The 71,328-nt window shown below is 33.4% G+C and overlaps 6 protein-coding genes across 10 annotated transcripts; 1 reads left to right on the top strand and 5 right to left on the bottom strand.

The window, feature by feature from the left end:
• The first annotated feature begins 1,911 nt into the window (after nt 1–1,911).
• LOC111394553 (serine/threonine-protein kinase SRK2E) lies at nt 1,912–6,396 on the top strand. Its single transcript, XM_023020415.1, has 9 exons — nt 1,912–2,497; nt 3,113–3,187; nt 3,265–3,366; nt 3,447–3,500; nt 3,607–3,699; nt 4,011–4,103; nt 5,300–5,404; nt 5,483–5,581; nt 5,875–6,396. Exons 1-9 carry the CDS (start codon nt 2,321–2,323, stop codon nt 6,166–6,168), a joined length of 1,092 nt encoding a protein of 363 aa, XP_022876183.1. The 5' UTR covers nt 1,912–2,320; the 3' UTR covers nt 6,169–6,396.
• Nucleotides 6,397–8,059: 1,663 nt separating this feature from the next.
• LOC111394552 lies at nt 8,060–12,073 on the bottom strand. Of its 3 annotated transcripts, none has more exons than XM_023020413.1 (5): nt 11,919–12,073; nt 11,673–11,743; nt 10,558–10,983; nt 9,805–10,051; nt 8,060–8,372 (listed from the first exon to the last, which is right to left on the bottom strand). In XM_023020413.1, the coding sequence occupies exons 2-4, from the start codon at nt 11,721–11,723 to the stop codon at nt 9,851–9,853; spliced, it is 678 nt and encodes a 225-aa protein (XP_022876181.1). In that variant the 5' UTR covers nt 11,724–11,743; nt 11,919–12,073; the 3' UTR covers nt 8,060–8,372; nt 9,805–9,850. The 3 variants fall into 3 exon arrangements, with proteins under 3 accessions (XP_022876181.1, XP_022876182.1, XP_022876180.1); XM_023020414.1 differs by having other exon boundaries at nt 8,060–8,365; XM_023020412.1 differs by lacking the exon at nt 8,060–8,372 and having other exon boundaries at nt 9,830–10,051; nt 11,886–12,043.
• A 1,234-nt stretch (nt 12,074–13,307) lies between these two features.
• LOC111394550 (probable N-acetyl-gamma-glutamyl-phosphate reductase, chloroplastic) lies at nt 13,308–20,543 on the bottom strand. 3 transcript variants are annotated; one of them, XM_023020411.1, is made up of 14 exons: nt 20,331–20,543; nt 20,014–20,166; nt 19,752–19,859; nt 18,889–18,975; nt 18,640–18,690; nt 18,463–18,534; nt 18,191–18,310; nt 16,661–16,721; nt 16,479–16,559; nt 15,708–15,787; nt 15,550–15,639; nt 15,151–15,279; nt 14,954–15,068; nt 13,308–13,532 (listed from the first exon to the last, which is right to left on the bottom strand). In XM_023020411.1, exons 1-13 carry the CDS (start codon nt 20,391–20,393, stop codon nt 14,961–14,963), a joined length of 1,203 nt encoding a protein of 400 aa, XP_022876179.1. In that variant the 5' UTR covers nt 20,394–20,543; the 3' UTR covers nt 13,308–13,532; nt 14,954–14,960. The 3 variants fall into 3 exon arrangements, with proteins under 3 accessions (XP_022876179.1, XP_022876177.1, XP_022876178.1); XM_023020409.1 differs by lacking the exon at nt 13,308–13,532 and adding an exon at nt 14,138–14,417 and having other exon boundaries at nt 20,331–20,542; XM_023020410.1 differs by lacking the exon at nt 13,308–13,532 and having other exon boundaries at nt 14,138–15,068.
• Nucleotides 20,544–40,457: 19,914 nt separating this feature from the next.
• Nucleotides 40,458–46,660, bottom strand: LOC111394208. Its single transcript, XM_023019970.1, has 8 exons — nt 46,297–46,660; nt 44,678–44,872; nt 44,015–44,112; nt 43,002–43,092; nt 42,631–42,899; nt 42,033–42,123; nt 41,705–41,921; nt 40,458–40,929 (listed from the first exon to the last, which is right to left on the bottom strand). The coding sequence occupies exons 1-8, from the start codon at nt 46,471–46,473 to the stop codon at nt 40,721–40,723; spliced, it is 1,347 nt and encodes a 448-aa protein (XP_022875738.1). The 5' UTR covers nt 46,474–46,660; the 3' UTR covers nt 40,458–40,720.
• Nucleotides 46,661–51,775: 5,115 nt separating this feature from the next.
• LOC111394549 (pollen-specific leucine-rich repeat extensin-like protein 3) lies at nt 51,776–55,446 on the bottom strand. Its single transcript, XM_023020408.1, has 2 exons — nt 52,700–55,446; nt 51,776–52,632 (listed from the first exon to the last, which is right to left on the bottom strand). The coding sequence occupies exons 1-2, from the start codon at nt 54,514–54,516 to the stop codon at nt 51,891–51,893; spliced, it is 2,559 nt and encodes an 852-aa protein (XP_022876176.1). The 5' UTR covers nt 54,517–55,446; the 3' UTR covers nt 51,776–51,890.
• A 122-nt stretch (nt 55,447–55,568) lies between these two features.
• On the bottom strand, nt 55,569–57,336 carry LOC111394548 (CCG-binding protein 1-like). Its single transcript, XM_023020407.1, has 3 exons — nt 56,984–57,336; nt 56,767–56,840; nt 55,569–56,089 (listed from the first exon to the last, which is right to left on the bottom strand). The coding sequence occupies exons 1-3, from the start codon at nt 57,210–57,212 to the stop codon at nt 55,790–55,792; spliced, it is 603 nt and encodes a 200-aa protein (XP_022876175.1). The 5' UTR covers nt 57,213–57,336; the 3' UTR covers nt 55,569–55,789.
• Nucleotides 57,337–71,328: the final 13,992 nt, after the last annotated feature.

The raw sequence follows: 71,328 nt of genomic DNA, 5'->3' as shown, positions 1-71,328 counted from the left end.
CCGTTGTATCGCAACCTCTTACCAACTACTTTCGTTTGATCCAAATCGATACTAATAAGTTTGATAATATTATTAGACTCAATTTGGTAGCAATTTTTCATCCAAAAAAATTAAATTTTTTTCACCGTTATTTCATTATTTCAACCGTCTTTTTATTATTTCTTCATTCACAGATGGGACCTACGTTTCTCTATAACAGTAAAAAAATCAATTCTCACAATTACCACCGAACAGGCCATTAGAATGTTCAGTAAAGAATTTGTCACTCTTAGCCCTTGTTTGAGCTTTATTATTTTCATTAAAATACATTATTTAACAGTGATTTGATCATATTTTAGCTACACTTAGGATTCGTTTGACATAACTTTTACTTTTACTTTTTGTAGAAGGTTATTTTAAATTTTTGTTTGAAAACTAATATTAAAAGTAGTTTCTATTCCGAAAGTGCTTTCAGAGGAAGTCACATTGAACCAACATCCTCTAAAAACTCTTCTAATCACCAAAAACACTTTAACAAAATTAGCCAAATAAGTCCAAAAGTAACTTTTGAAACTCAAAAACTGCTTTTAACTTTTCAAAAATCATGCCAAACGGGCTCAAACAAGTGCTTAATATTACATGTAATTCAAACTTTTTTTTCTTTTTTTTTTTAATCACGCATTTTTTGGCAAGAACGGCGCTCCAACAAGTGCTTAATTTTGCATTACTAGAAAGTTTAATTTTATTACTTGTAGTTTGTGGGGAAATTATTCTTATCCCATGGTTGCACATGATTGGGCCACAGCCTACAACCAATAAGGGCCGTTTAATCACTGGGCTGCCTCGAAATCAACTTTGACAACCAATCAAAAGCCTGTAACATTGTATTTAGCCGGGCCCACTAGAACCTTTTCTCTCTTTATTTACAAGGAATATCCAATCATATTCCACCACGTGTGTACACAAGATTTCATTCTCGTGCGCCTCCGTAAAAGGACCTTTGTCCGCGAATCCACAGGATAGATTCGCCATTTAGGTACAAGGTCTTTGTCGTCATTCCAATTGGTCCCCGTTTTATTGTTCAAATGCTAAGTTGACCCTCAATCTTTGGAGAAAGCAAATTATTCCTTAACGTTTTACTATAGTCTCTGAATTATAATGATTGACCTTTCAAATTTATATCGACTAATTACATTGTACTCACTCATTTAAATTCTAGAAATCTAATGCTCACTTCTCAATTTGATTCAATACTTGAAAATTTAAGCTCTGTTTGAACTTCATTATTTGTGAAAAATTAGTTTGTAATAGTGTTTTTTTTAAATGTATAATTAACAAAGGAAAAAATTGAATTTACATGTAAAATATTATCAAAAGAATGTGTGATTCGAAAAGAATTTGAAGGTTTTCTAAGCTTGCAGGACTTGGCCCCTGTTTAGTTTAAATAAAATTGGATTTTTAGCGAATTTTGATAAAAGGTAATGAAATATATAATTGAAAAGTTGATAAAATTTTGTTGATTCTATAAAATGTATGATTAAAAATGAATTTTAAGAAATGGAGTCAAATATGGACTTATTGTGCAGCCATAATAAAAAAGGGATCGAACTTTTTGATACAAACACACACGAAGAAGAACATAGGCAGTAAAATCGCAAACGAAGAGCAAAGATTCTTTGCCCAGTTATGAGCTTGCTCGTTCTTGTCTTGTGCTCGACTGCTCGACTATAATATATTACCTTTCCTTAACCGTCCTACCTTTCCTTTCTTTCCAATACTTGGGCAATATGGACACAAAGATAAAGTCGAAGATTAACTTGGTTTAGGGGCACATAGTTGGAGAGCAGTAGTGCAATTTTTGGTATTGAAACTGCCACCTGTATTACACTGATTCAGAGAGTACAACTACTATAATCGTTTCCTTTTTGTCCACTCAAAAAAGTTTAAAAAATCACCAATCTTTGGAAGCATGTAGAAGAAGATGGTGTGATTTTAGCTCAAAAGCAAGCTTTAATTCACGAGTTCTCTTTTCTCCTTACCCAAAGAAACAAATTTAGTTTTATATTTGTAGATATATGTGTATCTATGTGTATGTGCGAGCAATATAAATTTAGTAATGTTATAGTTGAAGTGACGCACTACAAAACCCTAAAAAAAGGGTAGCTGGGAACTTGATTATTGTGATCTGTTGCGGAAAGTAGAGGCTTCACGGGATCAAGCAAAGTAACTTTATCTATCTCTATCTTCAGCTAACAGAATTCAATGTTTTGATGGTGATTTTGGGCTTTTGAACTTGTGGAAATTTGAAGTTTATTTTTGGGGGTTGGGAATTTTCGGTTGGATGGATCGACCGGCGGGGATGGCGGGACCGGGAATGGATATGCCGATAATGCATGATAGTGATCGGTATGAACTAGTTAAGGATATTGGGTCGGGTAATTTTGGGGTGGCCCGGCTCATGAGGGACAGGCAGACCAATGAGCTTGTGGCTGTTAAGTACATCGAGAGAGGTGAGAAGGTTAGTACCTCTATATTTTCTATTTCCATATCTTATTCTTTGAGCTGTAGTTTTGATATTACTTTATATTTTGGAATTCAAAGTCTCAGTAAATTTTAATTTCTGTCTTAGCTATGAACATAAAGGAATTATGTGGCCGACCCCAAATTTGGAGGGAATTAGATTTAGTTAAAGGAAAGAGGATTGGGGTTTCGAAATGGTAATAATCAGATGAATTTGGGATTTGTGATCTTGTAAATTTTTGGCCGTTTGGAGTACAATGCAACTATGCATTGAATATTGAATAAAAAGGAAATGCTGGAACTTCTAGATTTAAATTTTATTTTTCTCCCCCTTCTCTTTTTCCGTGATTGGAGTTTACTTCCACATTCGATTCATTGCTTGTGAATAGGCAGTATTTTTTTCTTTCAAATTCTAGTGTTTGATGAGATGGGATCGTGCTTTTATTTCAAATTCTAGTGTTCAATGATATAGGATCATGGTTTTCATTAGGAAAACTTGTGTAATTCTAGGCATCATAAGCGAGAGGAGTTATGTTGTATTTATAATATGGTGTCAGGCTCCCCAAGTATAACTTTGCTTGTTTTATTCTCAATTTTACATGCTATATGACAGATTGATGAAAATGTAAAGCGAGAAATTATCAACCACAGATCTCTGAGGCATCCCAACATTGTCCGATTTAAAGAGGTAAATTCATTTGCAAAATATAAGTGTGTTTCAATTATATGACTTGGTGGTTCTCATCACGATAAGTTTTGTTCTAGGTCATATTGACGCCTACCCATTTGGCTATTGTCATGGAATATGCAGCTGGTGGAGAGCTGTTTGAACGGATATGCAATGCTGGACGGTTCAGTGAGGACGAGGTACTTCTACTGCATTGATTTTGGTTGTCGATGGCTCCCTGTTTATGTTAATGATGTCACTGCTATAAATTCTGCTGTAGGCACGTTTCTTCTTCCAGCAACTCATATCGGGGGTCAGCTACTGTCATGCTATGGTACTAATAAACTCTCTGTCTTAGTGATCCTGCTTAAACTAAAATGAAGATACTTGCTTACCTGCAAACTGATATGTGTGTTTTTTTTCTTTTTCTTTTTTTTTAGCAAATATGTCATCGAGACTTGAAACTAGAGAATACTTTATTGGATGGAAGTCAAGCTCCTCGTTTAAAAATTTGCGATTTCGGCTATTCGAAGGTAGATGACGGCTTTCTTGTACCTTTTATTTTTTAATTGTTGGATAAATATTTAGCTCGCATTTGAGACAGCATCGTGTTTCTGGATCCCTTTTGCTTGAAAACGAGTTGTATTAGATACTGGGTAATTTCCGAAGGTTCTCACGAATCATTATATGCAAAAAATGCTCCGTCGTTTTAAACTTTAAAAGGAAACTGTTGGTCATGAACATATTTTTGCCTTCATATCCCTGGTGTTAGCAGGGAACTAGATACTTCTCATTTATCTGGTTTCTTTGTTGTGTGTAACTATTATTATTCACTTATTTTCAGTCCTCGGTGCTGCATTCCCAACCAAAGTCAACAGTTGGTACTCCTGCATATATCGCTCCCGAAGTGCTACTAAAGAAAGAATATGATGGCAAGGTGAGTAATTTATAATGCTTCAATTCTTTCAGAGAGCTAGTTGAGCAACTTGCTATTCGTTTTTCAGTATTGCAAGTTGATCAGACAAGTTGCATGATTGGCTTGTGAAACAGAGGCTTTCATGTTTTTACAATGTGATAGACTCTTCTGTTTTTCCAATTTTTTCCATGCTTCCAAGATGTTTCTATACAGAAATTTTAAAACCTTCCTGGGGAAGTTTCAGTCTCCGTTACCTGATGGTAGACTTTTAGCAGTGCAATTTTGGACAAACAACACCAATTAGACATAATAGAGGCATATTGAAACATTGATGGTGTATGTGTTTGTTTTTTAAGAAGCATATGACAAGAAGATGCAGGTGGAAATGATTAGGGAAGAAAGGAATTAAGTAGATAATAGAAAAGGAAACAAGAGGGAGAAACCGTTCATTTTGCATGGAGATCTTTGAGACGAAGATCCAACAAAAGAGAGAAGGTATGAGGTGAATGTGCCTGATAAGGATGAGAGATATGAGAATAAGACGAGATAATAATTGGTTCATATGCATGCATAAAGAAAGGTGAGTATATGATTTCAGAGATGAAATGTGTGGCTGATGCTGGAGGGCAAGGGCGTAATGAGCTTACTCGACCCAAGCTAGATTGTTCAAGGCTTGAGCTGAATTACTAGGCTTATGGAATGTACAAGATAATCTCATTATTTTAAAACCAAGCTTGAAGTACTTGTTTGCTTAATGAGCAAAGCTCGTTCATGGCTGAAAATGTCTAAAAGCTGAAAAAACATGTTGTTAGCTTGCCTGGCCTCAGCTCCCAACATGATTTTCAATGAGCTTGGGACGAGCCATGTGCTCTAGTTGATCTCTTGCAATTCAAACCTGCTTATAGCCATGAGGGTAGGGATAGGGATGGTGTACACAAACATTTAATGGAATAGCGGGTAAAATATGTAAATTTGTCTAGTTGTCTTATTCTTAAGTCATTAGTATTGAGTAACAAGTTAAGATTTCCTCTCAGCATATGTACTTATTTTATGTCTCTGTCAAATTTTGGGATTCACTAATCCGTGTTGTCAACTATATGTATGGATAATCTTTAGATAAACTTTCTGTCTTTTATTCTTTATAACTACTGAATTTGCAAAATACCAGTATTCACCAGCAGATTAAGTTCTTATCTCCTGTGCCAATACTCTTTCAGATTGCAGATGTTTGGTCCTGCGGAGTAACTCTGTACGTTATGTTGGTTGGAGCTTACCCTTTCGAGGACCCTCAGGAGCCCAAAAACTTCCGTAAGACGATACAGGTACTATTAAGCCTGCCATGACTGTGATTATTATCTTATTAAGATTGCTTATTGAAATACCTGCTTCATTTATTGCAGCGAATCTTGAATGTTCAGTATTCAATTCCAGATTATGTTCATATATCTCCAGAATGTCATCACCTGATCTCAAGGATTTTTGTTGCAGACCCTGCAAAGGTTGGTTAAAGTTTTGTAGATTTGTTTGCGTACGTGAAGATTCTTGCTCTTATTGCGTCCTTAGGTTTACTATTCCAGAAATAAAATTTTGTTTATTCTTCTGTCACTATTGAACTTCTTAACTTGTGTTTTTATCATTCGTATAGTGTGTGTTTACCTTTTTGCTAAGCTCATGACTCTTGGTGCTGCCATTTTGTGATAACAGGATATCAGAGAGACTCTTTTCTTATTTTAGCGTTTTAGGTATAGCATATTGCAACTTAAGTCGTCTTACATCTATTACCTTGTGGCAGAGGATAAGTATTCCTGAGATCAGGAACCACGAATGGTTTCTGAAGAACCTTCCTGCAGATCTTATGGATGAAAACATGACAAACAACCAGTTCGAGGAGCCTGATCAACCGATGCAGAGTGATGCTGAAATCATGTCGATAATTACTGAGGCTACTATCCCGGCAGCCGGGACTACTAATCTAAATCAGTATCTTAATGGCAGCGAGGACCTTTACGACGATATGGAGGAAGATCTTGAGAGCGACCCTGATCTTGACATTGATAGCAGTGGAGAAATCATTTATGCTATGTGATTGTACGATGTAAAACCGAAGGTGAACTACACTGTTTGATGAAAGGGTAGTGGCACTGTTTGATGATGCTTCGTTTATTTTAACAAGAACCATTTGTTCCTCCATGTTTACGCTGCATCTGTAACTCGATTCAGTGGTCGAGTTTGTGTTTCTTTGAAACAATCTTTAGCCATTTCAAACTATCGTTTATGCACTCGTTTTGTATATATTTTTCTTGTTCTTCAAGCACTTTGCAGTTGTTGTTGCTCTCGCTTAATCTGCCTTCTCTTTAACACTGTTGTGTATGAAATTTTGCATTTCTGTCTTTTAATTGGAAACTCATGGAATGTGGCAAGTGGTATAAATTATTTAGGGATGCTAGGATTAGTGACAATGGACATTTGATTCATCTATGCCACCTTTCTTATATTGTCAACTACTATCAAGTATACCGTATCGAAAGTTATGATGGGTTAAAAACTGCATCAGAGATGGTTTGGGGGTGGTGTGGTTTCTGATGGGTTGGTTGAAGAAATGATTTTTTCCCCTTAATTTTCGTACTTTTATTTAATTTTTTTTATTTGAAAATAAAAATAATTTTGTCTTTTCGAATATATATTAATAAGAGGAATTTACTTTTAATTTCTTAAATATTGATGGTAAAAGTTAGACAAAAAATTGGTTATGAGGAGGATTGTTACTTTCGTCAAAGTTAAGACTACGTATGCAATTTACTTAGTATGAAATTGTTCTCGTGTCCACGGTGGGTAGGATAAGATTGTCTACTTGTTGATGTGGCAGGATAATTTTAATTATGGTTCTCTCTAAGTAGGCAAGATTAAATTATTCACTGTGGGCAAGAACATTTCCGTTACTCAGTAATGGGCATCAATGGTTAAACTTTACAAATGCGAATTCATAAATTGTATGCTTATTGTTTATCAACGTGTTAAAATATCTGCATACGCTCATTAAAACTCTCCGCACGAGGTATGCGTATGATAATGTGGTTCACTCATTTCGTTGACCATATATGCGTTCTTAGATGTCAAAATGTTTACACATTTGTGTTAAAAATTATGTTCAAATTAGCCTATTAAAGTTTAACCCCTTTTTATAACTTTCAAAAAAGTGAAATAAAATTTGAGCCCAACAAACATTAAATCAACCCAAATCACCAAAGTCCGTAAATTATATATAGCAATTTGTAAGTTTTTGATGTTTAGAAAATTTAAAAAATCATTACAAATTTTTTGTATGATTATAAAATATCTACGACAAGCTCGAGCTTCCTTCTTCGACCTTTTTCTAGTTTCACTATTGAGATCTTCATCGAGTTATAGAAATTTGAAGGCATATTTTTTATTTTTTGTAATTTTCGCCTAATCAGAACTTTGAAAATCCTTTAAATGGGTATCCATATGCTTATAATACTTGATACTCGATTGAAACACAATCTCACATATTATGTATTAAGTTGTGTTTAGTGTACATAATTTGGGTACATAAGGATGTCCATACCCCTCATATGAAGTAAGACCCGCGCGAGGTGGCCCTCACCCCATATGAGGGGTGTGGACACCCCCAATGTATATATTTTATGTACACCAAAACTTATCCTTATATATTTTATAAACTTGCTATATAAATACTTCATTTTTCTCTGGGAAATTAACTTTAAAGGGAAATTGGCACAAATGGTCTCAAATGTTTATTTTGCATTTTTGGTCCAAACCTTTCAAACTTGTACAAATGGTTCAATAAATAAGAATGTGTTGATTTTTTCATTATTATTATTATTATAATTTATTGAGGAAAAAAATAGTAATATTAAGGACGTGCGAAGTTTGGATGTAAAATTATGAATTTAATGGTTGGATACGAATTAGTAAGATATGCTAAAGTTTGGGACTGGTCAAAAGTGAAAGAAAATTTACCAGAAAAACGACAACTAAAAATGAATATAAAGCATTACATGGAAAAACAAATTTCTAATGTGCACTTCCCTACCTGCTAAAATTCGTTATCATCTTCTCTTTTAGACATCCAATACAGTAAACCATCAATATCTTCAAGCTAAAACCTTCTTGCTTGCTGGCCGACCAGAGGGATGAACTACTTTTATCGCTTCCTAAAGAATTCTGAAGATGTAGATAAACCTGATGGATATATGCATCTCGAAAATAGCTTAGTTTCGTGATCCAGCAACCTCTCCTACCTACACACTGGAAACGATACTAAATAAATATAAAACCAAGATATAACATTTCAAGGATTGCCAGAACCATATCGAACACATCAATTCAGAAAAGTGTGAAGTCAGATTTAAAACTGTAAAGTCGTTCTTTATTTAGGCATCAAAATATTTTCATATCATGTCAAAGAGTAAAGGAACTAACAACTGTCTCCGACCACCCTCAACAAGTGCAGAAGAAATCAGTAAAATGGAGGTGCAGCACATATAGCGTTACACATACACATACTGATGCAGGCGACAGTACGAATATTATAGAAGAAAGGGAAAGGGAAGAGAAGAAGAGAAAGGGGAGGGGGAGAGAGAGAGAGAGAGAGAGAGAGAGAGAGAGAGAGAGAGAGAGGAATATAGAAATTGGGAGAGAAATCAGTTTATTTTGAATATCAAAGCTTGTCAATTTCATCGCATAAGCCCCCTTTATATAGAGTTTCAAAAGACCCTATTCTAAGGAAGGAAATACTATAAAATCAAATCATAATTATGTTTCTAAAATAAACTTTAAAAATGAAAACTAAATAATATGATATCTTTATATAATATTGCGTCACATACACAGCTTGTATAAGTAAGGATCTTCCATCTTTCATTAAACCCCCGTTTGGTACCCATTTTTTTCAAAATGTATTTTTCTCTCTTCTTTTCAACCACGCATTTTTTATTAAAATAATATTACACGTAAATAAAAAAAATTTCCTTATTTTTCAACCACACATTTTCCATCAAATTACTATTCTAAAATACATTTTTACATAAAAGTGACTCTCAAACATCCCCTAACCAAACACAGTATGACCCCAAGTACGCAAAACACAAGACTGGGCATGCATGCTATACTCTAGAAGGGTCTCTTATGGATCATGTCATTATATGGATCATGTCATTATTATATGGGAGATGAAACTACGAAAATTCCTTTTGAATGAGAATGAAATGAGCCAATGCAAAGATTTGATGAGAAAGTAAAAATTACAGTGGTAACTGAAACAAATGGTTAAAAATGGGGGAACGACAGTGATCTTCAAAAGGGTTATGGTTCTTATTTCGATTGTGTAAATGCTGTTATTGGTTCTATTTATTAGTGTTCACCACACGTGACAGAGATGGTTTTTATTTAATTACAGAAAGTAGATTGCAGCATAGAGAGAACAAAAAAATCTCATGTTTTAGGACCTCTAATTATTAAAGTAGTTGAATAGGAGAGGGGGGGGGGGGGGGGGGGGAGAAAAAGAAAAAGAAAAAAAATTCACATTTCAGTGGTTATATTACATATTTACCTAAAACCATGAACAATGTAACAAGTAAATTCAACAAATGATATCTATATAACCAATAAAAGAAGCATTCTAGAAAGAAAATCAGCTTCAGAAAAGACACAAGGTACTATTTTCTCGGACATTTCATACCTGTTTAAATATTTCAACATTAGGGCCTAATTTATTGACCGTGCACTCAGTAATCAGGTGCTGTTGTTGATGATGACTTTCCAGGCTTTCTGTACAATAGAAATGCAAACCATAAAATCCTCGACAATCCACCATTTGCAAAGTGTGGAATGAATATACGCCCCCAATACGGGTAATATGGGCCGGGCAATTTAAGCAAGGTGAAGAATAGTGCAATGGCAACCAGATGCCAGGGGACTTCTGCATTCTGCAATAACATGAAGATAACCCCTGTCAAAATACAAATCTAATTCTTCCTTCTAAGGTTTGATTACAATAAAATGCTGAAACAAAGTCTCCATGTTATAGAATAATGAACTGTTCAGACAATTTCATGAAGTCATTTTCTATGACATCGCCCCAAAAACTAGAGAGTTGATATGATCAAAGGCAACAAAAAAAGATCAACTAATTACAACAAATAGAGGTAGTACAATAAAAGGCAAAATGAAACAAAAATAACGACAACCATGAAATTCATTAACAACAAACACAAGCATACAAGGAATGGACTATATAACGTTGTCCAAATGGTCTATTAATCCCTGTATCAAATTCGAGCTGTGAAATCCTAGCCAGTATCTTGAGTGTGTAGATTATAGATCAGTTAAGGATCAAAGAAAATTTTGTTATGTATTAATACCATCTATGGGAACTTTTATTCAGTATCCTTCAATTTAATATGTTAAATGTTATACAACATACAAAATTCACCTTGAGAGATGGAGATGAGGCAATGGCTGCTTCTCTTAAGACCCCAGCTACAGCGACACCAACCAGAAATGGAAGTGGAACGAGGAATAGCTTCTTTTCATGTGCACAATAAGACATCTCACTAATGGATGTAATTGTGAATACAGGTAGAGATAAGTACTTAATTACTGCCAAGACAAGGTCGAGAATGAGTTGAATGAAATTTCCTGATGCCTTCTTCCAGGGGAAGCTCTTGACTGGCTGAGGAGCATTATCCCACAATTTTCTTGACTTGTCCATTATATATCCAAATTGTAATTTCCCAGGTTCATCCGACTGTCCATTGACCATGTTCATAATGCACTGAACTGTCGGACTAACTCGGCACGTTCCACTTTTTTTGAGACTCAACATGCAACTACCTGGCCTATTGCATAACGGCCAATTCTGTCATAACACAACAAATTTGTAATCTGAAACTCGTAATCACATGGAACAAAATTATATATTCAACCTACAAAGTTATGTACTTGTGCATATTTAAATGACATATCATCACAGCCAAGCTACAGTGTACTTGACAGTAGAATCACTTGGTAGTTCTATAACTCGAATTACCAAGACAAAATAACCGAAGTTCCAACCACTTCCAAAGGGAAAATCACCCCCCTTAAACCAGAGATGAATGTTAACCACATGGGGCATTTCTCATCTATGATTTATTTTCATCTTTTGCTTCGGAGCTATGGTGGCAGACGTAATAGAAATTATCTATTCATACAGATGAAAACTCATTTTCGTTGTAAAGAAAAGCAGTTCTTTGATTTCTATAGTTTCTGCAATTCCTTGAATAACACCTAGTTACACAAACACCTCGACAATTCCTGCAAAATCATTCTAATTGCTTCGGATTAAATTCAAGAGAGATGCATTATTGCAAGAGAAAATAAAAATAAAAACCATATCAAACTTCCACTCTGGCATAAAATCGGAGAAATTTTCTTTTCATTATCCATTAGCACATTTCCCTTATCAAATTTCCCATCAAGCAACCCACCCCGGACGAATGACCATTTTCGCAAATTGAAGCAATTCATTGAAACAGAGCGAAACGCTACAAGTTAAACTAGAATTACCTTAATTCCCTCGAGCCCATACACAGCAGGAGAATTTAGTTTGTAAGCCATATATATTTCCTAGCAGAAGGCTGGAAATCGAAATTCAGCGAGTGGACGAACAAAAAAAATAAAAATAAAAAATACAGAATTATCAACTTGATATTACTAAAACCATTTTACTGTCTCCAAAAAAAACTTCAAAACCCGACTAAAAAAATGAAAAATCCTTACTTTTTTGGGATTACTGAAATCTAATCATTTTACCTTCTTGTTAGCCGACGGAAAAGGAGTTGAAAAACCTTATCTATATAGCATACTGTTGAAGGGTTTAAGGGTAGGAGCCCAGGTTCGGAGCTCTTGGGTATAGGTTTTGTTTTCGTGCACTGAATTTCAACTCTCGCCCAAAGTGACGTAATCCTAACATAATGGTCAACATAATATCTTATTATTGTACTGTTTTAAACACTCTTTTAATATTTTTATCCAATCAAATCTTGTCAACACGCATTTTATCATCCTATCCATCAACCACTTTCTAACTAAGTGGCATAATAAAATATGTGAATTAGAATAGTTTGATTAAATTATAAGTAATTATAATACGTGGAAATTGGAACGTATTTTTAAGATTTCTCTTTTCCTTCTCACGAAATCTTGATGAAAGGTGTTATGTATTAGAGTCGAAAGTTGCTATCGAACAATAGATTAGTATGATTCGATCCATACCATCTTGGGAACTTGATATAGTACTTGATCTTCTCTAACTAGAAGTCTATTGAGATGCTATCTCATTGTGAACAATATGGATTCTAAAGACGCATATTTATTCATCATTGGAGGTGGCAGCGACGGCGAGGAGGTGATTTTATTTTATATTACGGAATAATCTAAGATTACATGTTTTTCAAGAAAAAGTACAACCCTCAAAAATTCATCTCGAGAAGAATGATCTTGGATTGGCACACAATACTATATTTACAATATCGTGGGAAACTAGAAATCATAATAAACAAGATTTTCTAACTTCCTCTTTCTCAATACTATCCAATGTCATGTAGTTCGTCCTTTCCTTTTTATTTTTTATTTAATTTTATATATTTTTTTTATTTTTTTTATAGGAATTTCATGTGGTCATCTTGAGAGTCCAAACATGGCATCACTGTCAACTTTAACATAAAAACTAGGGAAAATTGCAGTAGAGGCCCCAAACATTTAAAACATTAGCAGACTTTTTCCAAACCTTTAATTTATTGCAACCATCACCCCTAACCTTTAGAAACGTTGCGACGGAGGCCCTCTTGGACAGTTTTCATCCAATTTTCTGTTAGTTGACTAAGAATTTTTACTTTGTCCATGTTTTTAATAATTTTGAAAGGGTAAAATAGTAACTTCCATTTATTACATTAAAATAAGTGAAAAATTAAATTAGAAAAAATAAAAAAAAAGGGAAAAAAAAGAAAGAAGAAGAGGCCAGTCGTCTTCTTCCTTCCCAACCCCCACCAAAATTCAATTATCGCCACCGCCACCTCCCCCTCCCCCTCTGTTCCTACACCTGAGAACAAAAGTTCCAAAGCTATAACAATTGTGGAGTATGTAATATAATCTATTGAGGATCATAGTCAAATGGAAGAAAAATTGGATTCAAATTTAAAATTTCCAGTTTAGTATCATTTGATTTTGTTCTTCAACAGAATCTCCCTCAACTCGACAGCGTCAACCTCTTTGGATTGATTTTTCGGCATGTAATATCCGATAATTAGATCCGGCACCCATGAGGTTTTGGTCGATTCTTTCTCCCCTTCTTCAACATCACATTCGAAGCCCTCCCTGACACTGCTGGACACACCACTCTGTGATGATGCGGCCACATATCCCCTTCTGTGCAAACAAATCACAATCGATCAAAATTATACTCCAATCTATAAACCAAATTTTAAAATCCAATTAAAAAAGCCAATCGTCTATAAGCTTGGAAGGAATGGACATACATGTGGAACACAGGGGAGGTGAAGGCAGCAGTGGCGGTAATTGATTTTGGGTTCCGGTTTAAGGTGGAGGAGGACGAAGACGACTGGCCTCTTTTTTTTTCTTATTTCTTATTTCTTCTAATTTATTTTCTCACTTATTTTAATGTAATAAATGGAAGTTACTATTTTACCCTTTCAAAATTATTAAAAATATGGTCAAAGTAAAAATTCTTAGTCAACTAATAGAAATTTGGATGAAAACCGTCCAAGACGGCCTCCGCCGCAACGTTTTGAAATGTTTGGGGTGACGGTTACAACAAATTAAAGGTTTGGGGAAAGTCTGCTAATGTTTTAAAGGTTTGGGGCCTCTGCTGCAATTTTCCCTAAAAACTAACCAAAAATCTTGATGTACTTAACCAGCAGCCCAAGATGTTTCAGCAACATCAGAGAATTTTTGTTCATGCCTGAATGATAGTTAAGTAAAGTAATAACTCAAAAAGGGCAGGAAATTAGAAAAACCAAAATTCAATTCTTTCCTCTAATTATCATTATGACACTTATTATTATTTTCTAGTGTAAATAAATAAAAAATCAATATTTTTTTTTATCGGAAAAAGAATATCTCAGGAATACAGACATAAAGCACAACAAAATAGGACAAGTACTCCATTGAGCCGATTATGTCGAACTGAGCTTGTGAACAAGTTCTGCAATTGAACATCGGCAGGTGCCTAGTAATTCAGCTGTTTGGACGCATCCAATGGCTTCTCGACAGGTAAAGATCGCTCTTGATTACCTGCAATCAAAAGCACAGTAATCCTCTAACAAGTGTTGAGTATATGAACTTTGATGTCAAAATTATGATTGAATTTGCATTAGGACAAAGTCTCCAGTCCTAAATTTTGTGTGAATCCGAGCAACAAAAACATTTGCATATAAATGTGAATGTGAATGTGAATGTGAAGGGTGATACAGGAAAATACAAAGAGAATTCAACTGAGGACTGGAAAAAAGTAACATTGTTTCTCTGGTTCGGGCCTTCTACCTACCAAAAGTAAAACTTTGTTGGGCAGTCTGGCACGGATTTGGGACAGCCCGGTCCAGGCTAAACCAGTAACTGTGCCTTAAAGATTTCGAATTCACCAGGTAGAGGCTAGCCCGGCAGAGGCATACCAAAAACAGAGTCATGCCAAACCAGTTTACACCTCTATACCTCTCATCACATGGCCTCAAATACAGTAAAACAGTAAAACAGTAAAATAGAGTTCGTGGTGTCACTAGTGGAGGATAATCGAGTGGAGAGTAACACATGTAACGAGAACATTAACTTACGTAATACTCAAGGAAACAAAGGCATGTAAAGGAGTCCCATATTCTCAGGATTTCCCATCATCAAGTTAAGATTCTGTAATGCCTGACCCGAAGCTCCCTTCACAAGATTATCAATCTGCATCATGGCACTTGGAGACTGAGCAAAGAAAAAAAAAGTAAAGATCCTACATAATCTGGACTGGATGAGAAGAACTTACAACAGAAATTATTATTGCTCTTCCAGGGATTCGATCCGGGAATACATTCATAAAGCAGTAATTAGATCCTCGAACATGTCGAGTATGAGGAACTTCATTTTTCTTCAGCACAATCACGAATTCTTCATTCTGTGAAGCAGGATAACAACATTTTGACAATCAGTTCTGGCCAATTAGAAAATAAATTTTCATACGCCAGTCCTGGAATAATAACATTTTTTACATTCCTCCATCTTTTGAAATTAAAGTAACACTACTAGAATAACTCTCTTTTCACTTAAGGGTAAGGCGAACGTAATTAATCAAAGCATGTTTAGAAACAAAAAGTAGCTTTTTGAAATAAGAAATAAATAAGATTTTAAGCTTCCCCAAACATGTTTTATTGAATGGATCAGTTACCTCATAAAATGAGCTCAAATGCTGATATAAATCCTTAATTGACACTCCTGGGGCCATTTCCACATATATAGTTGATTGCATACCACGACTCTGGAGAATAACAGAAGCGAATAAGAGAGAGTGATAGCACAGACTATAAATCTTAGTTTAAGTGTTACCATCGGCATTAAGTGCGGAGTGAAGCTAACAGTAACTTCTGAATTTGCAGCATCTGACAATCCTTGTTCAATTTCCGGCACTATAAAATGAAAACAATTTATTAATGCATTTATAATCCAAACAAGATGACATTAATTTGTTTTAGCTTTTACAAAAATGCACAAATCCATAATCTCCAAAACAGACAAATAAAATGGATTCTATAGTCACTGGAGCATGTTTGGTTAAGCTTAAAAAGTTTAGTTATTAGTTTATAAGTAAACTTAAAATTTTAAAACAAGTGTTTGTTTCCTATTGATTAAAATTAGAAATAAGTAATTTTACTTTCAAAAAAGTAACTTCATTTTTAGTTGAAGTAAGAAAAAGGTAACTTTTCTTCAACCTGTTTGAAGACAAAAAATTAAGTAACTTATCACTCATTAATAAGCTTATCAAAACATGCTCGATAAGGTGACAGCAAGAAGGAAGGCATGGGCATAATATCTCTTAAAGTAGATGGCATTTATGAACCCCCATGAAAAGGTTCATATGGTCAATTTAGGCACTTGTTTAATAGTTTTTGCATATTAAGCCCTTGTTTGGCCCCATTTTTTAAAACTCATTTTCAAACACACATTTAATGGGACCCACAATATTCATCAATTTTTCAACCACACATTTAATCAACTTTCATCAAAATCTACTTAGACTAGCATTTTTATCCAAATCAAACAGGGACTAAGTATTATCAGAGAGACTGATTATTGAATTCCTAGAAATTGATTACTCACCATGACGATGCCTGGTAATACCATAAGAATGTATGCCTTCTGCTATTTCAGTGTACAAATTTGCTTCTTTAGCTCCACGCCCTGCATGGCGTAACAAATATCAAAAACTGATTCATTGCTGAACATAACAATAATAGTTTTGATAGGGAAGGCCATAGGAAGGCTGTGAACATAATTTAAACCTGCTCCGCTAACACCAGATTTTGAGTCAATGATAATATTCTTCACTTCAATCAGTTTAGCCTGCAACCATTTCATATTAAAAGTTACGCCTCAGAGTCCGGTGGATCTGCCCGAGTATTTCAATACCTGGAACTACTCATTATACATCGAGTATTTCATAAATGGAATCATTCAGATCCACATAAATTATTGGAACCAAAACCGAATCGTCAGTTCTAGTTTAGTTCTACTCATAACCCTTTTTTAAAAACCTTGAGCAGACAATACAAATTACTTTTTCAATATCTAGCAAAAATAGAAGAAATAAATCATGTCACCAAATAACATCCAATATCTAGCATGATAACATCAAATATCTAACATAATATGTAAACAAATAGCATCCAATATCTACCAAAGCATAAACACCAAATTGAATACTCAAAGAACAAACCAAAAACTAGAAACCAACAATAAGTACTAGATTCTACAAATGCCAAAAACAACATAAATTCATTCCTATAAAAACATCATAACAATAATATGGTCGACTTCTCTTTCCATCCCAACATTTCCCTTGCGTCCTACTGAATCACCGAATCACTGGGTCGGGGTGAATAAATTGTAAAAAATAGAAAACTTATAAAAATTACATGAATTCATTTACCTAAAAAACAACATAAATTCATTCCTCTAAAAACAATATAACAATCAACTTTTTTGACTTTTCTTTCCATCCTAAAGTTTCGTTTGCATTATATTGGGTCATTAGGTCAGAATAGATAAATTATAAAAAATAAAAACTTATAAAAATGACAAGTTCAACTTTAGAGTTCGATACCATGGTTCCAGTTCAAGAATCAAGAACTGTCCAGCTCAATTCTCAGTTGCCATTCCAAAGTTTTTCTTGGAACCAAACCGGATCTTCGGTTCAGGTTAAAATGCCCACCCCATCAAAAGTTCAATCTTTGCAAACTCTATTGAATCCAAAAGATATATGGAAAGGGGAATAATATATGCCCATATCAAGCACGGTGAATTTCAGGTTTGTCAAAAAGAAAAGATATGAGATGCTAGGGTTGGTCGTCTGCATGGTTCTTGAAGAGAATTATCAAGAATTGGAGGGAAATGTATTAAGGAAGAAAAATAGCCAAAATCTTGTTTGTTATGCTGTATATTCCCTTCAATAATTTTGTACCAAACTAGAGCTCAAGAACTAATTAATCTCATTTGTATCATTAACACATGAGCATGTGACTTTGAACTCCATCAGTTACCAATAAACTACTCAGTAGAATATGACGCCAAGGAGTAAAAACCAAAGACATAGTAACTATTCGAGTATCATACAAACAGATTTTAGTTAATATAATGATAAAAAGTAGAAAATGAGTTCAAAACTTCGGTAATATTATTTATTTTGTCTGAACAAGATCAACCCCTTCTTCTCCTATATTTCGCATATGTTTATGTAAAAGAAGAGCCATCTAATTACTCAATGCAGTTAGGCAACCTAATAAAAAAGCACTTATTATAAGAAACAGACATGCCTTTAACAAGGGAATGAGAGGAATCTGAATAGAAGTTGGATAACAGCCAGGATTTGCCACTAGACGTGCATCTTCGATCTCTCTTCTAGATATCTCCGTCAGACCATACACCGCTTCTTTCTGTATTTTACCAACAACAAGAATCGTTCACATGTAAAAAAGGCATAAGTGCAAAACAATCTGTAGATGTTTCACAATGAGAAGATTTATTAAGATTAAAATGCATCAGAAGTTTTTCAACGAGGAGAGGTCCATGAGAATATTAAATCAACCTGCAAGTCTGGTGCTTTGTGGGGCTGACCATACCATTCCCCGTATTTACCAACATCTCGCAACCGAAAATCCTACATATAACCAGCTTTTATGACTTAAAAGGGAAGTAAAATAAAATTAATATTATCAAAAGGACGTACTTAAAACATTAAATAAAATTTGCATTCAGCAAATACCGCTGAAAGATCGACAATCTTCAAATTGTTTGGAAGACCTTTTATAATTTCCTGCAAAATGAATAGGGTAGTTAACAGTATCAAGCAAAATAGCTGCATGTTAACAAAGTAACTTCAAAAATCAGAAGTAAAAAAGTAATTTCAATTTTATAAATGGACTAGTTTAGTCACACGGTCCGAACTAAGGATTTTCTCAGGCGTCAAAGTGTCTGTCTGAATATGGAAGACAAGAAGAGACAATTAATGAACCTGAGTAGTTCCATGAGGCAAACAACAGAATACAGCATCCACAGTAGAAAAATCTGCATCCTTGACAGCAACCATATCTGGCAAATCCTGTAAGATCGATGCGCAATATCATCTTATAAGGAAGATTAAAAAGATAGTCAAAATGAGAACCCCAGCACGTTTCTGGCAAAATGCAGCAGAGAATTGATCACACAATTCTTGCTATGAAACTCAAGAAATCAACACAGAACAGAGAATAGAAAGTGATGCAATAGTCACAAATATTTTAATGTGATTCGACTGTAATACTCTCCATCCACAGGATGGGAGGAACCCTTTCAATATGAAGAAGTAACAGAATTTATCAGTACACAAGCAGGCCTTACTCTCCCTCACAATGCATAACAGATCACAGAAAAATCACAGTGGCAATGGTAAATATACAAAGGGAAAAGAGTTGCAAAGTAAAGAGAGAATTTTTTTTTTTTTTTTTTTTTTTGGTAATAATTCTTTCTGATGCATATCCCTTTTTACATTAATCCGCCCAATTCAGTTCCAAGAGCTGATTACGCAGTTAGTTGCAATTCTTGATGTACCAGAATCAACTAACTTGAGGACTCCAACTGAATTTCCTTTTTATTCCAGTTTGTCCCCCATTTGTGAAGTCAGAAACCTTGTATCACATTTTCTCACTTTCTATTAGTACGTCGAGATATATACATATAAAGGCTCAACCATAACTAGGCGATAATCATAAAGAAAGTCTATACACAGAAGTTGGGCATAAAAATGCATGCAGACACAATCTCTCGCGTGCGCGCACACAGACTATATTATCAAATTTGCCAACATTCACAACACATTATGAAGCACCAGGATCGTACTTGCGTGACCAACTGAGGAAAAACAGATCCGATTGATTGGCCAGCTTTCCTATCTGCAGTCATCAGAGTAATCTCAAAGTTTGGATGATTCGCAAGCAGTCTAATTATCTGCCAAAAAGAATCATTTCATTGATGAAGCTAAACCCCATAAAAATTAAACAAAAAAGCTAAATCCACACTGCAAAAGATTAAATTTTTTAACTAGTGACAAAAACAAATAATTGAACACAACAGAAGAACTAATAAATTAAATACATTATACCTCAGAACCAGTGTAGCCACTCGCTCCAAGAACACCAATTCGGAATTTTACTGATTTCGGGGCCTTAATTTCCATAATATTCAAGCTTTTTATGGAGGAGGCCACTGAAGCTCTAACAAATTTTTTTCTCATCTTTGAATCCTTAATTTCATTCTACAAAATTAAAGACATTAATTTACTTGCATAAATTACATAACCCAGATTCTCAAAATTATCAACTTCAACAATGCTGCAGCTAAAAATTAACCTCGATGACTATAGCTAAAACATATCTAAATTTCATTTTTTTCCCATGAAAATACATTTTGAGTATTTACCTGAACCTTGAGAAAGCAACCTCCATCACAATAACTTGAACGAAAAGAAGCCGAAAAACCCATTTCCCCCCTGATTTTTGTTTGAGTATGAAAATTAATAACAAGAACAGATGTAGGCTTCAATGAGAAATGTGCAGTGACAAAAAAAAATAAAGATTGTTTGGGCTTTAGGGGTTTAGGGTTTTTAAACCCGAGTTCTGAACCATAATTTTTAACAACTATGTGATTTGCTGACTTAATTGTCCAATGATCACTGAACTTACGTATTTTATTGAAGTTTAAAGTATCGAATTTTGACTACTCAACTTATTCAAACGTTATTTGTTGACATAACTTTCATTTTAAATCTTTAACAGAATTGATGATGTGATTACTAGAGATCACATGTGTCGTCCCGTCACATTATTAAACTATGAGGTGATCGAATTTTGGTCATTAGCTTTGAAAAACGTTTTCGATTACTCAATAAATTTTTAAAAAGTTTTCTATTGCTCACTAAACTTTGATGTGGTCTAATTTTGGCTATCAAACTTTGAAAAACGTCTATTTTAGCTAAGTGACGTAAGACTTCTACTTTTTATAGATGAGCTTCCTTGGAAATACGAGGTTCCTATCGTTGATAAGTTTGTTATCACCCAATTATTTTCAAATGGGTTCGTTTAACTATGTAATAAAATATCACAATGTGATAAAAAAATCAATTAAAATTACAAAAATCCTCTAATTCCAACTAAGAATTCGCCTAGACCTTTTGGAATGGCCTTTCCAATAACGAATTATTCATTTTATCACTTAATAACTTATAATCTGATTCTTCTAAAACTTTTCTAAGCAAACAAATACTTCCAAAAATTATCCAAACATATTTAAAAACATTTTCTTAATTTCATAATCAACTTTAGATTTTTCGAAAGACTAACCAAACAGGCCCTATATGTATGTTAATGTCATGGTTTCGCCATCAAACACGAAAATAAATATATAATAATTAAAAAAATTTAAACAGTGTTTTGATATCATTTCAATCACATTCTTCAATAAAATAATATTGTATGCAAATTCAGAAATATTCTTTATTTTTTTAATCACATATTTCCTATCAATACACTATTCAAAAATGTATTTTCCCCCAAAAATGGGGCTCAAACAAGAGCACATTAAAGTTCACATATGACATATATCTACTAAATTAAAAAAATTGTAAAATGGCCTGTCTCCATTTACATATTATTAACTTGTATAAAAGTATTGTTTGTCATGAAAATCCTGGATTCTTCACTTAACCTATTGTAATCATGGAATTATTGATCATTTGGTAGAGCGTGAGATAATAAATTATCATAATTATGGAGAACGTGAGATTCATTCAAAATAAGGACGAATATTCCTATTTGTTGATAGGAGATTCCACCATCCAATGATTCATTTGAAAAATTGCTAATGACCTTAAGCAATGGATTCTTCCACCTTCATCACTACACAACATAGATTTTTTTTTTTTTTTTTCAGAATGATTTTATGAGCGATATTTTTTTTAAAGAATGTGTAGTTAAAAAATAATAAAAGTTGAATCCACGTATAGAATTATTTTATTCAAAAATAAGTTTAAAGTATATAAATTTTAAAAAATCTATAGCAAAACTGAGCTACATATCCAAAAATAATTAGCCAAAAGAATGTTACTTATGTTGAAGCTTTAGCTTCAACCTTGAGTGCAAATTGTTGTCACTATTTAGAGACTCTTGCACTACGAAGGAGATAGTCGTGGCAAAAAGTCGTTAACCCAGAAATCAAGAATTCTAAAGTCGCAAATGACATAAATATCTTTAAAGACAGCAAAACTAAAAAATTATATCATTATGACTTGTCATATTTGTTTTTTATTATTGTAATTTCTTTATCTTGAAATCTTTTGTCATTTCTTTTTGTATTATATAAAAGATTTGCTCTCTATTATTTTTCTTAAAAATTGCAAACCCAAAAAAGTGACAACATATTTCCCTTAATAATCTAACAAACAAGATGTTGATATTTGTATGGCCAATTAAAATTAAAATTAACTGAATATGCATTTTTTTCAATCGTGTGCCATGTTAATCATTTAGCCCCCGTTTGAGCCCCATTATTTGTCATTACATTAAATTAAATTTCTCTATTTTACTTTTAACCACACAATTTTTAATAAAATAATATTATACGTAAATCAAAAAAATTTCAACCATTCATTTTTTAAAAAAATACTATTCATCTTATTATAATGCCAAATAATGAGGCTCAAACACATCTTTAAACTATAATATTGGTATTATATAGCAATAAAAAGTAAAAATGGATAAGGCTGATTGAACCTTCTCAATAATAAGGTCAAATTCAAATTTTTGAAGCTGGTCCAAATTTTCAAATAGGATAAGAAAGAAGTTACAATGACAGGACAGGTCCTGTCCTTGTCGCTCAGGTGGCTCAATCTCATTCGTAGATCCGAATTCAGAGTCATTTAGCATTTCTGTTAGGATAATGGCCACAAGGCCGTTCATGTCTCTATCATATACCAATTATTCTTCATGTTGTCAATCCCATTATTATGTTTGTTTGGGATATTTTATCATTTGGGTTAAATGCACAATAAGTCATTCAATTATAAGTCGACTTACGCTGGGATCATCCATCTTCAATTCAGGTGTAATTAGATTACTCAACTTCAATTTTCTTGTAAATCTCGTCACTCGTTTTCAAGTTGGTGCAGTTACGTTACCCGATTTCAATGTGCTTACAAATGAGGTCACACTTAGTATAACATATTGACATGAACGCTAAAGTACATTGGGTCCATTGTAAAAGAAAATAACTTTAAAAAAAAAAACGTATGAACAAAAAAGATATCAGCTATCTATTAGTTTTAGAGCTTGTTTGGTAGTGATATTGAGGATTAATTTTTTGATCGTTGGAAAGAAAAGCATATCCTACCTGTAAGAGAAGAAGTAAAAAATAACGACTTAAATAATAAAATAACGGTCAAAAAATAATTTTTTTTGGGGGGGCGAAAAATCAATACAAAAAATGCACTTAATGTCGATATCAACAAATGCGTTATTTAAGCTAACAGTAGCCAAAGTGGCGAGATTTGCAAGAAAATCGAGATGGGATGATTTAGTTGTACCAAATTGAAGTCAAGTGATCACATCTGCAAGAAAAATGCAAGACTTAGGATTTGATTGCACAAAATTAAAGATCGGTGACCTCGATACAACTCCGCTCAAAGTTGAACGATCCATAGTGCATTTAACCCTATAATTCTGTTGGGTTGGGGTCGGACAGGGATGCGATGCTGGCCTTTCTGGTCCATTGAGAGTCCCAAAGGCGGTGTTAGCCATTACCAACGTTTTCACAAATTCATGTCTGAACCATATATATACTCACATATACATAGAGAGAGAGACACTATAAGTAACTCAGTTTAGAGAGAGAGAGAGAGGAAACAAGAAGAAGAAAGGAGAAATGGTGATTTCGAGGATTGAAATGTGCATAGAACTATTTAAGCTTGCCTTAGAGTTCGTAGCCTTCGTCGTCGAGGCTGTTGGAACAGTTTTCAGACAGAACACAATGGAGATCCCGTTGAATCCTAGGTACATAGTACCTGTTCCGTACGTTGGTCTTGTACCTTAATTTCGATCCGTCATGTTAATTTCACGAGCCTCTTTTATCTCTATGTATGTAAGAAAGCACATTGTATACTCTGCCTTGTATTTTTCTTTCCTTTCTTTCTTTCTTTCAAGAATCAAGATGGGATGATATGTTCCCATTTTATTATGTGTAAGTTTTTTTTCTCACATTGGGACACCATGAAATATTTAGTATAATATAATGACATGAACGTTAAAATATATTGGGTCCATCATAAAAGAAAGTACATTTTAAAAAAACTTATGAACAAAAAATATGTCAGCTATCTATTAGTTTGAATGTCGATATCAACAAATACGTTAGTTATGCTGACGATAGGCAAAGTGGCAAGATTTGCAAGAAAATCGAGATGGGATGATTTAGTTGTACCAAATTGAAGTCAAGTGATCACATCTGCAAGAAAAATGCTAGACTTATGATTTGATTGCACAAAATTAAAGATAAGCGACCCCGATACAACTCTGCTCGAAGTTGAACGATCCATAGTGCATTTAACCCTATAATTATGTTGGGATGGGGTCGGACAGGGGTGAGATGCTGGTCTTTCTGGTCCCTTGAGAGTCCCAAAGGCGGTGTTAGCCATTACCAACGTTTTCACAAATTCATGTCTGAACCATATATATACTCACATATACATAGAGAGAGAGACACTATAAGTAACTCAGTTTAGAGAGAGAGAGAGAGGAAACAAGAAGAAGAAAGGAGAAATGGTGATTTCGAGGATTGAAATGTGCATAGAACTATTTAAGCTTGCCTTAGAGTTCGTAGCCTTCGTCGTCGAGGCTGTTGGAACAGTTTTCAGACAGAACACAATGGAGATCCCGTTGAATCCTAGGTACATAGTACCTGTTCCGTACGTTGGTCTTGTACCTTAATTTCGATCCGTCATGTTAATTTCACGAGCCTCTTTTATCTCTATGTATGTAAGAAAGCACATTGTATACTCTGCCTTGTATTTTTCTTTCCTTTCTTTCTTTCTTTCAAGAATCAAGATGGGATGATATGTTCCCATTTTATTATGTGTAAGTTTTTTTTCTCACATTGGGACACCATGAAATATTAATATTAGTATTGAAAAATATAAATGTTTAGTGAAAAAAATTCTCCATTTTCGACTTAACTATGAGAATATCCAAGTATTATATTGTATTGTTCAATCATTCTTCAAATTTCGAATTTCACCGTTAGTAGTTTGTCATGTGTAATTCTTATTTATCCATTGAAACGATAATGTAGTATTGAAAATATAAGTAAATAAAATATCTACTTTCAATTAGAGTGCTATAGTAAGTATATATGCAAATATCTCGATTTTACATTTTGTCATTACTCGAAATTTGTATGTGGGATTTTGAAGAACTGCCCAAAAAACAAGAATGAGGAGATTAAACAAGTGTTGGTTAAGGGAAAATAAAATGCAAGTAATACGGGAATCTTCAAAATAATAGTATGTACAAGTTTGTGTTCTAAAAGTAATTTTTCCTCGTGTACAAAAGTTGGATTCACTGAATCTGGCTAGATAACTCACAAAACGTTGGCCCTACCCAAATAAAAAATGGCCAAAAATTAACCGACCTACCCCATATGAGGTGTTGGTAGGGATTCCCCTACCCGTACACCTAGCAGGTCTTTTCTAAAATACCCATTTGGGCCCCACCTAGACCCGAGGCACGAAGAAAATGTCCCATGCACCTAGTGTCTAGGCTTGGAAAAAAGCGCTCAATTCTACAAGGGGCGCCTAGGCAAAAAAGTCGCGTACATTTTTTATTGACAAGTGACATATTCTTGTTTTAAGTCCACTTCAACAAAAAATCTAATCAATGCTAAAGCTTTAAAAGGAAATATAACCCATGATTACGAACATAGTGTTCTTTCCACACGATCAAAACATTATTAATTTGGAATATTTATGATTTTGAAAATTATGTTTTTGTTTGGAAACTTGAAAAATATATATGAAATTTCTATAGTTTTTCAACAAATAACCTTTTGATAGTTATTTTAAACATAAATATTAGCATATCATTAAATTTAATTAATATGAAATTTTTTTATCAATCATGGTAGTCTAAGAATAAATACAATATTAGTAAATTAACATTACTATTATTGCTCAATATTAAATTAGATTGATGCCGCAATTCCAAGGACATTGAAGAAATGATTAGCATTAGTCCATTGTTACAAGAATTGACTTTTTACATTAATATTATTTAATTCACTTTCATAAGATTTGCATGAGATTTGGTGTTTAAAATATGTTTAGTAAATTGAGCTTCAAAATGTTTGTTCACTGAATTTGAGTTTTAGCAACAGAAAGTGCATTGTTACAGTTCAAGTCAACACACACACACACACACACACACACATATATATATTCTTCTTTTTTTTTTCTTTTTTTTTTTATTCAAGAATCAAGATGGAACTATATGTTTCCATTTTTGTTTGTACAAGTTAATTTCGTGGTCTCTCATTATTCTTTTACTGATTTTAACGCTTCAATACGAGTACCGTCTTTTTTCATTTATTCAAATTGTTACTCCATTTAATACTAATATTATTTTTGAAATTATAAATGTTAAGTGAATAAAGTTCTATATTTTCGACTTATCTATGAGAATAAGCAAGTTCGATGAAGTTATGTTAGATCATTCTTCAAATTTCATCATTTTTGAAACATTATTATTGTAATTTTTGTAGCTCTTATTAATCTAAGATCTCCTACTCCATCAAAACAATAATATAGAATTGAAAGTATAAATCTAAGTAAAAGGACGAGTATGATAGCACGTATATATGCAAATATCTTGATTTTATGTTCTACCATTACTCGAATTTTGTGTGTTGGGTTTTGAAGAACTGCACAAAAGAGTAAGAACGAGGAGACTAAATATAGGTTTATTAAGGGAAAATAAAATGCAAGTAAATCTTCATTTTAATTATATGTAAAAGTTTGTGTACTAGAAAGCCCATCTAGGCCCTACCTAGGCGCCAAGCACGTAGAAAAACGTCTCGCTTAGTGTCTAGACTTCAAAAAGGCAATCAACTCTATTTTGACCGTCTAAGGTGTGCCAGGTAAAAAAGGGGCGCACAATTTTATTTGAAAAGCGATATATTTTTTGGTTTTAAGACCACTTCAACAAAAATCGAATCACTGTTAAAACTTAAAAAAAGAAAAAGTTTAACAAAGAAACCCTAGCCCAAACCCAACTCGTGAACAAAGCATTCTTTTTCCACTAACAAAGCATTATTGATTTGGAATATTTATTATTTAAAGAATTAAGTTTTTGTTGGAAACTTGAAAAATGTATATGAAGTTTTCTATAGATATTTAAGTAATACGTTATTTTATTCAATTGTTGATTTAAAATAGTTAAAATAATATTATCTACAATATATTAAAAGTGAGGATGGTGGAGAAACTTTTAAAATACCAAATTTATCTACTTATTTAACTATATGCCAATTATACTCTCATAATTGGAATACCAATTTAATTAATATTTATCATTTTGTTTAGAATTAATATAATATAAGGAGTGAAATATTTAATTAATATTTATCATTTTAGATTGGAATTAATATAAGTGAAACTAACATTCAATTACATCAAAAACAAAAACACAAAAAACAAAACAAAACAAAACAAAACAAAATCAAAATTAGTGAATTACCATTCAATTGACCATTTTGTTCTTACAAATTTTATTTTTCACCAACGAATCAATTTTTATTTTTCATCAACAAAACCCTTATTAATTTTCATGATTTACATTATAATTCATGCAATGAGTTTTTATTTTTTTTTATCAACAGAGTAATTTTTAATCTTTATGCTTTACATTATAATTCATCCATTAAGTTATTATTTAAATGAGGTTACAAGTATTTTAAGGGTTGCATTAATATATTAATGAGGACATTCAATGAATAAAAAAAGAACTTGCACACGGAAATTTAATGCCTAACATTCAGTTGATATTTTTTCTTTACAATTTTTAATTTTCATTAACAAAACCTTTATTACCAATTTAATTAATATTTATCATTTGATTTAGAATTAATATAACTGGTGAAATATTTAATTGATATTTATCATTGGGTTGGAATTAATATAAGGAGTGAAACTGACATTTAATTATTTTTTTTAAAAAAATCAACCAAAATTTAGTGACTTATCATTTAATTGAGTATTTTGCTTTTACAATTTTTATTTTCCATCAACAAAGCAATTTTTTTATTTTTCTTAAACAAAACCCTTATAATTCATCCATTGAGTTTTATTTTTATTTTTATTTTTTCTCCCACTAATGAAGCAATTTTTATTTTTCATCAACAAAGCCCCGATTAATCTTCATGATTTACATTATAATCCATCCATTATGTTTTTAAGTAATTGAGGGTGCAAAAATGAAACGTTGCAATAATGTTTTAATGAGGTAACAAATGTGCTAAGGGTTGCATTAATATATTAATTGAGACATTCGATCACTAAAAAAAATATTGTGTACAAAGAAATATTATTGTAATCATATCATTATATTTTAGTTTATTCAACATTTTCACATTATATACATAATTTCATAAAAACTTACACACACACACACACACACACACACAGAGTCAATTGTAATTTTACCTTTAACAATATCAATTACCTCTATTATTTTAAAAAATGGTATTAGTAATTCAAAAATAGTACGTATATCATTCATCGATATATAAGACGTGTAACGCACGTACTTATTACTAGTGATAGAAAAAATGTATTACTTAGACACGTCTAAGCTCATAAAATTTGAAGTTTGACCTTCATGCCTGAAGTCTTTTAGAACATTAATAAAGGTGATAAAACATGCTAGGTAGTACATCAGTATATTAATACATATGAAATTATTGATCAATCATGCTAGTCTAATATTAAATACAATATTAGTATTATTGCTCAATATTAAAATAGAATGATGCCACATTTCCAAGAACATTGAAGAAATGATTAGCATAAATCGATTGTTACAAGAATTGACTTTGTACATTAATGTTATTCAGTTGACCTTCTTAAGATTTGCATGTGATTTGGTGGTTAAAATATGTTTAGTAAATTGAGCTTCGAAATGCTTTAGACTTTTGTTCATTGAATTTTGAGTTATAACAACAGAAGTGCATTGCTGTATTTCATTTTAAAATTTGCAATCAAATTGTAAAAATTAAAATTTTTGTTTTCATGTAATTTAGATCCATATAACTAGTATAAAAGTAAAAAATTTCTAGAATTTAGGTGGCGGTGGAGTCCGACGGTGGATAATGGTGCCAACGAAAGTGGTGGTTGATGGTGGTGTTAAGATTCGGGATCCATCTTAATAAGGTCAACCTTGTTAAGAGGAGTAGCCCAAGATCTTTTTAAGTTGGTCAATATTTCGGTATTTAATCGATGTGAAATTTTTATCCCTTAACATGCCTTCGCAAGATGGTGGCTCGTTTGAGCAGACCAATCTTACAATCCGTTGCTCATTAATTGATACTTATAATCGGATCGAATCGTTCGTTGAAATTTAATGGACTCTGATATCATGTTAAGATTTGAGATCCATCTTAATAAAGTCAATTTTGTTAAGAGAAGTAGTCCAAGATCTTTTTAAGTTGGTCAATATTTCGGTATTTAATCGATGTGAAATTTTTATCCCTTAACAAGCGGTGGTGGTATTTAGTTCTAGAGTGTTTATTGTGGTGGTAATGTGTGGTGATGATGGTGCTTGGTGGTGGCCTGGTGAGTGGAGGTGGTAGTGTGTGATGGTGCATGGTGGTCCCGTGGTGGGCTCCCATTGTTGATGTATTTATGTTTGAGATAGTATGTGTTTGTTTATGGGAAATAAAAAGTTAGTACTTAGAGAATAAGAAATTACAACAAGTTTGAAGTTCAAAAGATATGAAGATGATGAGCCGGGAAGGATTCAGGGTTGGATTCAAGATCGGACTAATACACCAAAAAAAAAAAAATTACACGTAAAAAAAACTGTTTTTACAGAAAAAAAAATGAAAAATCCTCAACAAAATTTTTTTTTTGGGCCTTGGGGAGCCCCGCCCCCACATCCGTCCCTGATGATGAGTGTAATTTTCATTAAATTATTTTTGTTTGTCGCTCAAAATTGATTTGGAAACGAAAGTTTACTAAACATCTATCTTATTGTTCCCACCCACATCTCATTCTTTCTTTAACACAGCTACAACCGATTTTCTTAAAAGCATAACGAAACCAAACCAAACCTTGTTTAAATTCTAAACATCTTCAAGTGATAGAGAATTGGAGATAGTCGTTTGCAAATTGATTTGGTTTACTACAAATAAAACTGTTGGTAACAAAACAATCACCATCTGTTTGATTTTTAAATCGGAGATTAGATCGATTGTTCTTTCCTACAAATTTATTTTCCTTGTTTCTATCCTTAAAATTCTGACTTTTGATAAAATTTTCAACAAGGTTATTACCCCCATAAATTGCTTCGATAAGATTAGCCTTGATACCCCAATTTGGTCTTTCCCTCCATTCGACTCTCCTACTGTCTTCCTTAATTATAATCTTAATGATTAGATCCTCTAAAGACATTTCTTTTCTCTTATACTTCAATCTGTTTTTATACTCTTTCAAAACATGTGGTAATTTTTCGATAATAGCAGACACTTGAAAACCCTCACATATTATATATCCCTCAAAAATAATTTCATGAATTATAATCTGTAATTCTTCAACTTGACTAACCACAGTTCTAATATCATCCATCTTAAATTTAAGAAATCTTTCTATTACAATTTTTTTGGATCTAGCATCTTCGGTAGCATATTTCTTTTCCAAAGAATTCCATAATTTTTTAGCTGATATATATATATATTGTATTTTATCACCATAGGCATTGTTTAAATAGGGGAACCTGATTTGATTCCGGGATGTCTACTGAATAGACGTTGGTCAGCCCGTTGTTAGCAGGGGAAGGCGTGTTAGGGTGGTCCAGTTTGTAGGCTTGTAAGAATCAATCTATCTTATTTAACTGTTTTTATCGTGGTAAATTGTTATAATTTCATTAAATTTAATTATGTCCTCTTTGTCAAATTGGTTTCAGAGGTCTAGAAATAGATTTGAAAATATTTCAAACGTTTTTCAAGATGAAGAAGATATTGATCAATCATCTACATCATATGCATCAAATGATTTCAATAGTCATGAACTTCAAATTACTCAAATAGAACAAAGATTGCATAACTGGACAATTCTAAAGGTAGAAAAGAATTCTATCTATGAAATTGGAAAGTTTGATTTTACTCAAAGTTATGTTATCAAAACTTTTGAACAAACATTATCTATCAAAAATCAAAATGCAAATATCAATTTATTTTCAAAGGAATCAATTGAATCTCACAGAAAGAAATTCAAATATCTTCATGTTGGATTAGTTCAAATTGCTGTCAAATCTTTGTTTAGACTTGGGTTAGACATTCCTATTCTCTTAACTCTTCGAAACAAGAGACTCCTCAAATTTGAAAATTCATTACTGTCTGTTCTAGAATCAAATCTAGAAAGTGGTCTAATTTATTCAAATTGTTATCCAAATTTTTCAATTAATCTCAATGATGGAGCTATTCTTAATGCTCTAAATCTCCATATTCAAACAAAAAATCTTGATTTTGATAATTGTTCAAATGCTTTTACTGTAATATACAGGAAATATTACAAGCTCATGAATACTCAACTCAATATTGGTGTTTTACGCTCATCTCCTAAAGATGAAAGTCTTTTGGTTGAATGTAATCATTTTCATTCAAATACCATGATTCCCAAAAGAATTCATTGGAATCTTCAAACTCGTGAACTAGAGTGAAATTTTGAAAATGTTCAAAATCATATTCTTGTTCTTGTTTAAACAATTTCAAATCAAATTCTTACTTTTCCTGATGGAAACGTCAAAATGACTTTCAAATGATCTTCCTCTAAATTTCAAAGATCTTATTCTTCTAGATCTGAAGATAAGCCTAGATCTTCCTATCAGTCAGCTAGGTTTTCAACATTTTCTCTTTCATGTGTTGATTTCATTTTAAATATTCCAAAATCTCAATACGTTGAAAAAGAAGTAGAAAATGAAGAAGAATCAGATCAACTTGAATCTCCAACTTTTTCTGAGATTTTTTCTCAAAATGAAAGATTTGATCATCAAACAAATGTTATTTCTTCAAGTATTGACAGAAGAAATGAATTCAAAACTGATCAAATCCTGATGTCAAAACTTTTCAAAAAATATTTCGTCAAAGTTTTTCAAAAGAAGAACGAGAATCTTATTGGAAAAAATTTTATGAATTTCCAGCGCATTTAAGTTTTTATGAATGAACTTATTTCAAAGTTTTCAATGAAAAATCTACTTTTTCAAAGATTTCTTCAAAATCAAAGAAGAAAAATTGTATTCAAATTTCAAATATTCCACAGAAGACTTGGAAAACTCTTTCTAGTGAGAATATTCAATATTCATATCCTCCTTTGCAAGAGATTGTAATTCCACATGGAAGTACTGAAGTTCTTGAATCTCCTTTCAAAAGGATATCTGAAGAACGATCTGAGAACTCTCAAGTTGTTGTTAAAGATATAAAAAATATTCAAATTCAAAATAATTACACTAATGTAGTTCTTCAATCTGTTTGTTCTCAACTTAACAGAATTGAAATAAATTCTGAACTTGAGACATCATCATCTTCAAAAGGTATTAAGCTAATAGAGCCAGTTTGATTAACAGGCATGAGGTTAAACCTAAAAATGGTCTCAAAACTGAGATTAATGTTCTCAAAGAACTTGCAACTCAGTTGTCAAAAATATCATCATCATCATATACTTCAAATAATATCAATACTATTGATGATATTGAATCTCAATTTATTGATAATGAAGTTCCTCAAATCAATAAATTTCAAGGTAGAAAAGTCCAATTTTCAAAAATTCCTCCTTATTATCCAAAAAATACTCCTCTAGATTTACTTTTCGAACAAAAGACCAAAATTCCTACAACATTCTTTGGTGCGGGTATAATTATCTGGAATATAGATGGTTTAACCGATTATCAAATTTTCGAAATTCTTGAAAGAATGGATGCTTGTTATAATACCTATATTCAAGAAGGAATTTCTCTAGTTGAGTCAACATGCAATATTGTTCAAGGTTTTGCTAGTCAATTAAATAATTGGTGTTCAATTATATTCTGACCAAGAGAAAAAACAAATTGTTCAAACTCTCAAACCTGATGGTTCAAATGATAGCTTCAATACATTAATTTATTGTATTGTCCAACATTTTATTGTATCTCCAACATATATTTTAGAAAATGTTTCAAGTATATTGTTAATTTTAAGTTGTTCAAGTTTACAAGATTTTCGCAGGTATAAAAACATGTTTTTAACACGTATATTTTTGCGAAAAGATTGTAATCAAGCTTATTGGAAAAAAGATTTTTATCTGGACTTCCAAAACTATTTTTTGAAAGAGTTAAAAATTCTATCAAAAAAGAATATTCAAACAATATTCCATATGATGATATTTCGTATGGAGAATTGATATGTTTCATTAACAGAGAATGATTAGTTCTCTGTAATGAACTCAAGCTTAAATCCAAATTGCAAATAGAAAGATTGGATAGTCACAAAGAACTTGAATCATTTTGTGAATAATATGGATTTGAGAAAGTTATTCTCCTTCAAAAACAAAATCAAAAAAATTTTCAAAAAAAAAAAAAGTTTATTCAAAAGAAAAGTATTTTCAAAAACCTTTTTATTTAAAAGATTATTTCAAAAAGAAATTTCAAAAGAAAAGATTTTCAAAAAAAAGTAATGTTACTTGTTGGAAATGTCAAAAATCTGGACATTATTCTAATAAATGTCCTCTCAAAAGCAAGATTAATAATTTTCAAATTGATGAAGATATTAAACTTCAACTTCTCAATCTTATTGTTTCAAATTCCAGTTCTAATAATGAGTCTAACTCAGAGTTAGAACATGTTTATCAACATTAAGAAGATTCAGATGCTGAATCTAATTCAAACTCTCAATCCTTTTCAAGTCAAAGTAAAGAACTTTGTGGTTGTAAAACTATAAATGTTCTTACTAAAGAAGAATAACTTATTAAAGAGATTGTTGATTAAATTGATGATCCACGACTCAAAAATAAGTTTAATTCTATTATTCCTTCAAATTCAAAACCTGAACCTTTTAATATGAAAAATATTTTAAATTATTTAGAATCTTCAAAATCTTCTAGTTTTGATTCAGAAGTCAATTCCATGAAATCTAAAATTTCTATTCTTGAACGTCAAATGAAAGATGTTAAAATGGAATTTCTCTTCTCAAAACTCAAGATAAGGAGCTAAAGTCCAAGACTCCTTATTCATCATCTTCCAGTTCTTCTGGTGAAGAATCAAATCCTCTAATTCCTTCAAACATTCAATCTGAAGAAAAAATGATTAATGTTATTATTAATCGTGTTCAACTTCAAAAATAGTATTGCAATATGACTATTGTAGTCAACAAAGAATTCAAATTTACTTCTAGAGTTCTTATTGATTCTGGAGCTGATAAAAATTGTATCCATGAATTATTAATACCTACAAAACATTTTGAAAAAACTACTGAGCTTTTTTATTGTGCTAGTGGAAAGAAACTCAATATTCAATATAAACTTTCAAAAGTTCATGTTTGTAATTCAAATATTTGTTTCAAAAATATTTTTTATCTTGTAAAAGATTTGGATCAAGAAATTATTCTTGGTACTCCTTTTATTGTTCAAATTTATCATTTACAAGCTACTTCAAAAGGTTTAACTACAAATATTTTTGATCAAGAAATTTATTTCAAATTTACAAATCATCCTTCTTATAAAGATGTTAATTCTTTAAAAGTAGCGTCAATTTCAAAATTAGTCAATAATATTAATTTCAAGTAAAATTATATTCGATTTCTTAAAGAAGAAATTAAATTTCAAAGAATTAAAGAACAACTGCAAAATCGTTCAATTCAAGAAAAAATTTCAAATCTTCAAAAACAAAATGGAAAAAGAGATTTGTTCTACTATTCCAAATGCTTTTTAGGATCGTAAGAAACATGTGGTATCTCTTCCATACAACTCTGATTTTCATGAATCAAATATTCTTACAAAATCTCGTCCTATTCAAATGGACAAAGAATTATTAGACTTTTGTATCAAGGAAATCAATTATTTACTTGATAAAGGTTTAATTCATCCGAGCAAATCTCCTTGGAATTGTTCCGCTTTCTATGTTAATAATTCGGCTGAAATTGAACGAGATGCTCCACGCCTTGTTATCAATTATAAGTCTCTCAATTCTGCTCTTCAATGGATTAGATATCTACTTCCTCAAAAGAAAGATCTTTTGAATAGATTATTCAAAACTGTTATCTTCTCAAATTTTGATATGAAGTCAAGAATCTGACAGATTCAAATTAAAGAAGAAAATAAGTATAAAATTGCATTCAATGTTCCTTTCGGTCAATACGAATAGAATGTTTTGGTCTAAAAAATGCTCCTTCTGAATTTCAAAAATTATGAATGATATTTTCAAATTTTTTCATTGTTTACATTGATGATGTTCTCATATTTTCTGAAAGTATAGAACAACATTTCAAATATATTAATACATTCATGCATGTTATCAAGAAAAATGGTTTGGCAGTTTCTGCTAAAAAGATTGTTTTGTGTCAAACAAAGATAAGATTTTTAGGTCATAATATTTAAAATGGTTCAATTATTCCAATTTAAGTCTAGATTTTTCTGAAAAAAATTTTGATGAAATTTTAGACAAATCTTCTCTTCAAAGATTTCTTGATTGCGTCAATTATGTCGATAACTTTATCAAAGAGATAGGGTTGATTTGTGTCACTTTTAGAACTCGGACCCATGGAGTCACGAGTGCATATTAGCTGTCCAAAAAATCAAAAAAGCTATCAAAAATATTCCATACTTATCAATTCTTTATCAAAATGCTTTAATTATTTTTCAAATCGGTCTTCAAAAGAATCTTTTAATTTTCTAAAGTTTCAAATATTTCAAAATAAAATTTGTCTTCACGATAAGATATTTTGTATTATCTTTATCTCAAAATCCTAATTATTAGAAGAAAATCAAATTATTTTGTACAACTTATCTCCTGAAAAGAATATTATGTAAAGAGAGAAGAATACAAGAAATTATTCAGATTCGGGATCTTTTTCAAATAATTATTCAGATTCAGGATCTTCTTCAAAATTATTTGAAGACAAAAATTATTCAAGTTTCAGGTCTTTCTCAACCAAATAATCAAATTCTTTGAATAAAGGTAAATTTTCTCAATCAGATTCTTATTTAGAAACTAAATCAAAATTCTATGAGTTTAAAACTCATGCAAGACTTTTCAAATTTCAAAAATATAATTTTGATGATATTCTTACTACTTATTACCAAAGATAAGGATATTATAAGATGTCTCAAAAATACTACTAAAATCTTTGACGGTAGTAACAAAATTATAAAAAAAAAAATCAGAAGATGAAAGGCTTATTCTTAAAAATTCTTCAAAAAGTTTATCTTTTAAACATCTATTCTTATTGAAAAAAGAATGGAAGAAATCTTATGAAGAAAGTCTTACAACTTCCTGATAATATATATCAAAATATTATTAATAGAAACCCTATTTGTGCTCAAACATTCAAACAAGTTATTTTTAGAATATTCGATAACTTTTATGTCAATGGTTTTGCAACTTGTGAAAGTTATCACAAACTTCATTTTACCCTCAAAGGTATTCAAATCATTAATGTCATTAATGAAAAAATTCGTCAAATGATTGAATGGGGATTTATTTCCTTAATTTATATTGATTCAAAAACATATATTCTCTTTTTAATAGCTCTCTCAAAAGAGTTATTAATCGTCTCTTTGAGTTTAAAGTTAAAACTCTTAAAATTGAATTCTCAACTATTCTTCCTGAATGATTGTCGAATAAGTCAAATTCAATGATAATTTTTTTACTGAAGAGTATTTTCCAACCAAACAAATTGTTACTATCTAGTGTACTTTGCCAAGTAATCTTCCGATGCTAAATTTAAATATATCTTCAAAAATTTATGGTCCTGAAGAAAAAGAAATTATTAGCAAAAATCATGTAAGAGAAATTCTTACAAAAAATCGGATCAAATTCTATTCTTGCTGCAAAAAAAAAAAAAAAAAAATCTTGGAGCAAATATTGACTGCTCAGGATTGCAGTTAATATTCTATGATGAATATTATGCCATTTTTACTGATGAAGCAAAATGGGCCCAGACTCAAGTTACTTTAATTAAAAAAATATTTGATAACGAATTATCAATGTCTCAAAATTGTTATGATAATTTAATTCATCAAAGTGTTATTAAAAAACCCGAAGAAGAATTTAATGATGATGATGATGACGACTACAATTATAATGATGAAGAATTATTCAATCTCAATAATATGCTCGAAGGATAATCTTCTTTCAAAAAGATGGAGGCATAGTCAAAAGAGATTATTCCTTCTTTTCAAAGTGAAAGACAAAGAAAAGGAGATTAAGACTTTTCTCTTGGTGGATTAACTTTTGCAAATGGACGGTGCAAATGTTTCAAAAGATACAATTATTCAAGATTCCTTCTCTAAATTGAAGAAAATTTCAAATTCGGAATTCAAAATTTCAATTATAAAAGTAGATCAAGTGTTCAAGATCTCTTCAAAGTTAATTTAGTCTAGCTCTCAAGAGAGTTGATTTAGTGGGAGATAAATAATTTTCATGATATATATATAAAGTCAAGTGATTCAATATGTAATTTCTGCACATATAATCTTTATGTTCCCAATTAGCTAAATTTTATATTTCCTTAACAATAGGCTTATCAGCAATTGCAACAACAGGTTTATCAAATTCAATGCATCAACCACTTTAAAAATTGTCAAATAAAACTGTATCTTCATTTGTCATCACTTAAAATTGTTTCCATCTAATAATTCGAATTTTTCAAAATACTTATAAGAACGTGTGTATCTATTGCAGGCATAGCAACTAAGTATAAGAAATTTCATTTTAAATTGTTGAAAAATAACTAATTTTAGTAATTTGTGGAATACCGAAAATAAAACGCATTGAATTTCGTGACAAAACGATATCCTAAATTGAAATTGCTCGTCATTCATTGTCATGACTTGTTTGGACAATCCTTGCAAGTTACAACAATCAAATCACTTTTGTAGTGATCACAAATGATTTTAGAATGCTCAAGTATACTCCAAGACAACTAAATAAGCAATATCAAGTAAGAAGAATCGCAGTATATATATAAAAAAAATTATATTTCGTTTTTGATATATTTTCCAAATAAATGCATGTGTTTATATAGCTAGAAATGTGATACTACCTCATCGATGATTGCAATTTTTCATAGTTATTAATAACAGCCCAACTTTCTGACTATTATGTCCGGTAAATAAATTCGAAAATGATTAAAATAAACAAAAAAATTATATTAATCAAGGAAGCTGACCTTCCACACAAATTCCATATTTTTCACTAATTGGACATATTGTCTAATTTGATTATTTTTTTTGAATAATATATTTATCATATTACTATATACTTGATGGAAACGGAGCTGTCTAGAATATGACTATCAAGCAACCTTCGCAGTTACATTCCATAGACATTTCGATATCTAATTAGTTTCTAACACTTTGGCTAATGGGTTCGCAATATCCTTAGCTGGGCCAAACGTACAGGTTGTGGGTAGTCCTGTGGTTGGGCCGTTCGTATCATGGTCAATTTCCATTAACGATTTTTATTAGGGAAAAATTCTTAACTCAGGTGTATTGTTTACACAAATTCAATTTTCTAGTCCTAAATTTAAAAGTGTAAAAATCATGTATTTATTTATTAATTAAAAATAGTTTATTAATTAAATGTAATAAGGTCACAGTTATAGAACTAATAGTTACAGATACAAAATTTTAGGTCACAATTTATTCATTAGTCACATATCATTAAATTAATTAGTCACATATTTAAAAATTTATATGTCACAATTTATTTCGATGGTCACAGATCTAAAAATTTATAGGTCACATATTTTCAAATTTGTTAATGACAGTTAAATATTTGGTCACAGATGGTCACATAAGTAAAATAGTGGTCACAGACCACCGCCACTAACACTATCGCACCGCCATTGCCATCACGACCACTTGTGACCACCCTCACCTCGTTATCGTTGCCAATGTCATAGATAACTAAATAGTTAGTCACACTCGTCAAATAGTGGTCACAGACTACCACCACCACCACTATCGCACCGTCATTGACGTCACAGGCACTTGCAACCACCCTCACCCCGTTATCGATGCCAACACCAACACCAACAAAAACAAAAATCAAGGTAACCACAACCAACAATCACCACCTCCGTCACCAGGAACTACCACACACACTAACAAATACCCAGTTTGATGGAAAATCACCACGACCACCACCACGAAAAACACCACCAACACAAAATCAACATCTCCACCGCCAACACGACCACCGCTTTAAACCACACAATATCACCGCCACTGCCATCCAGATCTGAACACACCACCAGATCCAACAAGCCACCGCCATCGCCTCAAAATATTTCAAAATAAATCTCCAAAATCAGTTGTCGAGCAATGTTGATCTCAAACCATCGACAATAATGGTGATGTTGTCGCTGGATGGTTATGTTTAGCGCCGCCGCCGAATGGTTGTTCTGGTGCAACTTTCAATTTCATAACCTATATAAGCACTGGTACCTGGAAATGAAGATGGAGAGAGAGAGAGAGAGAGAGAGAGAGAGAGAGAGGGGGGGGGGGGGGGGGGTGAATTGAAATGGTTAGGGTTGGAATTGGGGAAGAAATTTAATTATCATATTCATCCCGAATTTATGAATAACAAAACTTCATACCAGATTTTTGCACTGTAAAGTTAAAACACCAGGGACAGTGTAATTTCCTCTTTTTATTATGTGCCCAAAAGTTGGTGGTAGTCGTGAATAAGAAGAAGAATAAGGAGAAAGAAAGAGGATAATTATTTTTAAATTTTCAATAATTTATTTAAAACTCGTTTAAACTTTTAAAATTTTTTGATATTAAGGTTAGAATTATTTCTTTATTTTTTTCCTTTTTGTTTTATTTAAATATTAAAATATATTCATCATTTCACAATTTTTTTTAATAAAGAATTGGATGGAAATGATGTTTTGTACAATCAAAGATATAATTAAGTGTGAAAATGCCAAAAAAATGAAAGATGGAATCATTTTTCACAATAATATTGAAAAACATGTACGCGATAATTATTCTCTCCTTATTGACTCTCTAACACCTTTCCCAATCAAAAAAAGGAAAAAAAATAAAAAAAATCCTCTGCCATGCATTTTTATGCAAATGAACATAGGTTTCATGAGGGGTACAAAGATCTGTGTTCTTCCCTTTACAAAAATAGAGGGAAATGTGAACAGTCAAATTCATGTTATTTAAACAGTATAAAATCAATCCCTGAAAAATAACAGTCTCATATAGAAACCAAATGATGCTGCTACCAATATTTACATATAGAAATTAGTAAAGATAAACTATCAGTGGATAAAAACTTGCAGATAAATATTTTCAACTCTCAAGCAGCAGATATTGAAGTAGAGAGAACTATATATGACAAATATTGCAGCCCGTCATGAATTTTCCCGATGGCGGAACTTTGACCGGTGCGAAGACCTTCAGAATACATATCAGCCTTCTTCTGAACCGATTTCTCCGGGAGTTCTTGTGAATCAACAGCAACACTTTTGGTGGCAGCTAAATATGCTTCTGCTACATCTGATATGCCTGAGGAGATTAATGTCATTTAAATGAATATTTTACGGCTGGAAAAAAAATTATATCAATTACACGCTGAACAGGTAGAACTATTTCTGCCATGCTTAAGTGCCATAACGAGAGGCGAGTTCAAAAAGGCTAAGATTGATAATACTAAGTTATTTCATCTCGATGCTACGAAGTTAAAGCTGAGTTTAAAAGACACCAAAATTTAGGCCCTGTTTTTTGGGGGAATAGTGATTTATTGGAGAACATGCGGTTGAAAAATATGAAAAAGTTTTGGGTTTACGTATAAAATTATTTTATGGAAAAATGAGATGTTGAAAATGAGTTTTTACAAAAAATGAGTTTTGGGAAAATGGAGCTCGAACATAATTTAATAGGAACAATTTTGGTGTCCAAACATTTCTAAGATGAACAGTAATCTATACTGTTTCAAATCGCAATACTATAATTATCACTAATCAGTCTCCCACCAAGAATGCATCCTCAGTGGAAGGTGATAATTTAAACTACGTGCACAAAAACTCTCCCCCACCCCAACCCACCCAAGGGCCTGGAACAAGAAGGATGCTTCCCACCTGCCAGCCCCATGAGAGAGCATATACTGAATGTGCATGGGGACATAATATAAGGTTCTCTCTTATAAACCCTTCAATGAAAATGAACAAAATATGTGGTTACCACTAAGATAGTATCAACTTTCAGATGGAACTTTCCACATTAACAAAAAGCACGTCTTCAACTATAACCACTTTAACAGATAAATCCAAGACAAGCATACCTGTAATAAAACTGTTTGAAACTGCTTCCACATTTAAAGTCATGGATTGCACCTTTGTTCTGATAATCTTAGCTTTTTCAACGGAATCCTCGGGCCAATCAATCTTCACAGTGTCCTCATCGATCTCTTGGTCTTGAATTTTGTTTGCATTAGATATCATGGATTTCCCAAGCACCAGAAGTTGAGTCATTGCAAAGCAGCACATTTCTGAAAGTCTCTGTGCAGACAGCCAAAGGTTTTAGATCAATTATACGTGTATTGCAAACCAATTTAAATTATGTAAATTTTTAATGACAAGAATTTTTGCAGTAACAAATCATCCGCATACATGAACACCCTCTGATTGAAGAGAATCAAGTCTCCCAACAGTTCTTTGAATTATGTCATTTGGAGCTAGTCCAGCCAAAGCATTTGTAAAACTGCAACAGACCAGGTATCTTTTAGCTCCACATTATGCAGGCACAAAAGGGAGAAATAAATTAAACATGCAAACAAGCATGCTGTGGTTACATACTTGAGCTTTGATCAGTATAGATTTCCCAGAAGTTTTAGTAGATTAACCATAAATGCTCTCATACTTTATAGTTATCAAAAGCAGCATGAAAAACCAAAAAGACAACAAGATAGTCAAGCTGCAATGCTAGCTGCAAAAAATTGAGAGTTCATCTCAAGTTTACAGAAGTTTATCTTTAAGCCAAAATCAACACCATCGCTCATGCAAGAGTCAAGAGTTATTCAGGTGCATATCAAGTCGATGCCCTTCTGCTGTTTTGATTGATAATTAGATACCATTATACAATATGCAACTGGTACTCAACCACAATAATTTCACGCACATGTGGTACCCACTCGACATTCAAAATGATGAGATGACTTAAAAAGTAATTAGATCAACAGAAATAAAGAATCTCAAGGCAAAATTTTACCCAGCAGCGAGTTCAGCAGCCTTGCGAATGCTTGAATCATGTAAGTTCTTCATTTCATCAATGGTGTAATCAGTTCCAGCCTCCACTTTCTTCCCTTTCTCTGACTCCGTGCCACTTCCATCAAGCTCAGCTCCCGAGTCAAATATGTATTGGACCTCTTTGAGCTTTTCATCACACAGAGGTTTTTGTTCAGATGAGAGCTTAGCTTTTCTTCGGTTATATAGCAGTACATAATGGTTAGACAATGATTCCAACTCCTGCAAGCCATCGTGAGATTAAAGTTTGAGCAATCAATCCAGAAGTTTATGAAGAGATGGAAATTTAAGGGGGAGAGAGAGAGAGAGAAGAAGAAGAAGAAGACAGGAGCAGACCTCTATAAAAGACGGCACTATGGAGCCAGCCGCCCCAGGTTGACCGCCATGTTGAATGGATTCAGCAAGATTTGAAGCATTGTTCTCGAGCCTAAAGAAATTAAGAGACAACTTTGAAGCACCAAAAATTTTAAATCAAGAAAGCTTCAACTTGACCAGGAATATTACTTCAGTATTGGTTTTATCATTACAGGGGAGAGTGAAATTCTGCAAGGAACTTCTGGTAAATCGTCTTAATAAAATAATTGTGGATCATAAACTTAGATAAAACTAAAAAGAGCGCCGAAGTAATTAACTTGGGATCGCAGGAAAATCAAAAAGGAAAATGCACAGAGCATAGATAAATGCAATGCAGAAACCACTGACAAACGATTTCCAGTTATTATACATTGTCCTCTAAAAGAAACCCAGCACTGAGGTCCATGAGTTTGAAATTGCCAATAATATAGAAGACAAGGCAAATCATTGTTCTGAACAATGTGAAAATGAAAATCACCACCTGCATCTAGATATCTTTTTGGTCCAGGCCTCAATAAAACTCATTGTCTAGGATCATTCATGGTAAGAGTTGATCTTCCATGAATAATTGATCTGTCAAGCTCTATAAGTTACCTGTATCATCCATCCCCATATTAAACTCACAATGCTAAAATATATTAAACACCTTAATATCGCCCACACAAGATTCTCAGTGTAGTAGAGCAGCAATAAAACTTTCTACACACTTAGTGAAGGCCTAATAAATAATAATTGGGAGATTCCAATCCAAAGCCAAGATTGTTTCATTTTAGCTTATTCACCAATCCTAAAAAGTGGACACTATTTATCAAAAGAGAAGTATGAAAAATAGTGAGTGGGTTTTCAATATTAACAAATTTTAGCAAGCTCCATAAAATATGTCTAACTTCCACTTTTGATATAATCATTACCTTACTGTCTTTTAATTTCCAGGTGTGCACGACTGTGGCTGTACATGTGTACCACATTGAAATATTATGTACTATTCAACTTACTTGTGGACTAAAGTAGCACCCTCTTTCCATGCACTTCCTAATGCCTGCCAAGCTCCAGAGGTAAAAGATTCTACAGAGTTATCGAAAACCTTCAGGCCCTGCACACAACAAAGCAAATCATGTGAGTTGGACATCTCATGTTCATGACGCAACTCTCACGTTCTAGTTTTCTTATTAGTAAGATTTTAGTTCTACTAGGAATAGCTGAGTGGGATTTTAGTATTATATTATATACTAAGAGATTTTTTTATCCTTTTAGGAGATGGTTAGTAGATTGTTAGAAGTCTATTAGGAGGTCACCTTTCTTATGCCAATGACTCTATAAGAAGACGAGTAGGCATGTTTTATAATCAATCAATTCTACATATTCAATTAGTTCTATCAAAATTCTTGAGTTTTTCTTCTTTACACAAAATCCCAATCCTGTTGCTGCACCAAACTCATTCGAGGTAAAAGTAGAGCAGAAGCAATAGTTTAAAGCAAGATATGAGAAATTCCTTTCCCACTCTTACAACATTCTAAGATACAAGAAGCAAAACATATCATGGAAATGCTATGGATTGCGGAAGCGGGAAGAAAGATGCTTGCGAATAGAAGTGAAGTAAAACATTATGCATCAAAATGCAAACAACACATTTCATACTATTGTGTTGTAGGACTTGCCTGGCCAAGGAGTGAATCTTCACTGGCTTTTTCCAGTTTAACCAAAGCCAACTTACGACGCTTGTCATTCTCATCTTCACTTTCCTCTTCATTTGCAGATACTTCTGTTTCGTCATCCTTCGAAGACTCGGACTCTTCAGCTTGCATTTGCATATCTGTAATGCCCTTTGCTGCTGTCTTAGCTACCTCAACAGCCTGAATTTATAAGAGCAGATCTCAAACAATTATCAATTCTGCTACAAATTCAGTAGAATGCATTCAACTATAAAAAATTAAACATAAAGAAATCCTGTAGTAGTTTATGTATTAAATATCTTTTACATAGTTGGGAGAGGGAAAGAATGCATTGTGATTTTCAATCACATTTTTAGTAACCATGTAAGAAGGGGCAGCATTAGAATATTTTTTATATTCATCCCTAAATCCCCCTTTTTTAGAGCAAGGTATTAGAACCAGCTCAATCAGCAACTTCTTTCTAATGTTTATGTCTGGAACGTCAATTTTTGAAAAGTTCAAACACCATAAAACTAGAGTAACCTAAAAAAGCTATTAGAATATGATCAGTTATTATGACTTTATAGTAGCAACTAGCAAAAAAACCTCTGAAAAAAATGCCCCTTAAAAAAATGTCATAATTGCATTCGTAGAACAAAAATTGCATTCCTAGAACAAAATCTTACTTTCGTATAAAATGCTATATCATGTATCATAGAGCAATTTAACTTCTCAATGCGGGGGAAAAAAAGAAGGAGAAAGCACTTTGCTCGGTTGATGAAATCCAGTCTATGATAATAAAGCAATCCTTATGGATTTTCAGATATATGAAATTGGGGGACGACAAAGTAAGAAAGAAAAAATTTAAGATAGACCAATTATAATAAGCGCATTTCTGGGCCAAACAAATGAAGAATACTTATTAAGACAAAATCTACCATACATAGTGAATAAATAAAGGAAATCAACTTCAGCAATCCTACATAATATGCAACAACCCATTACTCTCCAGCTATATCAGAAATCATTTTTTATGAATGCATTAATGAAAAAAGCCTATAGATGGATGATTAATAACTCAGTGACTCACAGCTCCACAGATTCATCCAAATTCACGACTAAATTTAAACGTCTCATATGAATGAAAGCAGGCTGAAATCACGTGCAATAAATTTTCAAGAATGGTAGAACTTCAGAGTTCAGACTTGAATCTACATTTTTTTAGTCAATCTAAGCCTATGTCTTGATCAACTACTAAGTCTAGCTCCCAAAAATAAATAAATAAATAAATAGAGGAAACCGTCAAATTTAACTCAATCGTACACTGTATTCACATATTCATATCCTAACAATTTCCCAAAATTAGAATTCCAAAGAAAGACTACTGGCAGCAGGTGTAGACATTTTTGTGGCCCCTTCCAAAGGAAATGCGGGCAGGGTAGAGCTCGGCAAAAATTGAAATATCATTAGGTTCCTAGATATTATCAGAAACCACAAAAACACAAATCAAAATGCATAAACGAGCACACAGAAATCATAACCAATATTATACAATAAAGATATATATCAAGACAAAAAAAAATAATAATAATAAATAAGATTAGGTATTTGTTTGAGAGAGATACATTGCGAGAGATCTCTTCGGCAGCAACAGTGGCGGCTTTCTGCAGATCTGAGAGATAAGATAATGGAGAAAACCCCCAACCGCCCCATCCTCCACTGCCGCTTTCTTTCGGTTGCTCTACGGCAGCTGCTTCTGCTTCTATTTCAGGCCTTATTTCTTCATTAGATTTCTCCGCCATTCAAATTCCGGCAAGAACAGAAAAATGTATTTCTATTTTTTTTGATAAATTCACAAAAAAAAAAATGTATATAATGATGCCCAACAAAATTTTGGAGAGTTCAAATACCTGTGGGATCTGTTTGATGTTTTTTTATTTTATTGTTACTTTTGGTTTATTTGAAACCAAAATGCAGATCATCAGGCTATTGCTTCGAAACGACGCCATTTCGTTCTTACTTGACTAACTGCCATAATTATCTCATTGAGAAATTTTATAGTCGTTACTTAAACTTTATTTTATTTCAAATTAATCCCCACGATTTACTTTCTATTACAATTTTGGTATTCGGTTAAATTTTCATACTTTTGACCTTTTAACAAAACTAGTCCGCGTCTCGTGCGTTGCACGAATTTTGTATTTATTAGCGTGAAATTTATAGATTGTACAAAAAGAATTTGAAAATAAGAAATGTTTGTTTGATTCTCATATTTTGGTCGACTGTATATTTTATGTCACGATAATTTATTTTTATTCTTATAAATAAGTATAATGAATGTTGTGATTGTATATATGTCAACGATAATTTATTTTTAATTATTTATTGTATTTTTTTGTTTAATGTAGATGAAGATTTTTTTTTATCTGATATTGCAAATAATTTGTAAATTGAATTTCGCAAAATGCTTTTCTTTAGCAACTTCGATTCGAGAAACTATACTTGTAGTTCAAAAATAACCCATGCAATTATAAATTGAAAGAGAATATCCACATACACAAACATTTAAATAACAAACTCAGGTTCGCATGTAAAATAACTTGAAGTGGCACTTACTGGATGACCAACTCCCTTGTTGGTGTAAGAATTAGAACCCTAACAGCAGGCATATTCTTCGGATGATACAACAGTCACTTCAAGGTTGGTAGGGCAAAAGAATTTTAAAAAAAAGTAAATAAATTTTATTTGAAAGTGAAAAGAATTAAAAAGAAATTTAAATAAATTGATAAAAAAAACCAATTATTTATAAAATAAAATTTTCAATTTTAATTTTTAATTATTTTTTAAATAGATTCACATTGCCTCTCTTACACTATATATATAATATAATAATGTAAGCAAATGAGTTGATTTGAAATGGCGTGACCATAGTGTATGAAAATGGAGAACGGAAAAGTACAAAAAAAAAAAAATTGAATAATCCTCCGTGCACGGAGACCACACTATATATAATTTTTTTTTAATTCTTTTCTCTTCAATTTTTTTAACCTACAAATAACATTTCCTTAAAACTGAAAAATTAAGTTTTATTTGGAAGAGAAAAGAATTAAAAAGAAAAAAATAATTGATTTTTTTTAAGAAAAAAACGCATTTGTTAACACATACGTTTAATCACCGTTTAATTATTTTTGATATTTATTTAGATCATTCGATATCTCCACGATATAGTTCTCAAAATGAGTTTCGAGAGAATGTAAAATATTTATCAATTCGACTATCGTACAATCGTCGATAAATTTTTAAAGTTAACTTGTTATCGAAAATTTCGAAATAGTAATAAAATAATTGATTTTTTTAAAGAAAAACGACTTATGCGTATTTTTTAACACATACGTTTAATATCCGTTTAACTATTTTTGATATCTATTTAGATCATTCGATATCTCTACGATATAGTTCTCAAAATAAGTTTCGAGAGAATGTAAAACATTTATCGATTCGACTATCGTACAATCGTCGATGAATTTTTAAAGTTAACTTGTTATCGAAAATTTTGAAATATAATTTGAAAATGCCTACTTTGACGTCCCATAACATTTGCTATGATTGACTGTTTCACACACCGTTAACGACGTGCAATACTATGCCGCGAGTACTTCAAAACGATATTAAGAATGTAATATTTCGACTTCGTTTAATATCGCGTAATGAGCCTGAAAATGAATACAAAAATATAAGTAAAAAAAAAAATTATTTCTCTCTCCGTGCACGTGGCCAGTCCTTCCATTTTTATTTTTTTTCCTCCGTGCACGGAGACGGTGTCTCCGTGCACAAAGAGATTTTTTTTTTGCTGTGTAGTTTTACGTTATAATTTTTTTCCAATTTAAAATTCTCTTTAATTTTTTTCTCTTCAAATTTTTTACTTACAAGTAATATGTTGTAAAAAAATTTCTGTCGTATATTATCTCTATTTTTTTTAATATATAAAAGTGATTTTTTTCTTATATCCCTACTATATATATCTATATCGGATTGAGGAGGAATGGAAGTTGCGTGTTGCAGTAAATTTGGAGGTAGTGTATATATAATAAAATAAAATATATATCAAACAAACGACATCGTTTTTTGCCCCCAATTGAAAAAAAAAAAGCTACATTAAAGATGGATCAAGATACTGTTACTTTCTACAGTGCCCTCACATTCCCCTTTTTATATAGTAGGGACATAGGTCATGTCAGACTTGCACGTCCATGTTAGCCAAAATTTTCAGTCTTGTAGTGGGGCTATCAACCTCTCACATGCAGCATTAGTCTCACTCTATTTGACTATCTTCCATAAATTTTCATAACGAACCTAGACATCATTCGTTTCATATTTGTCACAATGCTTGCTAGTGTGTAATCACCTTAACACATCATTGTGCTACATTTAGTATCGAAGTACTCGCCTACTCGCAATGTATATCTTCTAGCTTTCTCATATGCTCATACACAATATATTATCCTCTCGAAACATACTCGCTAGAAATGAATTCTCCTAGCTCCATCAGAAGTATTGAGGGTTGTTAACATACCTCACAACACAATCATTTTAGATATCACATTCTACCGAATTTCAACTTAAAGCTTGACATCATGTTCTTCGTTTGTGCCTAGTCCAAGTAGGTCATCTATTAATCCATGGCTAATTAGAAGCACCTCACGATATACATGTTTTCATATATTGACATATTATTGTATTCGCCCAGGTATGTAGCATCTCCTACAATCATAGCCAAATAACATTGAGGCAAGGCTCGAACTCATAGCCAATGCATAGTGTTAGCAAACGAGGCCTTTATAGTGTGCTTTCCTCGATAGCTCATTTGGTTAGAGTCGTTATTGAATCCTTAACGTAGGTAATGGAGCCTAGCAAGGCTATATTAGTAACCCCAAGTCTCCTTTGGGTGTCCTATGAAAGCCCAACGTCGCTTGATGAATTTTGACCCTATACAAGTACTTTTACCTTCCCTATAGGTGCCGAATGTATGCCCTTAGTTGCTCCAACAGCCCTTAAAGATTGTATATTTAATGTATAAGTATTGCCCTGGCTGCCCTTCCATGGAGGCAAAAGCACGAGGTATGGCTAGCCAACTGCTCACCAAGAATGCCCCTTATGATAGACTTAGCAAGAAAATTCAAATAATAGATGTCTGTTAGTTGAAATACCATAATTTTCATAACTGATGCTACCACTCTCCAAAATGACGCTCCGTTTGATCGTTATCGGATCTAACATCTTCAATATCAAGTCCACAGATTTAAGGTCCCAATAAATATACGATCCTAGAGAAATTTCCCTTGCAATACAATTAAAACTCTGACAGTGTGTGACATTGTCACCTTCAACCCCTATGTTTCCTAACCAAACGGACTTTGATTGTCATCTGTCATGATGAAAAGCTTACAACTCCTCTCCATAACACAATTCTCAAACTTCAATTGCAAAGGTCTTCTACTCAACAAATGAACTTCTTGTCATTACGACCAACTATCAAACTCATTTCATGCCAAACTTTCCCCTCGTCTCCAATGGTCCTCACAAACATTAGGATTATGCTAAGTGGTGGTCCGTGATATCATGACTCGTCAAACATCCCAATAGAAAAACTAATTATTAGCCCTTGTTTGAGCACCCATTTTAAGGGAAAAATGTTTTTTTGAATACTATTTTTTGGATAATGTGTGATTAAAAAATAAGTAAAAGTTTTCGATTTACGTGTATTTTTTTTTTATTAAAATGTGTAGTTGGAAATGAGATTTGAAAAAATAATTTTTGATAAAATGGGGTTCAGACAAGGGTAAATTTTGATAAAATTTGATGAAGTGTGTAACTAAAAAGTTTATAAAAGTTATGGATTCATGAAATATGTGATTAAAATTAATTATCAACTTTGCTTTAGATAATCTTTTTAACTAAACTGAATATGGGCTTAGTTGAGTGATCAAAATGAAATAAAATGTAAACATGAGTGGCCAATTTGGTATAAAATAATAAAATTTAATATATATTTTTATAAATTATTGTTTTATTGATTTGATGTTCAACCTCCATATGGCAGTGGGACGGATTTGGGGTTGGGCGATGGTTGGCCCTCTTTGTTGCCCCGTTATATATATAAATTTCAAGTTATGCTATTATTAGATAATAAATACATATTCAAAATTTTAAAATTCAAAGCAAATAATGCTCAAATTAATAATTTTTAATTTTTCTTCTTCTTCACAGCATAGGCTGCCTCACCCCGCCAACCTGTCGAGACAGGTTTTTTTTTTTGGTCTCATTCAGGGCGGGATGAATTATTTTGTTATCTCTAGTTCAACCCAATAAATATTGGATAAATCTGGATGTACATTTTTGTTGACATTAAAGAAGACATTCCCTCTTATGTGTCAAAATCTGACCAATGGTGTAAAAGAATGTGTAAAAATCAATAGTTATGATAGAGACCATGTCGAAGATGTAGAACTATAGTAAAAGTTAAATGAAATTTAATGTGTTTCATAGACATTTGGTTCAATTTTAATAGCAATTACAAAAATATAGGACTTCAGAACAAATATTATCAAAAATTCATAGAAAATTAGGGTAGGGATTCAAGCCTTTTTGGTTATGAGTTCTGAACATTTGAAAGTGAGTTTCTTAATCCTTAATATATTTAAATATGTGAATATCAAAATAGTCCAGGAAAATATTCTCTAATTAAACAAGTTTAGTATTTTCATGAAAAAATAAATAAAAAATAAAGAATTTGGAATAAAAAATTCATTACGAATCAATTATATGCAATTTATCATCATAATTATGACATATTGGAAATGTTAACAAATTATCTAAATTATAAATAAATAAGATGAATGATTAATTAGTCGATAATACTTATAATTCTTCATAATGTTTGAATTAAAAATGACTTGACTATAGAAATAGTTTATAAATATGCTACAAACTTATGATAGTGAAATCAGAAATAAGAATGTTATTATAACGATTTTATTTTTTTATTTTTTTTTAGTTTTTTATTTATTATTTTTTTATTTTTTGGTTTCTCATGTGAATGGCAATGCAAACTTTACGGACTGGGTTTGTACATTTGACTAATCTTAAATGTTGTTTTTTTGGTAGTTTTAAGATTTGTTGTGGAAGACAAAAAAATACCAAAAAGATAATGATACCGTACTTAGTAACCCGGGAAAAATGGCGGTGGTGGTGATGCATATTGGAAGCCCAAGTTTGGCGGGAGGATGAAGTCGTCGGCCGAAGGTGGTGGAGGAGAGGATACTGGAGGTGGAGGAGAGAGTAGTTTGGGTGCCGGTGGAGGTGGGGATGGGAAAATGGGTGGTGGAGGAGAAGATGCTAGTGGTGGTGGCGGTGAGTGGACTGGAGGTGGTGGGGAGAAAACTGGAGGTGGGGGCGAGCTCTTGCGTGGTTGAGGAGGTGATTGGGCAGGTGGTGGTGGGGAAACAATTGGAGGTGGTGGTGAGCTCTTGGGTAGTGGGGGAGGTGAGTGGACGGGTGGTGGTGGGGAGAAACCTGGAGGTGGTGGTGAGCTCTTGGGCGGTGGGGGAGGTGAGTGAACGGGTGGTGGTGGCGAGCTCTTGGGTGGTGGTGGAGGTGAGTGGACGGGTGGTGGTGGGGAGAATACTGGAGGTAGTGGTGAGCTCTTAGGTGGTGGGGAAGGTGAGTGAACGGGCGGTGGTGGGGAGGAAACTGGAGGTGGTGGTGAGCTCTTGGGTGGTAGGGGAGGTGAGTGAACGGGTGGTGGTGGGGAGGAAACTGGAGGTGGTGGTGAGCTCTTGGGTGGTGGGGGAGGTGAGTGAACGGGTGGTGTTGACTGGACTGGAGGTGGTGGTAAAAAAATCGGTGGTGGCGGCGAGCGCTTTGGTGGTGGGGAAGGTGACTGGATAGGTGGTGGTGGTGGGGAGAATGCTGGAGGAGGTGGTGACTGGACTGGGTGGTGGGGGAGGTGAGTGAACGGGTGGTGTTGACTGGACTGGAGGTGGTGGTAAAAAAATCGGTGGTGGCGGCGAGCGCTTTGGTGGTGGGGAAGGTGACTGGATAGGTGGTGGTGGTGGGGAGAATGCTGGAGGAGGTGGTGACTGGACTGGAGGTGGTGGTGAAGAAACCGGTGGTGGCGGCGAGTGCTTCGGTGGTGGGGGAGGTGACTGGATAGGTGGTGGTGAAGAGAAAATTGGTGGCGGAAGTGAGCGCTTTGGTGGTGGGGACGAAACTGGTGGTGGTGATGAATGATCTAGGGGAGGGGATGAGACTGGTGGTTTAATATTTGGAGGTGGAGCAAAAGCCCTTGGTGGCTGTGGAGTCTTTGCCGATGGAGGGATTGGTGCAGTGGGAATTGGAACTTGTTGCGGTTCTGGCATAGGACTCGGCTTTGGTGCTGCTAAGGGAGGAACCTTAGGTGAGTTGGCCTTCGGCGCTGGTGTAGGTTTAGGCTTTGGTGGTTGTGGTTTTGGCGTCGATGGGGTTGTGGGAGATGGTTTTGGTGATGGAGGAGATGGAACTGGCACAGCCTTAGGTGGTGGTGTTAGCCTCGGCCGTGGTGGAGACAAAGGCTTGGGGTTTGGTTTTACAGGAGTTTGTTTGGGCGGCTCCTTTGGACCAGATTCCGGTGGCGAACTCCTGCATCCTTCTTTGCTGCAATCCACTGGCTTCTTCAATGCAGACCAACAAACCTTAGCCGATCTCTGGTGAGGAAAATTAGCAAAACAATTGTTTGTATCATCTACCACAAGGCCTTGAATTGCTTTAGGTTCACAAACATCATCTCTAGCCTCAAAAAAGTTGTTAGAAAATGTCAGATTTTGCAAATTTGGTAGGCTGCAAAGACTTTCCGGGACCTTTCCTCTCAACAAGTTGTGTCCAGCATCGAAAGCTTCCACCCTCTGCAAGTATTCGAGGCCTACTGGTAGGTCTCCAACGAACTTGTTATTGCTAATGTCGAAAACTGTGGCGCTCTTCAAGAGTGTAGTTTCTTCAGGCAAACAACCCGAGAGTTCATTGTTTGACAAAAGTAGTTCATCCAATGTGTTTGCCATATTGCCAATGCTCTTTGGAATACAACCGTGAAATTTGTTGTTCGACAAAACCAGCACTGAAACTGTGGAATTGCCTAAATTTTCGGGGATGATGGAGTGGAACCGGTTGTCGTTCAAGAAGAGCGCGTCGAGGTCCTTATTGAAGAGTTGGGGAGGCAATGGTCCTTCGAAATCATTGTACCTAAGATCAAGGTATTTTAGCGATGGTAACTCCAAGACAACCTCGGGGAAAGGTCCAACAAAACGATTGTTGCTAACATCGAGTTCAAAGAGAAGGCTCAGCTTCAAGATGCTTTTCGGAATGATCCCACAAAACCTATTCGAATTAAGATGGAGAAGGCTAATGTCCGCCAAATGCCCAATCTCAACGGGTAGGTGTCCTGCAATGTCAGCACGGTTCAAGTCGACCCCAGCAACAACAGTCTGTTTGGGATCATTGAGCGCTTGTGCGCAGAACACACCATTGTAGGCACACACATTAGGACCCTCCCAATTAGCAGTAAAGTTCTGTGGATCCGAATAAATAGCTTTCTTCCACGCCTGTAGTGCAATGTAGGCTTTCTTGAGCCTTGGATTGGCAAATGTTAAACGAGCATCAATCTCGTATTTGAATTCAATATGAAGGCTATCATCATCGTGGTGATGCAAAAACTGACGACGGGAAATATAAGCCGCCTCAGCATCGGTTAAAGCCGCAGAAAAGGACGAGAAAAATAAAAGGGAAACGAAGAGAAAGCAGCCGAAGACTTTCATTTTGGAAGGGTTAGCAATGATTAACCCCCTTGGACAACCCAAGGCTGCTTATAGTCATCATCTGCTGGAAAAAATGAGGGTGTTATATGGAGAGACAACCAAACTATTGCGGATTTGGATGGCTCTAACAAATTTCAGACACAAATTTTCTGCTCTCTGCTTGGATTTAGGCAAGTTTTTCTCCATGGAACATTATGAGAACATACTAAAAATAGTCTTAACATTGATCATTTATAGGAAAATGCTAAAAATAGGCTTACCGCTTACATTAATCACCATCCAATACTGCATTGTGTAAAAATAATATTGGATTTGAACTTCTATAATAGTTAGAATCCAACATGAACATGCTTTTGAGTCAAATATTTGGTTATGAATATTGTTTCTTTCTTACGGCACCTCTGCCCTGCTTCATTTGCAAAATTACAGTACACATTTGGTAGCTGGGTGCGGGGTGGAGGTGGCATTGGTCGAAGAGTCAAGATGGTCTCGAACTTCTTGTCTAATTGGTTGCCCTTCCATTTATATGAGAAGCCGCCAACACATTTTTTGACATCTCGATACATTACACTCCCAATGTAGGACAATGTGATTGCCAAGATATCAATAATGTATCAGGGAACAATCAATGAGAGAACAAATAGTATATCTGAGCTCATATAGAAACGCTTCCACTGGTTTTGAGTCTCTCTCTCCAAAAAAAACCCCAAGGCAGAGTGATAGAACTTTCTCTGAATTGCTGTGGAAGTTTCTCTCGCTCGAAACTGACTTCAAAGAAAGATAAGATTGACCTTCATTCCCTTGTGTTAGGATCAAGATTGGGGTGGTCTTCCTTCTACCTATCGAGAAAGGAAAAGGTAGCAAGATATAGTGAAGAAATAATCTGACAATGGGATAGATCCCTGCCCAAAAGCGTATTTTGACACACAAACTTCTCTTTTAATTCAAAACGATCAGTGAGTATAACAAAGACGAGTCGAGGAGGATGGCAAAAAAGCAAGAGAACTACTTCATACTTCCTCGTCAACATAGTGCTTGGCCGCAAAGGGGAATAGGCATGAAAATGTGAACTAATTCATTGCCAAATCAAAAAGTTATTTATTCAAATAAGACACACCACCCTTTTTTAACATATACACACATATTGCATTAATTTCATGTCATACTACCCAAAATCCATTTTACACCATCATAATCTTCTACTAAGTACATTTCACGGAGGATGATAAATGACAATAAGTCGATATCATCATCATCATCATCATCATCATCATCAATCTGCCGGTGAATACCAAGCTGGGGATCGTCCTCTGGCTCTAAGCAATCTTGTGAAGGGCGAATCCGGCATTCTGGCTTTCTCCTCTTCCTCGAGCTCATCAAACGTCTTGGGCAACCCGTCCGGTATCGGACCAGGAACAGTGCCTAAATTCTCTGCAGTCACGGTCTTCATTGACTCCTTGTATTCCTTCTTCGCTTTGAGTATTGCTGCAATTCCATGTAAACATCCAACCAGTGATTTTACACCACCAGCTTCAATAATTAGTCTCTCCAACTCCTCCTTTGGGGCCTCTTCCTGAAGAATATCATAATTGCCAAAACACATCAGATATAACTAGATTTAAACTTTTTTTTCGTCCAATGAACCAAAATGTTACATCAAGCATGAAAAATAAACTTTTAAGCCGAATAAACTTGTCTCTAGGCAGAATCCACGCCTGTTTGGTACATATTCTCTAAAACACCACCCTTTTTTTTTTTTTTTTTTTTTTTTTTTTTGGGAAAAAATTTTGTTAACGGCATATTCTCTGGACAAAATAATTTTACGTTTTTCCATATTTTTCAACACAAGTTGGGAAAAAACTCACATTTCACATTTCTATTATCAAAAAATCTACATCAAAGAAGGCATAAATACAGCTTAGTGCATATTTGGTATTGATTTTTTGCCAAATTTTTTACCGTTATTCATTATTCCAGCCGTTATTTTTTACTTCACGACCCACTTTTCTCCGTCAAATAATTAATTCTCAAAATCACTACCTACTGAAAGACTAGATCCCCAGGATGTCTTAAAGAATGGAATCCATCTCATCAAATGGAAGAATTACACGACATACTTGGTGTCCCATTGAATTATCACTCCATCAAAGAAGCCATAAATTTATTGCAAGAATTTGTAAAAGAAACCATTCAAGAAAATTTATTCATGGGACGTCAAAATATTCAAAAAGACTCAATTTTAGCACTTACTTCAAGTTCTTTGAGCTCAAAGTAGGCCCTCCAGCAGTTATAAGAATCATCCCCTTCAAGCGTTGAACAATAATCTAAACCCACAGCAATTAAAAAAAAAATTAATTACCCAAAAAGGAAATTCACTCTATAGGATTTTCAGTATGAATATTAACGAGATTAAATTAAATATAATATAACATTCTCTAACAGTATGAACTAAAAAAAAAAAACTTGCCTGCGAGTTGGTTTTCTGATTTCTGAATCAAAGGGGGTTCTTTAACAGCTCTATCTATTTTGCTTCTGCTAAATGGCTCCAGCTTTGGAATATAAACATTATTTCTTGAAGAACAATGAATTCTGGGAATCAAACCACATCTTGAACTTGATCTTGAACAATCAATAACGCCACTGATTTCGAGAAAACTTCTTAAAGATGAAGAACTAAAGGGCACTGTTTGGATCATCTTTTTTTCCCCTGTTAATAAGTGATGTTTCAGATAAAAGGCAATATTATGAAGAAAAACCTCGTCGTTCGAGTTTCTTTATAAAGAAGATGAGTTTCAATACATAGGGCATTGGATAAGGGTGAGATATTTTTAATTACTTTTGTGATTGTTTTGGGACATTGTGTCAGTTGAATTTAATTGGATCATTGAATCTTAGCCGTCTATAGAGTTTCGTGCGCCAGTTGAATAAGTTGTAGATGAATAATGGATAGGACTACGCTCGCTGTAAACCATGCCATACAATCCCCTCATGTGTGTACGACCACCTTAATTTTAATGGATAATGCTATTCCAATTCAAGCATTTTAAAGAGAAGACTCTCTAATTTTAAATAAGAATATTTATAAATTTAAAATAAAAAATTTTAAATACTCCAATAGATTCTTTATATTTAATACTTATAATTTATTTGACTTTCATTATTTGAGATTATAATTTTAATATTTTTCGGGCAATGTGGTTAAAAAGAAAAAGAATTTTTTTTGATTTACATGTAGTATTATTTTATTAAAGAATGTGTGGTTGATACGAAAAAGAAAAATGGAGTATAATTTTAATGGGGATCAAATAGGGCTTAATTTTGCTCTATCGAAAAAATATTTATTATTTTTCCTTATCTTTTATTTTCACTAACCTCCTTCCAAATTATTAAATTATTTTTTATTGAAAATTGAAATATTTTGTGTGTGTTTAATTATAAAGTTTTGACTCTCTAAATTTGGAGAGCAAAAACCTACTCTATAAATTAAAATGTTAATTTGGTTCGTATTTGAGTTACATTATTTTGGAAGAATGTATTTTGGAACAGTAGATTGATGAAGAATGTATGATTAAAAAATGAGAAAAAGTTCTGGATTTACATGTAATATTATTTTATCGAAAAATGTGTGATTATAAATAATGTCAAATCACTATTTGAAAATACTGTTTGAAAATGTATTTTTTGGAAGAACGTGACTCAAACAGGACCTTAAAGAGTTTATTGGATTATAATTTTAAGGACTGATTTTTTTAAAATAAAAAACATCTTATATTTAAAGAGATGCTCTTAACACCAATTTAGATGTTTGTTGAATGTTTTTAACGGGGGGGGGGGGGGGGGGTTGGAATGGATGGGTTGTTGTTAGAGTTGGATTGAAATAGTATAGCTTTTAAGATATTTTGTTTCTTATCCTTTTCGTTGGATATTTTCTTGGAGTCAAAGAAATCTGGATTTTAAATTTCTAGTCTCTTCTTAGTCAAGGTTGAAAGATATTAATGGCAAAATATTTGTCCCTATTCTGTGTATTTCTTTATTTTTATTATTATTGTTATGTATTTAAATTTAAATAATATTTTAATTTTAAATAAATAATAAGTAAACGAATTTAGATATGAGATATTTTACCATGACACTCCTGAAAATTCAATGGCAAGTGAAGGATGGAAAGGGTTGTCCCGCAGCATATCGTCATAATCCCTTACTATGTAATAGTGATTTTGTCGTGTGAATTTGATTATTCGTTGAAGATGGTCGAGTCATAGCATATGTGTTTTACATGATTCGTTTATGATTTTTCGAATTAACCAACTTGGTTATGTAGAAATCTTCCTCGCTTTTCAAATATAAAAAATTATAAAGTGAATATACTTGGGACGAAATGGTGAGAAAAATATAAGAATTATAAATTAAAAGCTCCAATAAATAATTGAAGGTAAATGATCTTATTTTAATTACATATTCATACCATTATGAAAATAATAAAAGTTCTGTTTTTTTGGTTTTCACCGTCTTTGATATTCTTTTCAAATTCAAATTTGTGTTTTAAATTAACTTAAAATTTTATGTTAAGATATAATTAGAGATGTCAACGAGTCGAGTCGAGTCGAGCCGGCTCACGAGCCAAAGTTTTTGGCTCGGGCTCAGCTCGAGCTTTTCTAAGGCGGGCTTTTTTTTCCCCGAGCTAGGTTGAGTGAAAGCTCGATCGGAAAATTAAGACTCGACCCGAGCTTTCGGCTAGTGCTTTACTGAGTCGAGCCGGGCCTAGCTCAGTTTTTGGATTTTTTTTCCCTATGCCTCTTGCTGCCTGTTTGGCGGCTATAACAAGCTGCCAGTTGATTTGCTGCCGGTTGGCAGCTTGTTATAGCTGCCTGTTGCTGCCATAGCTGCCAAATAGGCAACAGATTCTCCCCCCCCCCCACTTTTTTTTACGGCCGGGCCGGTCCTGCTCGGCTCGAGCCAACTCTAAAAAATGAGGCTCGACCCGAGATTTGGCTCGATGCTTTCGAGCCTCGAGCCGACGAGCCCGATTACCATCCCTTAATATAATATAAACAAGTTTTTGTCGCCAAATATCAAACCTCAAAACTATTCAAGATGATGATAGTTGGCAAGGATATCTGCAACTTAATTGGTACATGAAATGGATACAAGTTGATAATGTTATTCTTGAGATAATGTTGTACACATTACTACTAAATTGGGATTCATTGAAAAAATGAGAGCAAAATAAAAGAATTTTAGAACAAGGAAAAGATGTGGTAAATTAAAAATTACTTTAAAGTAATTTTGAAAATTGTTAGGCAAATTATTGTCGAACGATCTCCCGATAGATGATGTAAAATCTGTATAATTTTCTCAATCGGTATCCATCAAATGACTAATCTAAAAAGTCAAAACCTCAATGAAACGATCCGATCCTAAAACCATTTGCGCCATTGAAACTAGCATAATTTAATTGGTGTGCTTATGACCCCCTTTTTCTCCTTCTTGAATGGCTTATAAGTGTCGGCACACTTACCTATCCTATTGGGCTTGGCCCAGCACTATTTGTCCTAGTGTGAACTTATATATTGTTGCTTCTTTGGTTTATTGTGACCATGTGTTATTGCTCCCTCTTCTCTTGGTGAAATCGCCGCTGCTTTGTGCTTCTTTTCATTGTGCCCTCTTCATTTTCTTTCGACTATAATAAGGGATCGTATTACATTTCGAAATCCTCAAATGCATTATTCAAGGACCATGAAGAAAACTTAAAGCAATTCACCTTCGACGACATATTACCTCACGAAAGTCACGCAAAGAAGACGTGTGCATTTTGTTCAATTCAAATAGATAATTTACTTCAACATTGGAAGCAACGTTATATGTGGAATCAAAATGGATGAATGCTCGTTGAATTGAAATCTCAGTTCCATATCATACTGTGAATGATCGACATTCAGCTTATTTTGTAGATCATGGTATATTATCGCATATGATGTACTCGATATTATGAAAATTAGAATATCATCACGTATATCACTCGTCCATTTCCATACACATCGATCTTTTTCATCCAATTTGAAATCACCAAAATAATAAATCGGGATTACAATCATATCTGGATGACGAAACAGAATTTTTTATTATAAAAAATAGTTGAAAAATTGGCTCAATCACTAGGCAACAAAAATTTATTCAAAAAAACAATTGGGCTAGTCGTTGGCCCGGCTGTTAAGTCTGTCCGAAAATGTTAAACATTGCCATGAATCTCGTCTAAAAGAAAAAACATATAAATGAATTTTTTTCTTGTTCATGTTTAAAAAAATTATAGATCGATTAAACAATTTTATTTACACGTTAATCTCCGTCGAAATAAAATTTACGATGAAAATGTATTCTAATTTAATGAAAACGAAATTAAACATACGTAAATATAATTACTAATTCGAAGTGATTGATATAAAAAATTTCCTTGTCCAGCGTTTGATAAATTTTCAAGATTTTGAGGATGAAGCAAATGAAAGAGTTTTTATCTGTATTGAAATAAACAAATAAGAAAATTTAGCTGATATTGAAATTTTAAGTCGGAAGTGTTTAGTTTTCACTTGTTAATTAAAATGATAGTATTGTCGTTTAAACAAAATAATATTTTATAATTGTATATCATACTTAAGGGTATCTTTATTTTATAACATCCAGAAGACCATTGTGGAAATATGCAACTGTAGAAAATTCAAAGTGGAAATTAGAGGCTTTGACCAAGTCATTTTTAAAAGCTACCCTAGCTCAATCGGATTCGAAATGTGACAAAGTGTTGGGGTCATATCTATGGGTAAGCATGTTTATTTATCAATTCTAGGAAAAAGTGTGAACTTAATGTGTGGATTGACACTATACTTTTTCAAATTAGTAGTATAAGCTATGTGACAAGTTCTTATTAGCCAACACAATTTGTAATTGTATGTATATTTGTCTTTAATGTGGAATTATAAATTGATAACAAAGGTGCTCTTTTTTTTTTTAAATTATTGAAAAATGGACACTGAACAAATTTGGGATATTTTTGCAAATGACCATATAAAAATAGACATTTCTTGCAATTTCCTCAACTTTTAGATTTGTACGTAAATTAATGAACTTAAGTTTATTTCATTCTTTAAAATCTGTTCCTAATCATAAATGTAAAATTTGTGTTTAAGGCAAAGTTTGCCGAAACTCCATTTCATTCTTTTACAAGGAATAGATACTTCAAGAATTAATTCACAATGATATATATGACCTAAAATTTGTGCAAATTAAAGGTGGTAAAAAGTATTTCATTACTTCTATTGATAATTAGACAAAATATTATTATGTCTATCAACTAAGAAACAAATATGAGGCCTTAAATATTTTAATTATAAAAATGAAGTTGAAAATCAACTTAACAAACAAACAAATAATATTCTTAGTGATATAGGAGTAATATCTAATTAATAAGCAATCTAACTAATTAATTCTACAAATATTCAACACTTATCAATTAATTAATTAGTAATATAATTTTTCTAGTATTCCTTATCATGTATGATTCATTAGCTTCCCGATCACGATATATAACGACGTGAATTATTATTTTAATCCAATCAAAATAGATAAATTAAAATAGTCTATTAGTTTATCATTAATTCATCTAAATTAATTAATTTCACATTTACCATTCAAAGCAACATGTGAAGGGATGTGTTATGTGGTACGATAAAATCAAACTTGTTTGTTTATCGTGAAACTATAATTCTTTCGTTAATATGATTTGAATTACGGGATATGAAAGTGTATCAATCTCAATTATATATCATATCTTCATTCTACCTTAAGTCAATATAAGTCGAAAATTCTTTTCCACTTATGAGCTAACATTGGCCAACGATTTCGTTATCATTTTAAATGAATGAAATGTAAAAATGGCAATATCTTACCATCTAAAAGTGACGAATCTTCCATTAATCATTCACAACTTTCATATAATTTTTGACACGATCGAAAAATACCATATTAACGACTTTTGACAGAACAACATCCAACATTATCGAAGTATGAATATCGTCATATAAGGCACTATGATGACCTCGAGTCGAAAGACCAATTCGGCTACTAAATGTTTGAGATTAACCATTGATATTCGGATAGTTATCTAAGTGGAATCTCTTCAACGAATCTTTAATATTTTGTTCTTATAATAAAATATTATTGCTCATGTCACTATATTTTAGCTTGTGAGATTAGTTACTCATTTCACATATGAGAAATGTCACACGTGATGATCTATCCACAATAACGATATTTGTATCTCATCATTACTCACAACCACGAATAATTTAAGATTCAGTCATGTGCAATTTGTTTCTCAATGTCACAACTTTTTGTGATTAACGAGTTACTAGGACTTGGATCTAGGGACTCTATTTAGTATAATTTATTAGAATAGTAATTCAAATAAATAATAGATCTTGTTATAAATAAAATGTATTAATCATATTAAAAGTAGGGGTGGGAGCGGGTCGGTTCGGTTCGATTTTCTTTAGAACCAAACCGAACCAAAATTTTTGGGTATCTATTAAATGGAACCATCGGGTCCAAATATAATTATGGAACCGTTCGGGTTCGGTTTTGTATTATAATTAAATTTTTTAACATTTAAAACAACATTATATAAATACAACTAATGATACATTCAATGGTTTTGAAATGCCATAGACTAGTAGATTACCTTATTCAAATGATCGCTACGGTCAAAGTTTCGGTCGGCGGAGATCACAGCTTCGATCGGAGGTCACAGCATTGGCCGACGATTGTATAAGTTTTGGAATGTCAGCGAGGCTGGGAGAGTACGTGCGACAGTCGAGACAACGTTATACACTTTAATGTAGGTGTTTAGAGTTATTTAGTGGATTGAATTTTGTTGGGGTAAGAAATGAAATAATAAAATGGGTAATGGGGTCAAAAATTAAAAAATTAGAAATAAAACAAATTATTGGAACAAAAATTTGGATTTAGAAATTGTTAATTTGTTAATTTTTTATAAAAAATTAAAATTAAAATAATTTAATCTACTCAATATAAAAAAAAATTAGAAAGATTCGGCTCTTATTCGGTTCTTCGGTTATTGGTCTAGACCCGAAAATCGAACCGTACCCGTCGGTTCTCAATTCAGATATCCGTTCGGGTATTTAATTTGACAAGAACCGTCAGGTTCGGTTCAGTTCGGTTCGGGAGATTTGTCCAGCCCTAATTAAAAGTATTAATCAATTTGATTCTAAATTTCTTATGGTTAGACAAAAACTCAAACATCACTTATGAACAAGTTTTTTGAACCTAGCTGTCACATGAATGCTGTCATCTTTTATCGGCCATATGGCTTTTGCATGTTTGATGAAATATTCCTTAATGGCCTTCATCAAAATTGATTTACTCGCCTATCTCATTCTTGTAAAACAATGTTGTTCATATACAACTTAGAAAACACAATTTACAAGAACGTATATTATGTATAAAAAGATCATGGATCACATGTGTATAACAACAATAAAAAATTGGGGACAAATTATTTAAAAAAAAAAAAAACTATAGTCTAGCATGCCAATTTACATGAAAAGATGGGGAGAAATTAATAAATGTTTTTAGGGAAAAAAATGCAAAATGAAGAGCTAGAATAGGGAGCATTATTAGAGTGTTTAAAAAATTTTACTCTCCAAATTTAAAATAGCTCTATACTATGTTATGTATAAGATGCTTTTTATAAATAAAATGTCCTTAAAATGCTCTTAAAAATCAAAACAAAGGATATCATAATTCCCATTATTTCAAAATTCATTTTCATTAACACATTCTCATAATAGATTATTTTGCACGTAAACTCAAAATATTTTTCTATTTTTAACCAAATATTCCTTAAAATTTTATTATTATAAAACTCATTTTGTTGAAATAATGAACATCAAAGAGGGACTTAGAGATTCCTGGATCTGCTCTTGCTTTATAATAATATATTTAAGGTTTGATATTTTAAAATACAAAGCATTTTGCTTTTTGAGGGTCGTCTAAAAAGGTCTTAGAGGGAAAGTAGCTCGTGATTGTGTTACATATATATAATAGTTTAGTTACTACATATGATGTTATAAAATGATTGAGTCAGAATTTATTAAAAAAAACTTTCTCATTCTCCTTTTGAAACTTCATCTGGTATGTTCTACTTGTACACAAGGAGTTGCATAATGATTTACATACAGATAAGGTGTCAAAAAAAGAATGAAAAAAATCTTTTTAAAGAAATTCTGACGCAATCATATTTTATGACATCATGTATAATAAACTATTATGTAAATCATTATACAACTATTCCACTACGTATATATATGGTTTACATACAGATGATATTGTGAGATACGATTGGGTCATAATTTCTTTAGCTAAATAAAAAAAGATTGTAATAAATGTATATAATGATTTGAGTAATGTTATTTAGCAATACTGGAGTTGTAACCCCAGTTTATGTGGCGATAATTTGACATTAAATGATAAATACAACTAAATGATAAATAATGATATTTATCATTGTAATGATGAAATATCGATGATGTGACAGTCCATTATCCTTCACATTTCTATCTTGAGACCATGTCTCCTCCTTTCTTTCATAAAAATTGAACTACTCAATCTCATTATTCCACATAGATAGCCACATCATTGATGTTCCATCACCATAATGATAAATAACATTATTCTTAAATGAGTTAATTAATTCCACCTTTTATTTAGAGAATATTTGGTAGAGATTAAAATTAGATTTTTAGTAAATTATGATAGAAGTTTTGGAAATGTGTGGTTGTAAAGTTATATGGACCTATGAAAGATGAGATTAATATTGATTGTTTGACTTTGATTTAAATTAAAATTAGATTTTAACCTGTACCAAACATGCTTTTATCACCTATCACCATATAAATTGTAGTTATAACCCAGGCTAAATAAAATTACTTAAATAAGTGCATAGTAATTTATATACACGCGATATGGTAAAATATATATGGGCTATGATTTTTTAAATAAAATAATCTCTCATTTGGACACATCATCTATTTAAACTAATTATCTATGTATTTAGTAGGAATTAAAATTAAATTTTTAATAAATTTTGATAAAAATTGATAAAAATATATAATTAAAAAGTAGGACTTTTATGTGATTAATATTAATTATTTGAAAGTTAGATTAAAAAGTTGTGGCCTTGGCCCTATGTAACTCCATCATTTACCATTAGCATTATTCACCGTCCATTTACCCAATTTTTTCGTAATAAAAACCAATTAGAAAAAAGGAAATTTAGAAAAATAGAAGGCTGGAAACTTTTGAAGCGATGAGTAAAACGGCAGGCTTTTGGCGTTTTAGTACACGAGACAGTTTGAATATTCAATCGGAGCAAAAATATTTCTTCTGATCGTAATTCATTTGACTTCGTGATAGGAGGGAGGAGCTGTATAGTTGGTTATTTTCGCTTGAATTTGAACAGTATATGGGATTTTAGCTAAGTAAATTTTTGGAAAATATGAAGAAGGCAATGGAGAGTTTGCAAGATCTTTTCGAAGAAGCTAAGACTCGAACCGTCTGGTCGGCTTTCTGTATATTTGCCGTCTCTTACTTCTTGACACGTAAGCTCCTCTATTTCTCTCCTTTTTTCATAAAATCTAAATTTATTTTTGCTGGTTAATTACTGAATTTGGAATATGATGGAATTTCTTTTCTTTTATTATTTTTTTCCTTTTTATTTTCTTCTTCTTTTTAGTCTGTTTGTGTTTGTTTTACTTATTATACGCTGATAAGTAGACGTGCAAAGTAAGATAACAGTGGAATTTAAGTTTTAATTTAACAGTAAATTTTATTTTGGATTCCTATTATGGTTCTGTTTCGCGCGGGTTAGTCGCTAACAATTAAAAAGGGATCAGACGATTGTGTAAGGGACAAACCTCTTGAGATAAAATCCCAAAAAGGCGTGTTTTTATTGGCGATGACTTTACAATTGGAAAATAAAAACAGAATGCCTCCAAGGGGCGCAAGCACACGAGTTACTGAAAAAGAAGTGTTTAAATCTAATCTAAGAAATTGAAAGTTACATATTCTCTGTTTGAGAGTGTTTGATTCGGGGTCTTTTACTCTATATCTTTTCTTTCTTTTATACTCCCTGGATGATCTCTTCGTGATCAACCACTCGCTCTATAACTGCTCACTTTCCTCGTGGTGGACAACTTGTCATGGAACTGCCTTCTCTAACTGCTGCCATTACTTTTTGTCGTTCAACCGTCTTCAATTAAATTCCTTGAATCATGGAACTTGATAGGACTACCCAATAACTGCTTCATTAACTGCATTTTTGGGTAACCATAACATCTTATGTTTGCTAAGATGCTGGGCGACTAGAATGTTTGGACGAGAGCAGGGTCACAACTCTGGGCGACTGCATGGCAATTCATTCGCTCAAATCTTGGGCGACTTGCAACCTTGGGCGATGGTATTACAGTGTTCATGGACTTCCCTATTTGGGCCTTTATCCTGCATTGCCTGATTGGATCGTTCTTTGAGCTATTTGATTTTGGGGATTTTCCAATTGGGCTTCATTCTTTGGGCTATTCGACTTGGGCTGAACTTTTTGTATGTCAACAATTACCCCCCAATATGGCAGAATTAATACCAATTATTAATTTTTGCCATATACACTTTGTGTTTCCCAACAACATTCGAAATTCTCAAGAATTTCAATCATTGTTTTCTTCCATAACTTGAAAAGGTGCGACGTTTGCAAACCCTTATAACCCCCAAATACGCAATTTCATTGCACCACTAAATCACGCCTCATTTTTTCGCGCTTCTCCTTGCTTTTCTGCTACGTAACTCTGAAAAGCTTTATTTTGTCCCTAATGGCTGCTTCACAATCCCAGTCTGGTGACTCCTTCAGTTTCGAAAACTTTCAGAAACTCCTTACTTAGCCATATATAACTCCGAACTTCCTTGCACCGGCCAATGTCGAACTCAATGAATTCTATCTAGGTCCTTTATTCAACAATGCCGAGGCCATCGAACAAGCGGCGGTCAGTCACCTGTTCCCTTGTACTCATGGCCTTCCGTTTCTAAATTATTTGCCGTTGGGGCCATTTCACGAAATAGGTATTCGCACTTGGCCTAAATCTGATGTCATTTTTCGTAGATGGCATGCTCGCCTTGTGGACCGTGGTCCTACTAAGGCAATTTTTGATAATGCTAGGATTTCTGATTTGTTAGAAATCTCTCTTCAACCCCCTATTTTTTACCCAACACTTTTTCTAATCGCTTTAAGTTTTTGGTCTTCTGAGTATAATACTTTTGTTTTTCCTCTTGGTCCCATGTCCATTACCTTAAGGGATGTTGGGGCCCTAATAAATCTACCACCTTTGAGCGATACCATTTTCCCTGGTATTTTGATTTCTGGTGTCGCCCCAAAATTTGATAGAGGCCTCACCGAATCTTATTGAAGCCTGCAAACCCTTCATAACCACTCGAGCGCCGAGCCTTCCCATACTGAGCGAGTGACCTTTCTTCTGATTTTACTTTGTAAATACATTTTGTGTGTGTCAAGCATAAAGCCATCCATGAACTATTTACCCATAGCGCACAAATTGGCGCGTGGTAGTCCTTTGAATTTGTGTTCTTTCTTTTTAGCTGCCCTCTATAGAGGCATGGCTTCTCTTCAATCCCAATTAAAGAATGATGCATCTCCTACTGACAGTGGGCCTCTTTGATTCACTCAAATGTAGTTGAGAGCCTATTTTCCATCGCTTGGTGCTCCATCTTTTTCTAATCCTTCTGCTAGCTGCTATGGGCTAGCCATTGATCCCCTGACTCCTGTAAATATGTCCAGAAGGGACATTTTTTCATTCTTTTATACTTTGGATTCAATCTCTTCCTTCTTTCCTTTTCCTCCATTTTTGACTCCAGATTATGTGCAACCTCTATCCATTCTGGATAGTGCGAACACTTCCTTGTTCGTTTGGATTCAGTTTTTGACAGGGAGGGAGTTGTTCCATGATATTTTGACTGGGACCAGTGCCAAAGCTGGGGTAGAAATATATGCTCCCCAATTTTTTGCTCGCCAACTTGATTTTGGCCAAACTTGGCCCGTTCCCCCTTGCTATTCAAGGAATTTGATAGACCGCTTCCATACCATTAATAAGGCAGAGGCAGAGGCTATAAATGCTCGCAATATTCTTTTGACGAGCAGCTTTTCATTAGCCCTCTTCAATCCTAGCCGTGCCATCCATCCCCTTTTTGAACGACTCTGGCCGTCAGTGAAGCGCAGATTGTTTGCGACTGATGCCAATCGTGCTTTCCATTCACTGGACCAGCCAAACATTTCTTCCACCTCTCCTGTTTTGATCACTCCTGTGTCCATTAGGAGTCCTTCTTCCTCTGCTCGTGCTAAACAATCTGCCCGTCCATCGACTTCTCTTCCTGCCAAGCCCACTGCAGCTAAAAGTGCCCCAAGCCGCAAACGGCCAGCCTCAGCGTCTCCCATTTTGGAGGATGATGCTGATGATGATGATGATACCCCTCTCATCGTCAGGATGAAGGTAATTAAATTGGTTTACTCATAAGCATACCTTTCCATACTTGAAACTTTTCTATGTGTTGATAGTTTATTTGGACTTCTTAGAAAAGTTCAACCTCTCCTATGAAGGCTTTGGTGTTGGCAGCACCTGCTCCATCATCTTCTGCTGGGGCTGCTTCGTACAAACAAGCTGATGAAGGGACTATGCTTAAAGAGAAATCTTCAGTCCCAGAAATCTTCATCACAACCAATGGACGAGCCACCTTTTTCCTAGGGCGTTGACCCCCCAAACGTCGAAGCAGAGGGTAATTCATTTTTTGATGCTTTATCTTTGCATGTGCTATTGGTTTTGATTTGTTGCCTTTTGAGTTCTGCAGATGCTCCCATGAGTTTGCCCATTGTGACAAAGTCTTCTCGCTTAGAAAAGGAGAAGTCCTCACGAATGGTGGAGCCACAGGTGGCAGATTAGGCTAGGGATATGCCACCTTCCAAGATCGCTAATGAGGTAATCTTTACTTCACCTTTACCTCCACTTTGTTTAGTGTAGTGGAAACCTTTAATATTGGCGATTTTCTTTGCAGGATGCTGATAAAATTGTTCGTTCCATTCAAGACTTGTTCACTTCCTGGGGGCAAGTCAAGATATCTCGCCCTGCTTTAGCCAGTTGTCCTTCTGCTTCTTCAGAGGAAGATATGAAATTCCTCAAACAGTCGATATTTGAGTATGTGTCCTTCATGGATATGGACATCGGTAAGGCTAGTGCTGCCAAGTATAAGGATAAGCTTGAGCATTTGAATGCGAAATTGGAGCAAGCACTGACACTTCCATCGCTCAATCTTTCTGCTGATTTTAAAGCAACGTTGAAAGTTGTCCATTCCGAGGTCCTCTCCTTGCTGGCCAAGAATGTTGAACTGAATGCCAAAAGTACTCAATATCTTCGCGCCGTATCTAAAAAAGAGTCTTTGCTTCTGGAGATCAACAAAGCTGAGGACGAGTTGAAAGAAATCTCTTCCGAAGTCATGATTGAAGACTCTTTGATGACTAGTTTGGCTGCTCGGATGAAGGAGTTTCAAGCCAAGATGGACGACTGCAAGGCGAGAATGGCTACTAAAAAGCGTAATGCCTCCCAAGGAATTGAGCGAACTAAGTCTTTGGTCGACCAGTACAAGAAGTTGGAAGTTGATGATGATGTCGTGGCTGAATTGAATATCACTTCTTCTCGCCAGAGTGAGGACTGGGGGAGACTTAGGGAAAGAATTCGTTTGGTATGGGGCGAATTATAATTAAGACATATAATGCCTTAACTTTTTCTTTTTGTAATTTCGTATTGACTTTTCCTTTGTAACCTTGTACTGATATAACAGCAACTATCATTGTTAATGAATAACTATTTTAGCCTCCTGTGTATTTATTGACGTTCGTCTTTTAATCGTCAATCGCTCAGGCATTTAACTGCTTTATGCTAAAATTTTTGCACATTTTCTCTTGATATTTCTACCTAATTTTGGGCCACTTAATCCCATTTACTAGACACGAATATGGCTGCTCATATTCTCTCTTTTCACCTTCACCCCTATAAATACACATCATATTCTGTCTTTTCACCTTCGTCTCCCTATAAATGCACGTATACTTCATACTTTCCATCTTCATTTCCATTTTCTTCTTCAAAAAACCAATTTGCTGCCATTGCTTGGCATTTTTGACAATCAATCCAAAACTTTCGTTTTCCATGGAAATGAATCATCTGATCCACCCACTTTGCCATCTTTCTTGATGTCACCTTTGGTATGGGAGATATAGGAAATATTCTTTGGCCAGCAGCAAAGTTCTTCCCATCGTCTCCGTTCCTACAAGGAGTTCAATGATGGAAGACAATTTTTGGGTGCTTGTAGGCCACCTTGCTTGCTGAGAGTAGTTCTTAGCCTCCTTGCCCGTCGTTGCAGCGATACATTTAGGAAGGCGATGTGAGGACGCTTTATCTTCCTTTCTACTTGCTGAGAGTGCTTCTCAGCCTCTCTGCTTGCCTTTGCAGCAGTGCGATTAGGATGGTGATCAAGGCCAGTACATCCTCTTACTCGACGATCGACTGGGAGATTAGTCAGCGCTTAATCGTAGTTTATAGAGCATTTAGCATCTTGTATTTCACAGCTTTGTAATGAACAAAAGGAATTTCTTTGAACGTATTTCGCTCTGGCCCTTTTTACTCTACGATCGTT

Source organism: Olea europaea, chromosome 5, assembly GCF_002742605.1.
Source record: "Olea europaea var. sylvestris chromosome 5, O_europaea_v1, whole genome shotgun sequence".
NCBI classification, from domain to species: Eukaryota; Viridiplantae; Streptophyta; class Magnoliopsida; order Lamiales; family Oleaceae; genus Olea; species Olea europaea.
Note: the sequence above shows the minus strand (reverse complement) of the source record. Positions and strands in the feature narration are given on the sequence as shown.

Bases quoted from the DNA above. Each gene is read 5' to 3' on its own strand.
- LOC111394553 (XM_023020415.1), top strand. From the start codon at position 2,321: ATGGATCGACCGGCGGGGATGGCGGGACCGGGAATGGATATGCCGATA. The intron at 3,501-3,606 runs GTACTAATAAAC...CTTTTTTTTTAG, and splicing joins TCAGCTACTGTCATGCTATG to CAAATATGTCATCGAGACTT. The intron at 5,582-5,874 runs GTTGGTTAAAGT...ACCTTGTGGCAG, and splicing joins TTGTTGCAGACCCTGCAAAG to AGGATAAGTATTCCTGAGAT.
- LOC111394552 (XM_023020413.1), bottom strand. From the start codon at position 11,723: ATGGCTTACAAACTAAATTCTCCTGCTGTGTATGGGCTCGAGGGAATT. The intron at 10,984-11,672 runs GTAATTCTAGTT...GTGTTATGACAG, and splicing joins ATGGGCTCGAGGGAATTAAG to AATTGGCCGTTATGCAATAG. The intron at 10,052-10,557 runs GTGAATTTTGTA...ATGTTATTGCAG, and splicing joins CCTCATCTCCATCTCTCAAG to AATGCAGAAGTCCCCTGGCA.
- LOC111394550 (XM_023020411.1), bottom strand. From the start codon at position 20,393: ATGGGTTTTTCGGCTTCTTTTCGTTCAAGTTATTGTGATGGAGGTTGC. The intron at 19,860-20,013 runs GTATAATGTATT...TCTTTTTGGCAG, and splicing joins GTGGCTACACTGGTTCTGAG to ATAATTAGACTGCTTGCGAA. The intron at 18,691-18,888 runs GTTCATTAATTG...TTCATTTTGCAG, and splicing joins TGCCTCATGGAACTACTCAG to GAAATTATAAAAGGTCTTCC.
- LOC111394208 (XM_023019970.1), bottom strand. From the start codon at position 46,473: ATGGCGGAGAAATCTAATGAAGAAATAAGGCCTGAAATAGAAGCAGAA. The intron at 43,093-44,014 runs GTAAGTTGAATA...TAATTTCTTTAG, and splicing joins GGTGCTACTTTAGTCCACAA to GCTCGAGAACAATGCTTCAA. The intron at 42,124-42,630 runs GTAAAATTTTGC...GGTCTGTTGCAG, and splicing joins GCTGCTGAACTCGCTGCTGG to TTTTACAAATGCTTTGGCTG.
- LOC111394549 (XM_023020408.1), bottom strand. From the start codon at position 54,516: ATGAAAGTCTTCGGCTGCTTTCTCTTCGTTTCCCTTTTATTTTTCTCG. The intron at 52,633-52,699 runs GTCAACACCACC...TCCAGCATTCTC, and splicing joins TTACCACCACCTCCAGTCCA to CCCACCACCACCACCTATCC.
- LOC111394548 (XM_023020407.1), bottom strand. From the start codon at position 57,212: ATGATCCAAACAGTGCCCTTTAGTTCTTCATCTTTAAGAAGTTTTCTC. The intron at 56,841-56,983 runs GCAAGTTTTTTT...CTGTGGGTTTAG, and splicing joins ATCAGAAAACCAACTCGCAG to ATTATTGTTCAACGCTTGAA. The intron at 56,090-56,766 runs GTAAGTGCTAAA...GATATTCTTCAG, and splicing joins TTGAGCTCAAAGAACTTGAA to GAAGAGGCCCCAAAGGAGGA.